Below are 72089 nucleotides of genomic sequence, written 5' to 3'. Positions count from 1 at the left end.
TGTAATCAACCAGAGGTCACCATGTAATCAACGCTCAACGCAATCAAAAGCATTTTATTTAAGGTCGGGGTCCCTAAAAAACTCTGAGATGGTTTTTGAGTAATATCCTTACGTGTTCCTTTTCTCCTTGAAATGTGACGATGACCTCAAAGCAAGGAAAATGTGCCCGACAGTCTTTCCCGCAAGAGCAATCCCCTATTCCGACTTCTTTACTGCTCAAAACTTGGCAAGTTGTATTCTACAATGAAGAGAAACTGTCAAATGCAAGTACGACGTAGGCCTACGAGTTGGCTATTTTGTTGACAACGTTTGATAGCGTTGATAACGTTTTCCTCTTTTATGGCTATGTAAATTGTCACAAAGCAATTCGCAAATGCAAGGGCACTGATGCAGTAACATAACTATCTGATTTTATTTGATTTTGTGGCAACGGCTGTTCAAGGTTTATCTTCAGCGCTTGTGGATGCAAATACAAATTAAAACGAGTGTTACTGACGCCAGTTACATTGCTAACAAGTCAAACCAAAAAACATTATAACTTTAATATTCTGACCGTGTCACATTTTAAATCAGTGATTCTCAACCGCGGCCCATCGGGCCGCACGCGGCCGGCAACCATTCTTCCTGCGTCCCTCATCGATGCAGCAAAACATCTTATTTATGCCTGAACAACTTCCAAAATGGCGAGAACGTATGGTTGTCACATAACTTACTTGCTAGCAATGAAATGCCTTAACGTTTGTCCGCACTACGGATGCAGAGCAATTATCTGTGTTCGTCAGAGGAGTTACACAAGACTTTAACATTTGCGAACAATTTCTCACTTTGCATCCCATTCACGACACAACAGAAAGAAATAAGCTATATTTTTTTCGTGAATGTCGTTGATAAAAGACCAACGAAAACGTGGGATGACACCGTGAAAGATGACATGATAAAAAAAGCCTAAAAATTGAAGATGCCAACAATAGAGAGAGATGGAAGAGTCGCTGCAGACAATCGGTCAACCCTAATGTTTCGCGTTGAAGAACACGCTTCTTTGAAGCAAAGTAGTGGATGACACTGATAATGAATTTCGCATTCTAAGCACATTTGACCCGTCATCGCTGTGTTCAGTTGCAACAGATGAGTGTCCTTCCATGTTAGCAAAAAAATCTAGGTCTTCCTAGACTCGTGAACAGATGGCGTGAAGAGAATAATGTTACGTCTGTGATATGACATCACTGCATTTTACACCAAGAAAATATCATTGTCACCGAAGATGTCTAATGTAAAAAGATTAGTGCAAATGAGGTTGATCATAGCAAATTTAAACAATTTCTAGCAGATATTGATGCTGGCTATGGAGACGTGGTCATGTTCTGTGGTTAAGTCATTCTAGTGTCAAGCCAGAGCACCAGGTCAACGGATCCTTCAAAAGTACACAACGCTTATTATTGACATGATTGATGAATTTGAAAGTCGCAGCAACGGAATCAATTCTTTCCTGACCCTGATGAAAATATTTGTAACACTTATATCAGGGTTACTCAACTAATGTTAACAAAGGTCCGGTTTCGGACCGTGGTCCGCCAGTTGAGTAGCCCTGACCTATGGCAATAGACGCAGCCACTGCCCTCCAATGATTTTCAACTGAAGCTGCCAGATTTGCAGTCAGATGTCAACCTGACACAAGCATTCAAACAGGCGCGAATCTAAGAGTTTTTTTCGGGGGGGGCCAGAAAATTTGAAAATCAATTAAAAAGAAAGAAAAAGCTAAACAGATATGAACAATGATACTACGACATATACGATATGCTAGAAAATAGACATTAAAACAACCATTTTCATCAATTGTGATGCCGAGGGACTAATATCAGCTGTTTAGAAGCATATCAAACCATTTGATGCGGAAACATACAATTTTTCACAAAATTTCGGGGGGGCCCGGGCCCCCTGGGCCCCCCCCATAAATCCGCGCCTGCATTCAAATGTAATCATCTGCATTTTTAGAGTCGAGTCCAAGAAGGAGAGAGAAATGTTTGTTTTATTTGCCTTCCTTATATCGAGAAAAAGAAACACAATTACATAGAAATCAAAATATAGCAATAGAAAGGTCTGGAAGCACCGAGCAGCCTTGCGGTAAAACAGTCAAGGTGCTCTCTGACATCAGGCATCATACATTGCAGCGTCGGACATTTCAAATTTTACATTAGCTGAATCAATAAACAGCATGATTGAACAGTAGCTTCGAAATCGAAATAAATCATATGAGGTTTCGTAAGAAATTGAATCAGGACCACCTTGCAAAACATGAGCATATAATAGAACATAACAGAATAATGAATCAGATAGGGGAAGAACACAATTTACACAAATACGAGGTTACATGTCGATAAAATAGGCTAATTAAACTGAATAAGTATATTTAATTATTTAATAAGAATTTAACATGGTAATTTTATAAAAAAAATTTAAGCAAAGCAAGGTGTATGCTTTTTATACATTCATCTAATACACTCCACAATTTAGTACCCCGATGTACAAAAGATTGTGTGCCACGGATTTGTTTATTTGTGGAAGAAAAGGGAAAGTATCCCAACTTAATAAGCAATGCAGGGCAATGCCTGTATTCAGCATAACTTATGTAAGAGGCAATTTTCAGCTAAATGGTTGGAATTAAGTCCAAATACCACAACCGGTTGTCGAATCCGATTGACGAACCACCATTTTAACGAGCCTTTGAGTGGGCTACTGCATCTATTAATATTACCTCTCGTTATGGGAAACTTAATTATTTAAAAGTCAAAGCCAACATCAAGTTCCACATTCAATTGCATTTCTTTTGTTGCGGCTCTTTACAAAATTTAGGTTCTGAATTTGGCCCTGATGCTGAAAAAATTGGAGAACCACTACTTTAAACTGATTGCCCTGGTTTGGTATCATGCACGTCCCCGTTTTGTCGCTTCTTCCTTTTTCTAGACCTCTGCTACGTTTCGCATAACAGGCTATGTTGTTTTGCGTTGTGATGGTCAGAAATGAAAACAAAACTGAACTTAACTACTTACTTTAAATCCTTCTGCCCAGATACCCGGTCTTGCTATAAAAACCCCTGTAAATATGAGGGCTATACCACTGATTGCTGAAAGTATACCACACACAAGCAAAGCAATCATTTTCGGAGTTTGTGTATTGGTCTTGCGGGGTTGCGAGTTGAAAGGAACCATTTTGTTCACTTGAAAATGCTAAGAAATAATTTAATGAAGAAACTGACTACCGAATCTGTTACTGGTTCGAAAACACAAAACAGTAGGCTACTGCACTTATTGGATATGTTTGGTAGTGACGTAATAATACCTTATGTCGTCATAAATTGTGGATAAAAGTAAACCTTGAGGAAATTGCAGTGGTTAAATATTCTGGTTAAAGTGATAAATTCTGGTATTCCTCATATTCTGGTTCCTCATATTCTGGTGAAAGTGAAGTTAAATTTTACATTTAGTTGCAGAATACAGAAAATAGCTTTACATGGGCAAAATATTTGAGGATCGAAACAAAACCTGCCGATCTCTACTGAGATTATTTGAGATTTATACAAACTGAGATTTATTGCCACCAGGGCCACTATAAAACTTGCCACTAATAATTATATCTTAGTAGCAAGCAATCTACAGCTACAACACAACATTTTGTCAAAGCTTGAACATGATAAAAAGCATATAACCACATGCTTCAATGTCATAATGATTAAGTTGACTTGCAAATAATATAATTCAGAAAAAATAATAATATATCTTTGCCATAACCGTTTGTTAAGAAAATGACTTAGTCATAGTCAGTCGCATATGTCACACAAGCATCAAAACAAGCATGTTTTATGTCGAACTATTAAGTTTTCTAGACAAGAACCTTCCAAAACATTTCAATCTTGTTCCAGGAATCACATAAAGTTGAAACGGGGGAAGACTTTGCATTCAATTCATCAAATATTTTCCTTATCATTTCCATGCAGGTTGCACAAACACAGAGCCATGCACATTGCCGTTGTTGAACACTATAAAGTATATTGGCCTACACTAAGACATCTAAAGGACAGTACATTAAAATAGCTTATATAATATATAGGCTAGTAGGCTATACATATTCATTGTTGAACATTCAGTTCAGTTCAGTTGTTTTTTATTTCTGACCATCATATCAAAAAAACAATACACGTCAACATAGCAAAGGTCGAGAAAAAGGTAGAAGCGACAAAACGCGAACGTTAAAACGTGCTTGTGACCGAAGTAAGTTATTAAGTTGAGAAATTTGGCACGGTTGCAACACCTTCAGAAAAATTTAAGATATAAAGGGGAAATAAAAAAAAAGAAACTGTTACAAAAAAATAAAATAAACAACATATTTTTAGGCTATAACTTTATTAGCCCAAATAGCTTTAGCTGATATATTTAAGATTTGTATGGACAGTTGCTATGAAGATCGGCCATGGTGCGTTATCAAGAGTGCTGATGATCGTGAGGGGAACACGTCTTGATGCGTTTAGCTCATAGCAAAGAAGAGCAAGGCAGGCAAAGAAAACCCCACAAAGAAATCATACAACGGGCAAAGCCATTAAAAGCGCAATGCACCATAGGCCTTGCACGACTCAAAAAATAGATAGGCTATAACTTGACGACAGGAAAACAATGACAAAAACAAATAAAACAAACTAGCAAAAACAACATCATCATCTTGCGGAAATTCAATTATACCCAAAGAAGTTATATCTTGAAGATATCAAGCGTGCTTTGATATAAAGTTGCGTTGATAAAGCGATAATTTTAGACCCCAGTCAGCTAAACTCGTCACTTCCACACCGATCCAACGTTTGCAAACGTTGAATTAATGCAAAAACGACAAGCATTGCCAGCTGGGATGTAGTAGTGGCATGTCACAGTAATATGAGAAATTTGGGTTAGGCTACCATATGTTTTACACGTTAAACCATAATAAAAGTGAAAAAAAAATTTCGGCATATTACGTTAGAAAAAATGGATAAACAAACAGACAATAGCTTGACGATCCAGTTCAAGATATTGATATAAAACAACTGGTTGGAGCACATGGCCACCGCTTCACCGAAAGATGGCGATTGGTCAAAGAGGATGGAAAAACTTTTGCAGACTCTGTAGAACTTCTGTGGACAAAAAACACAAGAACCAGAAAGCTAGCAGGAGTATTTACAACCTTACTATTTTGCTAATAAATCTACACACATTGGTCTATCATTGCTGGGAAAAAAAAATATATAAGTTATATATATTAGTAGGCCTATGTTTGGTGTATGTAATACTTAGATAGGATTATTTCAAGGAAGATTTAGCTTGTTTATTTTTGATTTAAAGCCTTTTACAGTTTTACATTCATTTCTTATAGTAGTTGGAAGCTTGTTCCAAACTGTTGGCCCCATGTACCGTATTGATTGTTTGCAAGTGTTAATTCTGCAATATATAGGAATATAAGGAGAGTTACTTCTTGTGGTTAGGCTACTTGATTGTTTACACATAATTATATAGGCTATATTGATTTCCATTAAGGATATGCTAGGGGATCTCCTGACTAAGAAGCAGCGGGCCAGCGATTCTCCATCAAGTATCAATTAATCATTCTTTATTACAAAATACATGGAAAATCAGCAGAGCCCTATTGGCATATGCATTTCGCTCTAACTTTAGAGCATCTTTAGTGCCTAAAAAACAAACATAAGAAAGCAAAACCTAAAAACTGTCACTAAATAAATAAATAAATGAATCTGCGGTAGCCTAAGATACTGACCAAGACTAACTGCCAAAACTAACTGGTAGAATACTGCGTAAATATTAACTGGCTGCGTAAAATATATACACATAATTATATCATTGAATGTTGTGGGAAGTAGCTTTTTTGAATATTTAAACATGAAAGTTGCAATCTCTTTATTTTTCATGTGGTAAATTGATTTTAAATTATTTAGTTCCATTACACCTTTTATGCTTTCTCTGCGATCAATGTCAAATACAATACGAAGAAAGTTATTGCATGTATGTTGCAGCTTTTGCAATGTAGTTTTGTTTTCATGACACCATGTTGAGATACTAATATTAATATTAATATCTGACTCTCAATTAGAGAATGGTAAATGAAGAGAAGTGCTTGTTTGTTTAGGAAAGGCTTAATTTTTTTTGTCACGCAGAGTGTTGATCTTATTTTTTAAAGCAAAATTTCCATACGAGATTTCCATGACAAATGTTCGTTTACAATTATTCCCAGAAACTTTATTGAAGCAACTTGTTCTATGTTGTTTTTTCGAATATTCAAGGGTGGGTTGCATGATAGTGACTTGCTTCCTTGACTTGAAAATAATAAATGTTTGGTTTTGGTGACATTTAGAGACAATCGATTTGTTGATAGCCATTGATCTATGCATACAAGCTCTTGATTTGCCATATCATACACAGTAAAAACTGTTTTATTTTTATATATAATGGTGGTGTCATCTGCAAACATAATAGACCTTTTCCGAGCTGATATCAGTCAAGCGTGACCGGGTAAACACAGTCCTAAGAGATAGCGCAGTCAGAACTGATTTTGCTTGAAACTTGTTGCATTTTTGCGCGTATTGTAGCCTAAGTTGTAACGACATCGCAACGTTTTCTAAGTAGTTTTTATCTGGACAAACATGTGTTTTAATGTTCATGATGAAACCTATAATCTTGCATTCGTTTGTAACAGGCCCAGGGTAAGTTATGATCATGTGTAAACTTGAGTGCAGTACCGGTAGGGTACAAAGTCAGAAATTCAGATTATGTTGAGATTCAGTTCAGATTATGTTAATTAACTACCGAACCGGTAGCCTGCAAGGCTAAATTGTGTAGTTTCCTTTGTAAACAAAATAAGTAAGGCTGTAAGATACACCGCCAACTTTCCCGATTTGCCTACAGTGCCAAAATTTCAAATGCAACATCAATCTCTTTCTGATAAAGCACTGGCAATGTTATGCACTACCAAAGTATATCTGAAGAATGCACAGATACTAGAAAAAGAAACAGTTGAACAATGTGACAGTAATCTGTAGTTTAAAAGCAGATGTTCTTGATGATTAACTTCTATTTTTCGAAAAGTTTGTGCAACGAAAGCTGCACCTTCAGCCTCATTTTTCAAATCCATTTTCTCTGCTAATAAATCTAATGCCAAACCACTAGTACATGGTCGAAGTAATGAGAAAGCTGCACATGCACTTGATGTTGCCAAAATGACCAAGGAAATGGGCCATACCTTACAGTTATATGACTGTGGCCTAATAGTAAATCCTGGCTGTTCACACCTGGGAGCTTCTCCAGATGGGAAGGTGATAGATTTTTCTGCGCAGGAAAGCCCATTTTGCATTTTCGAAATAAAGTGCCCATACAAATATAGACACCATAGCGTCAGACATAGGCGTAGCCAGGGGGGCGAAAGGGGCCATGCCCCCCCCCCCATTTTTAACCCTTTAAGGACCGTTGGTACATATGTGTACCATGAACTTTTTCCACGATGTCTAATCATTTTCTTGTAGTTATCAAAAAGTATTTGTCTCTAAACGTTTCTTAAATAGATAATCTATTCATAAATAAAAAACATTTGGAAATTGTGTTTTGTTTAAGCTTTGCTTTAACTGGTTTTGTTTGGTGAATTGGTCAGGGTTTGAAGCGGTAAACTTTGAAACATCAACAAGACAAGAAAAAAATGTAAAAGAATATAATTTTTATTCTACATCAATGTTGAGTGATTAATCTGACTTATCCCATCAGTAAAACCATAAAAAAATTAAAAAACTGGTTGCTAGACAATGCTAAACTTTTATGGTACACATATGTACCAAAGGTCCTGAAGGGTAAATTCTATTAGTCTAATGCAGGGATATCGTGATGTGGGAAAAACATAAAAATTAACACTGTTGTGAAATTTTAATATAAATAACACGTAATATTTTAGGAATGTATTTTAGGTCTACATGCAAAGGTAAATTTAACTGATAGCATTACTTCCGGTTGAAAACTTTTCAATAATTTGGCGCGAATTATGTCAATACTGTATATACAGTACAAGCAATTATGATTTTCGTCGTCGTCGCCATGTGAGCCTCTGAAAACAGTCCCACCTAACCAAATAACTTTGCAGATATTTTGAAGTTAGTTTTTATTTCGCAGAGTAGCGATGAGCCATGAATGTAGAAGCGTTAGCTGTACAGTTAGGGTATTCAACAGGTTATAGGAATTGCTAGTCCAGCCTAGGGCATCTCAAAATCACTTGAATCTTGTATGCAACGGCTAGGCTAGTCAAGACTATGCTCAATACTAGTAAAGTTTGTCTCCAAAGCAATACTGTTAGGTTTTTTTAAAATACAGGTTAGGAATATCAACTTTTCAACAAAGTTTGAAAGCATTTTTTCAAAATTTGGGGTAAAAACATGCTCAGAACGCACCAAATTTAATGCGATTTTTCAAATTTTTCTGGGAGGAGACCCCCCAGACCCCCCCGCAAAGTCGTTCGCTTTTGGAAAACTCAGCAGCGGGCTTCGCCCCCCTTCCACTATGCATTGCAGCCCCACTGCTCACAAACAGCACCAGCGTCACTGTGTAAAACCATACCAGCAATGATACTAAATACATTACCCTTAAGGACCAATGGTACACATATGTACCACAGCGTAACTTCTATTTGAAATAAAAAAAAATTAATTTTTTTTTAAATACCTCTTCAGAGTGATAAACTTGTAGTAAAAATCATCAATATTTCAATAAAACATGTCTCAAAAGTTTATGGTCCTCAAAGGGTTAAAGTTTGGATTCCGAAGTTGAACCTTTTGTTGAAAATATAATATAATTTGAATAAATTTATATCGTTTTGCAAGACATCTGGCTATTAACACCCCCCAGGACTTGTTTTAGAATTTATTTTAGACACATAGAAAGGCACCAATAAATTTTGCAAATCGTAAATCGCGCAAAGTTTACGCGATTTACGCTTCTTTTAACTAATCTGTGGAAGCAATTTCAGAATCGCTTACTCTGTTGGGTTTTTGTGTAGCTAAGTTTTTTGTGTTCTCTAATTTTAGCCGCAGTTTTTTCCCGTTCGTGTGTAACAGCTACCGTTAATAAGTTAATAGCTGTTTATCTGCTAATAAATTTCGTATAAAAATTACCCTGAAAGTGTTTCCAGAAAGCGCTATAATCCATTATTTGAGTGTAATTTTGCAAAATTTTTCTGGGGAAGCATGCCCCCGGACCCCCCTGGAATACGCGTGCTTTCGACACGCTCTAACCCTCCACCAGCTTGATTGCTTCCCTTGCTTAAACCACCAGGATACGTCACTGCACATCAGCTAGCGATGTCTTAAATCAAACACTTTGTCGTTCTCTTCAATTCATCAAATATTTGCCCCCCCTCCCAAATTTTTTTCCTGGCTACGCTACTGGCGTCAGAGCAGCAACGTCTTACACTGACTTTTGCTTAGAACAGAACCAGGCAAACAAACTTGCTACAAACTGAAAATCTCTCAACGGTAAGGTATCATTTCCAAATTCAAGGACAAATGGCTATATCTGGAATTACTTGGTGGTGATCTTATTGTGTCAACGTCCAAGTCACTGTTTGTACAGAGAATTCCATTTGATGATGATTTTTGGAATTGTATGTTACCTAAACTAAACAATTTTTACTTCGCCCATGTTTTAAACTATTCATGCACTACAGAGGGAGCTCAACAAATCATTTCGCTCTTTGAAATCTGCACATTTTTACATCTAAAGCCACTTTATTCAGTGCAGACAAACAGACGGTTCATATTCAGCTGAGGTGATCACAGGTCACTGCATGAACATGATGAAATTAACAAAACATGCTTACAAGCGATGTCTAATCTTTTTCTGACGAAAGTATTGGCCTTTTAAATTGCAAAGCATGCAACAAACAGCCCAAATTTGATTAACTATTCCAAGCATGTTAACTGGTATCTTTCTGTCAAAAAAATGAAACGAACTGACAAAAGGTTTCATCATAAACATTAAAACACATAAAACTACTTAGAAAACGTTGTGATGTCGTTACAACTTACAATACGCACAAAAATGCAACAAGTTTCAAGCAAAATCAGTTCTGACTGCGCCATCTCAGAGGACTGTGTTTACTCGGTCACGCCTGACTGATATCAGCTCGGAAAAGGTCTATTGCAGTTCCATGTTGAAGGCAGTTAGGAAAGTCATTTACATAAATCAGAAATAGAAGGGGGCCTAAGATAGACTCTTGTGGGACACCCAAAGATATGTTGTTAACATTAAAAGATGGTGTGCCATTGAAAACCACTCTTTGTTTTCTATTACTTAGGTAACTCATGAACCAGTCATAGGCCACGCCTCTTATTCCGAAATGATACAATTTAGCTAGCAATATTTTATGGTCAATGGTGTCAAATGCTTTAGATAAATCAAGAAAGATTCCTAATGCAAGGTGGTTGTCATTGAGTATACTGGTGATACTTTCTATTAGCATTGAAGCAGCATGGCTTGTGGAATGATTTTTCCTGAAACCAAATGGATTGTTATAGAAAAATTTATGTCTAATTAAAAAAGAGTATAATCTGTTGGGTTAGTCTCGAATGACCACAAAAACCTCAGTCATCGCTCACGTAGCAGTCCTTGCGTCGCCCAACGGCAGGTACGCGCACAGTGCTGCGTAATTACCATTGCGTGGCGTCTCAGGGCATAACATGTGTTATGCCTTTACACTACATCTCCGCCCAAGCATCGAGGTACTGTAAAGACATCATACAGAAACAGATGTATAACCACACATTGCAAATACAGTACAATAAACAGAATAAGTTTTCACACGGTTCATGGGAAGATAATAGGGTACGGTATTAAATAAGATCAGTTAAGCTTTTGTGAGCAAGTCTCATGTATGCAAGTTAAACAATCATGAAACTTCGCGGAACGTTGTCAACTTTCCTATCGTAAGACACTTTCAAGGAAATATGGTAAATCAAAACAATATGCACTAATAAGACACAACTATAGTCCTACATTATCTCCCCCCCCCCAAAAAAAAAACACAAGACGTACGGTAAGCAGTTAATATGCCAAGCGTTCAGGTGGTTTTGAGATCCTGCCGGATCTTGTTCTTGTAGATTGGACGTCGCTGGTCTCCGTATTTGCTTCGTTGTTAACTAAGTGATTGTCAATAGAATGAGAGATTTCACATTTCACGCTAGGCCTACTACTTATATCAAATTCACCAGCCTGTGGTATTTTTACCAATGCTCTGCGGTTTCTACGAACTGATGTTCCTTGATTGGTGTCTATGATGTATGACCGTTTGGCGTCATACTCGTTTCTCACGACCCCCTTCTGCGTGTCACTGCTGTCTCTAACAAACACCTCATCACCTGGATGGAGGGTGGGTAGCGGTCTCGCTCCATGGTGACGGTCAAAGTCTTTTTTTTGTTTGATTTGATCCTCAAGGTCAAGTTTACGGACAAGTGCAAAATCTGGCCAATTTGGCAGCAAGTTGTCGGGAAAACATGGAAGTTTTGTCCGGAGCTTGTGGCCCATCATCAACTCTGATGGAGAAAATCCATTCCTCAATAGCGTCGAACGATAAGCCAACATTGCCAAGTACGGATCTTTACATTTGTCAAGAAATGTCTTCATGGTTCTGACGGCTCTTTCGGCTTCGCCATTAGATTGTGGATATCTAGGACTAGACGTAACATGAGTTATGCTAAAATCTTCTACAAAGTTTGCAAAGTCTCGGCTCTTATACTGCGGGCCGTTGTCAGAAACTAGTATCTCGGGAATGCCATAACGAGAAAACATAGACTTCATGTGATTAATGATGGAAGGAGATGTTGTACTCGATAACAAGGATAATTCGATCCATCTCGAAAAATAGTCTATCAGCAAAAGATACTTCTTACCTTTGAACTCAAATAGATCACTCGCTATTTTTTGCCATGGTCTGCTCGGTCTCTCCACGGGCAGCATTGGTTCACACCGATTGCGGGAATGTTCCGCGCAACAAACACAACTCCTCACCATTTCCTCGACTTGTTTACTCATTCCTGGCCACCAAATTGAATCGCGAGCTCGTTGGCGACACTTGACGATTCCCATGTGGCCTTCGTGGATTTTCTCCAGGATATCCAATCGTAATGAAACGGGAATCACTAGTCTTGTTTCTCGAAGTAGCAATCCATCGTGTACGGACAATTCGCTTCTAAAGGGATAAAATACTTTTAGTTTTGGGCCTAACTTACTTAAGGTCGGCCATTCATTTGTGCAATAATGCATAATCTCACAGCACACTGAGTCATCAGCCAGACGTTCTTTGATTTGTTGTAGACGACTCTCCGTAGCTGGCAGCGATTCAACAAGAGAACAGACGAAAGCGTGGACCTGCTGACAGTCATCTTCGTCTGTTTTGGAAGGTGGCTCTACCGGAGTTCTGGAGAGTGCGTCTGCAAGGATTAGGTCTTTTCCTGGAATGTGCAAAACAGAATAAAAAAAACGCATCAGGCGAATCCGAAACCGTTGCAGTCGTGGCGTCAATTCTGCTAACGACTTTGCTCCTAAGATTGCAACTAATGGCTTGTGATCAGTTTGGACAACAAACTTCAGTCCTATGACGTAATCAGAAAACCTCTCACATGCCCAAGTGACACCTAGGGCCTCCTTTTCGATTTGAGCATAGTTCTGTTCTGTGGTACTCAAAGAACGCGAAGCAAAGCATACAGGGCGCCAATCACCATTCTGTTGTTTCTGAAGCAAAACTGCCCCTAATCCAAATGAACTAGCATCTGCTGAAACAATGGTTTCTCTTGTTGGATCGTAAAAACACAATACTTTTGTGGAACAGCACAACTGCTTCACTTTAACAAAGGACTTCTCTTGCTCCTCTGTCCAAGCCCACACAGAATTCTTGGTGAGTAATTCTCTCAGCGGTTTAGCTGCTTCTGAAATTTCTGAGGAAAACTTCCCTAATTGATTGACCATACCGAGGAATCTTCGAACTTCGCTTACGTTCTTTGGAGCACCCATATCGCGTATGGCTTTCACCTTGTCTGGATCGGTACGGATTCCTTCGCTGTCGATGACGTGACCTAGAAACTTTATCGACGTTTTACAAAACTCGCATTTTTCGTTTAATGTTAATCCACACTTTTGTATTCTACTCATTGTTTTGCGCAGCCTGTCGTCATGTTCGTTCTTGGTGGTTCCAAAAACTAAAATATCGTCCATTTCACAAATCACTCCCTCAATACCTCCAACGATTTGGGACATTCGTCGTTGGAAATACTCTGGGGCACTTGATATCCCGAATGGCAAACGATTAAAGCAGAATCGTCCGAACGGTGTAATAAACGTTGTCAACAGTTTTGACTGCGTTGATAGTTTGATTTGCCAGAAACCCGATTTTGCATCTAACTTAGAAAAATATTTTGCACCTGCCAGTTGGCCTAAAACTTGATCTACATAGGGCAACGGGTGTTTTTCACATTTCACACATTTGTTGAGTTGAGTGTAATCGACACATATGCGTAGTTTGCCGTTTTTCTTTGGGACGACGACCATCCCTGAACACCAATCCGTTGGTTCATTAACTTCCGATATGACACCATCTTTTACCATTTGATCAATTTCACCTTTAACTTTTGGAAGTAGAGGGATAGCGACTCTTCTCGCTACGGACACTTGGTAAGGTTCGGCATTGTCACAAATTTTTATGTTGTACTCCCCCTCGAGATATCCCAATTTTCCGAACAAGTATGGGAATGCCTTTTTGTATTTATCTGACTCTAGGTCGAGATTATCCACAAATTTAACTACATTTAATTCCTTTATGGCAGGTTTTCCGAGCAAGGCTCTGCTACCTGAATATGTAATATAAATTTTTTTTGCCATGCCGCACGTTTTTTGTAGGATACGTAGTAGTCGAAGTATCCGACAATGTTCAATTTTTGTCCATCGGGTCCTTCTAACCTTTGGTCAGGTTTTACCAATTGAAGTTTTTGGAAATCTTTAATTAAGGTTTTTGGTATAACTGTAACATCCGCTCCTGTATCTACTTTAAAATCAATGACGTCGTTGTAAATTCTAATAGGCACGGTCCAATTACTCGTTGAAGATTCATTTATTTCACCTAAGTAAGACGTCTTTTCCTCTTCGTAACTAGTTACGACTTTATCAGCTGATATCGACGAGACTTCCTGGTATTTATTGCTGCGGCATTGTCTTGCAAAGTGGCCTATCTTTGAACATTTAAAACAAGTAATGAATTCAGCTGGACATTTTTCGTTTTCGTAATGTTTATTTCTACCACATCGTTGGCAGCATTCTCGCTTCGGGAAGAACTTATTGCGACGTTTTCTTTTCAACCACGTAGTCGAAATTTTTCTCCGCTCTACCTTGAAGTTCACCTTGTTGCTCTGCAATGCTTTCTGCGTGTCGTGCGGCGTCGATAGCTTTTTGTAAAGTTAACTCTGGGTCCATTTGCAAGCGTTCGGACAGCGACTTATTTGTAATTCCTACGACGAGTCTGTTTCGCAGTAGCTGATCAGACATAGCGCCATACTGACACTTTTCTATCATGCCATACAGAGAAGTAACATAGTCATTAAAGCGCTCGCTTGGCAGTTGATCTCGGCGGTTGAACACTGCTCTATCGAAAATTACGTTATTGCGCAGTTTGAAATGGTTGTTGAAGCGTTCCTTGACTACGTCGTAGTTGATCGAATCGGCCTCTAATAACTTAAATGAAGAAAACACATCCTCGCCTTTGCTTCCTAGCAAATAGACTAGAGAGTTGACTTGCACTTTTTCAGCTTTCGACGCTAATTGGGATGCTTGCCTATATCGTTCGAATCTTTTAATCCACTGGCCCCACTCGTTATGTTGCCAGTTAAACGCATCTGGTAACATTATCTGATGCGACATTTTATCTCACTTCTGATACCATGTTGGGTTAGTCTCGAATTGATTGATTGATTGTTATGGTTTGTTTTATGTCGCTTTACAACATCTATGGTCTTTTAGCGACAGTCATTATTATAATAGCTATTTAGCACAGTTAGAACACAACAGGGCATAGTGAAGGGTGCAATACGACACAACACAACATAATACGATACAGTAGTTTAAACACATCATTAGTGGAAAAGAAATTCTTGTAGAAGGTTAGGCCCACGAAAGTCAGGTACTTCTTTGGAATTGCACGCTTGGTGTTACAAACTGAAACAAAATAAGGAAAGCCCAGCCAGCAAATCAATCGCCTTCCACACCGATTCAATGTCCAAAGACGCTGAATCAATGTAAAAAGCGATCGATCTCTGGCTGGGGGCAGACACGACACGGGTGCACTACAGTATAACATGGATGATTACAGTGATTAAAACAATAATTTAAATGAGCTTATTGCAGGAGTTTATAAAAGCCAGCAGATGTGTAGTAGTTGGACGATTTTCAGCAAAATTTTTCAGCGATATGTTTATTCCATGCTTGCTCAGATTTTGTTCAAGACACTTCCTTTGAGTTGCATATTTACTGCAATCAAATAGAAAATGATTCACAGTCTCAGGGGTCATACATGTGTCGCATAGTCCAGAAGTGTGGCATCCGATCTTGAAGAGGTGTTGGTTTAAACGGCAGTGACCGGTGATGAGTCTAAAAACGGTTGGATGGTCAGGCACTTTGTTTGTTCCTGCACTTTTGGTGTCAGGATATATAGATTTGTAGAGTTGGCCTGTGGTACTGTTTATATAACGATTATTCCATTTTTGCAGAGCTAGATCTTTGGTGAGGTTTTTGACTTCACTTAGACTGAGTTTTGTGTTTGCGGAGATGGGGGTAATGGCTGATGTTGGTATTGCTGGTATGGCTCCTGAAGCAAGTTTTGCTAAGAAATCAGCAGTTTCGTTTCCAGGAATGCCTACATGACTAGGAACCCATAAAAACTTTACTTTTGTTGTAAGGCACCTGCAGCTAATAAGGCCCGCTAATTTTCAAATCTCAATATTTTTCTAAATACTGCATAATTTTGAACGAAACTTGGCATGAGGATACTTTGGGTCTATCTAAACAACATATCTATTAAACAAGTTTCTAAGTAAAAGGGGTTGTAAAATATTAAAAAAATAAAAAAAATCTCAAGCGGGCCTTATTAGATGCACGTGTTGTGAATAAGGCCGGTTTGAATTAGCACCAAAAGTGATGGCAAATGTGTATTTTCACTATAACAACATCACAAAACAAATTCTAATCGACAACACAGGCACATAACTAATAATTAAATACACAGAGACAACTATCCCTCCCCCGCCCCATGCTCCATTTTTTAAAAAGCGACATGGTGTTTTTAGATATGGTAGGGATGATAAAGTATTTTGATTCTGAAATTATGATATTTCCATTGCAATAGCAAATTGGATTAATGGTGTAACAAGAATTGTTTAGGTCACTCAAGTCTTTAACCCTCACTTTCTTAACCAGGGGTGCACAACGTTACCCCAGGGGCCCATGGGCCTCATTACCAAAATTAGCCTAGTATGATCATCATTATCAGTCTTGCTTTAATTAGAAAAAAAGTTCAAATTTATTGGTTTTACTGCATCAGCATGCACATATCTTTCACATAAAATGCAAAAAAACAGAAGTCAAAGCGGTTTGTTAACTGCAGAACAGTCTAAAATATGTGAAAATTAATAAAACCACTCAATTTCAGTCCCCCCAAACTTCAACTTTCCGTAACTCAAAAAGTTCTCCACTTCAGGCTGTGAAACTTTACCAGTTAGTCTCAATTCACCATAGCAGCAATCAGAGCTTCCAACTTTGTTTAAAAGATTTGTAACAACGGAGATCCAGGGGGTGGGCCTTATTACTGGCCGGGCCTTATTAGCTGCAGATGCCTTATTTGATATAATGCTGGAGTGAAGCAGAAGTATGTCATTGATTAAGCTGTGTTTTGTCCAAGTTGGATTTGAAATCGTCCGTAGTGCACTTAAGCAGTCGCTAATGATGACCGACTTACTTTGTTTGGTCTCTTTTATCCATATAAGTGCAGCCTTTATTGCAAACAGTTCGGCACTGAACACAGATGCGGATCTATTAATTGTGAAACAGCGTTTTATTCCATGGCGGTTTACAAAAAAGGAAGATCCGGTTTTCGTGTTGGTCTTGGATCCGTCTGTATATATGTTGAGAAATTCTGAGTAATTTTTTGTGAGGTGCTCAGCGACTATTCCAGAGATGGCATTTGGATGGTCAAGCTGGGAGGTTTCAGTTACAAGGGTGTAGTCAGTTGTGGGTATATAGACTTCCCAGGGTGGGATAGATGGTTCTTGGATGAGGTTTACGGTAATATTTGTGTCTATTGTCTCGGTGAGGGAATGGAATGGTTGGTAGTTACTTGTGTTGATCAAATTTCTTGGCAAACTTTCCTCGAGGATGTCATGTGCTGGGTGGCGTAAAAATGTCAGAATGTGGGCTTTTTAGTTTAGACAAAGTTGCTCGTATCTAAGTGACAAGGGTAATTCATTGCAGTAGTGTTGTAGGTTTGAAATTGGGGTACTTTTCATTACTCTGGAGCATATTCTTAGAGCTTCATTTTGTAATGTCAGAATTGGTCGGAGTGTGGTTTTGTTTGTGGCAAAATATGCTTCCATACCATATTCAATAACCGATCGTATTATGGCTTTGTAGATGCAAAGCAGTGCTGATTTTCCTGCTCCCCAGTTTGTGCCCTTCAGTACACGAAGAACGTTTAGTCTTGATTTGGATTTTTCTGCAACATGTTTAGCATGGATGCTATACTTTTCATTTGACTGAAATGTGATTCCAAGGTATTTGTAGTTTTTTTTGATGGGGATTAACGATTTTTTTATTTTGAGTGTACACGGATCATATTTACGTTTGTTTGTAAAGAGCACAACCGCTGATTTGTTTGCGGAGATCTTGTCTTTGGTTTTTGAAAAGTCAGATTTGATTATATTAGACAGAGTTGAGATGTCTTCACCTGTTTTCCAAAAACAGAAGTCATCTGCAAAAAGTGCTGTAGAAGAGGTAATTAAGTTTGGTAAATCGTTAATCGCTACGTTGAATAGTAATGGACTAATAACGCTGCCTTGAGGAATTCCGTTTTCTAGTTTTCTTGTGGTAGATAAAGCTTTGACAACCTTGACTTGAAAAGTACGATTTGACAGGAAAGATTTGATCCAAGATAGCATGGCTCCTTTAATCCCTAAGTCGTATAGTTTTAGGAGGACTGCGTCGTGATAGACCATATCATAAGCTTTCTCAAGGTCAAGAAATACAGTTTGTACTGATTCACCGCATGATAAGGATTTTTGGATGGTGTCGTGGAGTCTGATAATATGATCTGTCGTTCGACGTCTTTTTCTGAATCCAGACTGTTGAAGATGGAGTAGATTTTTTTGTTCTAGATACCATCTGAGGCGATTAGTTACTATTTTCTCCATAGTTTTGCAAAGGGTGCTGGTTAAAGAAATTGGTCTGTAGGAGGAGGGTATACCCGTTGGTTTGTTTGGCTTATGAATTGGGATGATGATTAAATGTTTCCATTTGAGTGGCAGTGTACCTGTTGACCAGACGTAGTTAAAGAAGTCGAGGAGGATATTCAAACTGCAAGGGGGTAGATGACATAACATTTGGTAATAAATGCCGTCCGCTCCTGCGGCAGTGTTTTTATTACCTTTTAGGACTGTTTTCAACTCGTTCATTTGCAGGGGTGAATTGTAAGATTTATTGTAGAAATGGGTTGCCAGTTTTGATTGTAGATTGTTCGAAATTGAAAGACTGGAATTTTCACGGAATGTTTTTGAATAGTTGGTTGAGCTGCTAACTGAGAGAAATTGATCTGCAAGGATGTTGGCTTTGTTAGTACGGTATCACTTTCTGCTTTAGTGGCAAGAGTGGGAATTCTTTTGGTTTCCTTTATGCCTGAAAATTTTTTAATAATTTTTCACACTTTGTCAAGCTTTGTTTTACTATCGAGGGAACAGCAGAAATTGTTCCAGCTTTCTTTTTTTGCTTGGATGATGGTTTTTCTGGCTATTGCTCGGAGGCGTTTAAAGGCTTGGATGTCTGTTGGGTGTCTGGTACGATGAAGACGTTGTAGTGCTATTTTTTTTGTTCCTTACTGCTCGTTTACAATCGTTATTCCATCATGGAACGCCATTTAGTTTGAATGGTTTGGTTTTAGGAATTGCTATAGACGCGCAGAGTTGGATAGTTTCGGAGAGGTTTTGGTTAAATGTATTTATATCATTTGAGACAACAGAAGAATTTAGATTTTCTTGGCATGATTTGGAATACTTTGCCCAATCAGCTCTTTGGAATGCCGATGATGGTACAAACTCTGCATTATCTGGGGAAGAAACATTGACTGTAGTAGCGATTATGCAGTGGTCACTACCCAAACATTCATTGGTGACATCGGTGATGCATTTGTGCCCAAGAGAAGTAGAAGCAATAGTGAGGTCTAGAGTGTTCCAACGGATTTCCGGCTTATTTAAAGACATGTGGGTGGGAACAGTGGTGTTGAGGATTACTGCATCATGATTTTCAATTAGTTCAAGTAAAGCATACCCTCTATTATTATTGTTGTTGCACCCCCACATGACATGGTGGGCATTAAAATCACCGCAAATTAATAATTTATTATGGTTATTGAAAATACAGTTTATTTGGTCACCTGCAAATGCGTTGGTGGGTGGGTTATATATACTGCTTATCAGTTAGGTGTTCGATTTTAATTGCAATAATTTCCAGCCGTGGGTCTGCATCCGGGATGGGTAGCTCTGTAAAGGAGATATTTCTTTTGATGCAGATTCCGACACCACCTCCTTTTCCCAAGTAAGCAGGTCTGTCTTTTCTGTAGAGATGATATCCATTAATATTAGGGTAGTATTTAGGAGTTAGGTGTGTTTCTTGTAAGCAAATGATATCCGGTGGGGTTTGTGAGCTTGCTATTAGTTGATTCAATTCCGGGATTTTCCTATAAATTGACCGACAGTTCCACTGCCACACTGTGAGGAACATTAAATTATTAGTGATTTTAACATGTCCGAGTTTGTTAGAAATCCCATTCTAGAACCTGCTGCATCGGCGATAATTTGAAAAATGTCAATTTCTTTATTTTGGCTCTGGGCATACGTTGTCTTGGTAATCACTTCTGCTAAAAAGGCAAAAAATAAGATTGGGTTATTTATAAAGTGGCCGCCCTCGTCTCCTACATTGGTTGGTTTAGAGGGTCCGGGTTTTTCCATTGTGACTGGAGTTATATTTATACCGTCATTAGTTTGGTTAGAGGATAGATTTTTATTCAATTGGCTTGTTTGAGTTGTGCTTGCTACAAGAGGAGGGAAGTCCAGATCATAACTTGGCATTTCTGTATTTACAGCTCTTTGCTGCTTGCAGGCTTCAGCATATGTTAGGTTCTTAGTGGTTTTCATTTTCTGAATGGCTTTTTCTTTCAAGTACTTGGGGCAGTTTTTAGAAATAGCGACGTGATTTCCACCACAATTTGAGCATTTTACTGCCATACTTGGGCATTCATCATGCCTGTGTTGTTCACCGCATCGGAGACATTTGGTTTTAGATCTGCACAATTTTGCTATGTGTCCAAATCGATTGCAGTTGTAACATCTTAAGGGTTTTGGAATGTATTGCGAGACTCTAAAACGTTGGTAACCTATTTTTATTGAGTCTGGTAGTGATTTGCTATTGAAGATTAATAATACAGTGGTAGATGCAATTAGTTCAGACGAGTCAGAATTTCTTTTATTAAACCTTTTAACCGACCTTATGTTCGCATCCTTCAGCGCCGCAAGAATATCTCCATCCTCCATGCCGAGAGGAACATTATATATTACTCCACTTGCTCCATGTGGTCTTTTGGCGTAGGCGGTGATCGGAATGTTGATGGTGTTTCCATCCGTCAGTGTCTTGGTTTTGAGGATAACCTCTATCTGGCTTGGGTTTGCATTTATCTGAAGTCCTCCATCTTGTCTTGCTGAGCAGGATTTGTATTCGCCTATTAGATATTGCAGACATCGGTCGATCAGTATCGGCGAATACATTTTTAATGTTTTTTTTTGCTCTCCCGGCTGGTTCAATTTCAATATGACTGTAGTAGTATTGTTGCCATTTTCGTCTGGGTTGTTTTCCGTTTGGTACTCCTCTTCGGAATGCATTCGTTTTCTTTTTAGAGACGGCGTCTCCTTCTTGTTTTCTGGGTCGTCTGTCTCCAGTTTGGTTGAGTTGATTTAAAATTGAAAGCTCAAATTTGTATTCCAAACTGCACCTTCCTTCTTGTTTTGCACGGCGCAAAACACTTGCTTCTCTGGGCAACTCGCAACCAAAAAATCGGCTATGCTTACTAGAAGAAATCTCACAACCTTCCTCTAGCTTGAAAACTCTAGAAATGGTTAGTCTCGAATGACCACAGAAACCTCAGTCATCGCTCACGTAGCAGTCCTTGCGTCGCCCAACGGCAGGTACGCGCACAGTGCTGCGTAATTACCATTGCGTGGCGTCTCAGGGCATAACATGTGTTATGCCTTTACACTACAGTACATATTTCTTTCTAATATCTTTGAAAAAACAGGTAGTAGGCTGACTGGTCTGTAGTTGTTTGAATCTTTGCAGCTACCCTTTTTAAAGATAGGTATCACCTTCCCCAACTTAAGTGAATTTATGAATTTTCCACTCGTTAAAGATAAGTTAAATATATGAATTAAAGCATGCAGTATATTGTTTGGGGTTGACTTTACAACTATGGATGGTATTTCATCGATGCCACTGCTAGTTTTTGCTGGCATAGCATGAATAATATTATTTATTTCATTCATATTACATAAAAAATAGTAACAGATTGTAATAAATTTATAGTCGAAATCGTTGTTGTGACACGGTAAACAAGGTGAATTAGTTCATTTTGTGATGATAACCTCATAATAAATTCATTTGACATGACCTTGTGTTTATGAAGCCTCATCCATCGGCAATCACTCCAAAACGAGTGAGAACGCTTCCATGTCTTAATAACCTGAACTTAACTAAACTGAACTTAACTGACTATTATGGGGGAACTGTACTGGCTGAAGGTAACTGTTCCAAGAAAAGTTCACCATTGCAGGGTTAGTTGACAGGTAGAGCCAAAACAAAACGCAGTCCTAAGTCTCCAACGACCCAATCAGCGGATAAAGTCAATAGAAGCTCAACTCCTGTGAAGGCTCCAGTCGTCTTGGCTTGCCATTGGGCAAAGCTGGTGGCCCTGTCAAGTGCATGTGCTTGTTGAGTGTAGCCTACGTCATTAAGTACATGGTAATCAATTTCAAATACAAACCATAAACACTGTCAACAATCATCATCTTCAAACACGAGGGGTAGCCATCAATTAGTGATCAAATCTTTCAAATAATCAGATCGGACTAATAGAAAAACCTTCGTGTAATGAAAGTTTAATACGTTCTGGTTATCAGACGAAACATTATGCGTCATACACGAACTTATGAATAAATTTCACGCGGAAAGTGGTCAAAGCATTATTAAAAATAATTTTATGATTTTATTTGTTGTCGCTCTACAACAGCTAAAGGTCTTTTAGCAACAGGGCTCATTTGGAATTTACATCAGGTTTATGATGTCATCACATTATTACCCGACTTATTCTCACTGCGCCATGCAAGAAAGAACACAATCAGTACCGGTTTTAAAGCCATGATGTTGTTATGACCCGACCTGGAATCGATCTAAGATGTACTAGCACTAGAACCGAAGGCGAAACCACTTGGCCACTTAGCTGGAAGACATTATTAAATTTGAATTTGGTAAGTTTCATTTTTTGCATGATCCTCGGCCCACACAATCAGGTTATCAATCAACTTCGTTTCATTCAAAAACAACGCTTTCCACCATTGCAATTTCTACTCAGTGAAACTGAATGTTTCCAAGCAAAACTTGTGTTGCTGTTAATTTACATTAGTTTCCGTTAATTCACCTGCTGCGCTTTTGGTGCAGCCGTCGGAATTTATTGCATTCGTACTTGCACGTTGTAATTGATTAGCGTTTTGTACCAAGTTCCCGAATTGCTTACTTCTGTGTGTTTCTTTGTTGGTAGGCTATAAACTGCGTTAGGCCTACTCTCGTACTTTAAGTTGAGTAAGTAGGCCCGTCCCAGTAAGTAGGCTACTGAGAATAAGAGATCAATGCGCCTTGGTTTGCCAATATATTGTACAGTATTCCGAAGTACAACAGTCGGTCGATCGCAATGACCTAAAAATTTATTCTACTTTTTTTACAGTAGCCCATGTGTCTAAAAATACAACAACCTGTAGCCTAATAACGTTTCGTCTTCCGTTGGAAAATTTAAACTAATTCTCATGCAGAGATGTTCTCATGCACCAAATTGTTTGTCAAAGCTTGAACACTTAGGTCCAGGATCAGAAGCAATTATCTCAAGCTGCGAGTGTCTGATCATTTCAATTGATTTCATCAAGATGCAAATCTCCTTGCTGATTGGTTAACAAACAACAGAACACGCAAGCTATAAATACCGAACCATTTGAAGTTTCCCTCATTCAGTTGCAGAGTGCAGTGATCGGGGAAAGTTATATTTTTGTGATCAAATATTTTGATTGTTGAAAAAGTTACTTTGACACATTGGTAGTAGGCTAAATACAAAGGAGTTTATTTTCACACCAGTCAGTCAGAAAATGCTTCATTTTCTTGATTGGTAGTAAATATGACAATCTTGAATCCTATGGCGAAAAGCTTCGTTCCAGCCAACTTCATAGATTATATTTTGAATCCTCATGCAAGGAAGTTGATTTCGAAACAACTGAAACAAAATGCTGGTTTAAATTCAAATGCAAAATGTTTTGAAACGGAAAAGTTTAAATTGTTGTGGAATTCGAACCCTATCGCAAGGAGAATCATCAACACAAAATTGAATCCCAAAGCAAAAGTTTTTGTTTCAAGAATGTTACAATCGGAAACTGAATGTTAATGCCAGGCATTTTTTTTCCAAAAAATAAATTTGAATCCTGAGGCAGCAAATTTTCTCCCCAAACGAGAGAAGCAAAAACAAAAATTCAATCTTGGTTCAGAAGTAGCAATAAATGGCAAAAAAAGGAAAACTGATGTAGGACCGACTTTGAAAAAAAGTGGAATCAGAATTCAACGTATGTTTATTGTTACTTTTGTTGCTAAATCTAAAGAAGTTTTTTTGTTTTTTTGACAAGTCACTTATTTCAACAAAGAAAATAAAACTACAGATGATTAACATAATTATTAATTTTGCATGATACAAATTTTTTCTAAATGCATTGGTTTTTGTTTAGAAAACTTAATAGTTCGACATAAAACATGCTTGTTGTGATGCTTGTATGACATATACAATTGACTAAGACATTTTCTTAACAAACGGTTATGGCAAAGATATATTATTATTTTTTCTGAATTGTATTATTTGCAAGTCAACTTAATCATTATGACATTGAAGCATGTGGTTATATGCTTTTTATCATGTTCAAGCTTTGACAAAATGTTGTGTTGTAGCTGTAGATTGCTTGCTACTAATTATTATTGTAACTGTCTCCGCCGCCAGTGTAGCCAAATCGTTTGGCATCCGCTGGCTTCGATCAGTCTTTCAACAAGGTTGATAGGATCTCCACTCTGTTTTGTCCTTTGCGATGTTTTGCAATCGATGGAGATGTGGTGTTGCTGCCAATTATTGCAAATTCAAGGGCTTTCTGGGGAGGTGAGTCCTGGTGAAGTCTCAGAGTGTGTCCAAACATGTTCCATCTCATGGTGGAGATCTTGCAAGACAATGGTTCACTGTTGCATATTTTGTAGAGGTTTTTGTTCGAGATAAGACTGTTTGGCCAAGTATGACCAGTTATGACACGTAAATGTCTTCGATGACAGGCATCCAATCTTTCAAGACTTGCTTTGGTAACAGACCAGCTATTATAGTTGTAGATCATAATTGGGATGCAGTAGCCTACGCGTTGTACAATCTTAGTCGCAACTGTAATGGGATTCTCGATCTCTTGCTCCATAGTTTCCAGTGTGATCTGAAAGCGACATTGCCTAAATTGCAGCGAGATTTGACATCGGCAGTGCTGCACAATGATGATCTCAAAAGTTTGTATGTACGCCATTTTTCGTTTCCTCGAATCGGTAGGCTATCAGCATCAGTTTCATTTGTGTCTGCAAGAAATATGTGGGTGAATTCAGTTTTAGTCTCATTCATGAAAAGATTGTAGTTTTTCAGGTTCTTTGTAGCAATAGATCGTAGCAAATCAAGTGGCTGTCTTTCCTCATCCAGAAACTCAATACCGTCTGCATACTCCATTTCCAAAGGCATTCATGTGTCAGATATAGGGGGGTTTGGTCTGGAGGACTGCTCTCCCACTGAGCTCAATGCTGCAGATAGGTAGCAGGTGAAGAGTATTGGGGAGAGGCTGTCTCCTTGAGGGGAACCGATGGATGTCTCAAAGTTTGCGGACATTTCGTTGTTCGCACATACAGTTTCGTGCCAGCTAGCAGGGTGCTGGTTAATCGCAGTTCATCTTCATCACAGCCAGCTTGGTCTAAAGTTTGAAGGATTTTTTTGCGTTTGATGGTGTCAAAAGCTTTGGACATATCTATTCCCATTTTGTGGAAGTCCCATTTTCTAGCCATTACCACTGAAACGAGCATACGTTGTGCCCAGACAATGTCAGCACAGCTTCTGCACGTTTGAAACCGCTTTGGAAGGGTCCAGTGAAGCTGTCAATTTTGTCTCTAATCCGATGCAAAATGATGATGGAGAGGATTTTTCTGATGCTATTGAGGAGCACAATGAGTCGAAGATTAGCTGGTGGTTCTTTTGGTTTCTTGGGTTTTGGTATAGCAATTGGTATGCCTTCGCCGATGGTGTCTACTGGTTTGTGTTGTTTGAGAGATTCATTAATAGTCTGTGATATTAAACCGGAGGTTATGTCTTTGGAGAATTTGAAGAGTTCGTTGTTGACGTTATCAGGGCCAGCAGCACGGCGGTTTTTCAAGGAAGAAATTGCTGCCGACACTTCCTCAGTGGTTATTGGTGTTTACAAGGGTCTTGCTTCTCCGGTGAATGGTTGTATTGGTTCATCATCTGATTCTGTAAATTGTTGCTGAAAATAATAAGTAAATTGTTGCTGTAAATTGTTGCTAATATATAATTAGCCTATTAGTGGCAAGTTTTATAGTGGCCCTGGTGGCAATAAATCTCAGTTTGTAATAAATCTCAAATAATCTCAGTAGAGATCGGCAGGTTTTGTTTCGACCCTCAAATATTTTGCCCACGTAAAGCTATATACTGTATTGTAGGTGGCAGGTCGATTGGTCGAAAGACATTTGGTCGACAGTCAATTGGTCGACAGACATTTGGTCGACAGGACGTTTGGTCGACAGACAATTGTCGACAGACATTTGGTCGACAGACATTTGGTCGACAGGACATTTGGTCGACAAGACATTTGGTCGACAAGACATTTGGTCGACAAGACATTTGGTCGACAGACATTTGGTCGACAAGACATTTGGTCGACAAGACATTTGGTCGACAGGACATTTGGGTTAGAGTTAGGGTTAGGTTAGGATTAGGATTAGGGTTATGTTAGGGTTAGTTAACCCTAAAATGAATCGTTCTGTCGACCAAATGTCCTGTCGACCAAATGTCTTGTCGACCAAATGTCCTGTCGACCAAATGTTTGTCAACCAAACGTCCTGTCGACCAAATGTCTGTCGACCAAATGTCCTGTCGACCAAATGTCTTGTCGACCAAATGTCTGTCGACCAAACGTCCTGTCGACCAAATGTCTGTCGACCAAATGACTGTCGACCAAATGTCTTTCGACCAATTGACCGGGTACCGTATTGTGTAACTAAAGGTAAAATTTAACTTCACTTTAACCACTGCAATATCCTCAAAATGATGAAGATGAACTGTGATGAAGATGAACTGCGACTAACCCGCACCCTGCTAGCTGGCACGAAACTGTATGTGCGCATTAACAACGAAATGTCCGCAAACTTTGAGACAACCATCGGTTCCCCTCAAGGAGACAGCCTCTCCCCAATACTCTTCACCTGCTACCTATCTGCAGCATTGAACTCAGTGCGAGAGCAGTCCTCTAGACCAAACCCCCCTATATCTGACACATGCATGCCTTTGGAAATGGATAGGGATTTTATATTACGGGATACGAAGCCTCATCCGTTTTTTTCCTTATCCGAACACTAGAAGGGCTAGTTTCAGGATACTTCCTTTTAGTGATTAGCAGTAAGCTAGCGTGCAGCGTATCTGCAAGTGAGAAGTAACCAAAAGATTGTTGCTGTGGTACTTCAATTTGGAGAAGTTAAAGGAAATAAGTTGTTAACTATACAAATTTGTTAAAGTGCTTTTGAGAAGTACGTTAGCCCAAGGCAGGCTTATAGTTTGGTTGGCTTTGGACTTTGCTAAAACAAGTTATAATGTCTGCATTGAATCTATGGCCACCTTTTGCTTATGGACTGTAGCATTCACTAGTAAAGCCTAACACGTTAATTTGGTGTGGGATATATCATATAGGTATCAACTGTGGCAACAATTTGTTGGTGTGACTATTGCACTTCAAACCAGTTCACAGTTTAGCAGTGGAGACTATTTTCAAACTTTTCTTTAGTCTTATAGTCTGCTCTATATTTTAGTCAGTCAGTGACAGTAGTCAATTAGTTTATAATAATGATGACATTAAAGGTATGTTGGTATTTGTTAAACCTTAGATGTCATGTCATGTAGGTAATAAATATTATTAGATGTCATGTAATGTAGGTAATAAATATTATTCATTTGTTCAAATAGTACAGTAATAATATTTATTTGCATCAGACAAAGCTGTCCATATCCAAAACAACGAAATAATACACAAACTGCAAACATCGAACAACAACAACGAAAAACAACGAATAATACACAAACTGCAAATGCACAAAATCTCACTAAATATGCTATCAACTGTTACAAGTTTACAGACAATGGTACGGTAGTGTTACAAGTTAGAAGAACTGAAAGTATTCAGAACAATAAAAACAATCAGATGACATGGCAGCCATCAAAACTAAATAATAGAATACATAGAATTATTATACTGAAGACGGTAATTTGATTTACGATGGCAGTCGGACCTCATCAAGGAGGCAACAATAGAGTTAGACGATACTTCACATCTTCCAACAAAAGAAAAAACATATTTCCGAAGGAAGGCATCAAATGTTATGATGTTGCACAAGACTTGATGTTCATTGTTCACGTACGCTATAATGTTAAGGCAAATTGTGTAAAATTCTAAATTCTATTGTGTAAAAATTGTAAAGTGTAAAAATTGTAAAAGTGTAAAATTCTAAAATTGTGTAAAATTCTAAATAAAGCAGAAATCCTGTTATTAGCAGAATGAAAACTAAGTGGATTACCCATATACTTTTTAATTGTTTTATTTATGTAAAATCTGTCACTTGTCTCAAATAAAACAGTTTTTATACCAGAAAATGCTTCACACATAAAACCTAGGCAAGGTATTGATGTCATAGGTAATTCTGTAGTTTTAACGTACTAATCATTCTTATACTTTTAGTACTATTTATGTATAACTATATAATGCATTTGACCATTAATTCATAAAATGGTTAACACTTGCTATGTACCCGGATGTACAACTGGATATAAATCAAGTAGCGAGGTTAAAACTTCTCTGTTCAAATTTCCCGATGATGTTGAACTGAGGAAAAATGGGTGCGAGCAATACGGGTGCAACCTAGTTCGTACCCTGAACAGTTCGGACCCTCAGTTCGTACCCTGAAAAGATCGAGAGAAAAAATTAAAAAAAGCCGAAGTCGCTGATCGCAGTTTAATAGCACAAAGCCGAAGTCGCTGATCGGAGTTTCCGCAAACAAACTCGAGGGCTAGGGTTAGCGGAAACCGCGGAACTGCGGAAAAATATTTGCGGAAACTGCGATCAGCGAGGGTTAGAGCAGAGCATAGATTACTCGATGATTAGAGTTAAGGTTAGCCAAAACTGCGGTTAGCAAAACTGCTGAAAAATGTTTGCGGAAACTGCGATCAGCGAGGGTTAGGGTTAGAGCATAGATTGCTCTATAGTTAGGGTAAAGGTTAGCAGAAACTGCGGAAAAATGTTTGCAGAAACTGCAATCAGCGAGGGTTAGGGTTAGAGCATAGATTGCTCTATAGTTAGGGTTAGGGTAAAGGTTAGCGGAAACTGCGGAAAAATGTTTTCGGAAACTGCGATCAGCGAGGGTTAGGGTTAGAGCATAAATTAATCTATGGTTAGAGTTAGGGTAAAGGTTAGCGGAAACTGCGGTTAGCGGAATCTACGGAAAATGTTTGCGGAAACTGCGATCAGCGAGGGTTAGGGTTAGAGCATAGATTAGCCTATGGTTAAGGTTAGCGGAAACTACGATCAGCGACTTCGGCTTTGTGCTATCTTTCTCTCGATCTTTTCAGGGGGAAAATTTTACAATGTTTGCGGAAACTGCGATCAGCGACTTCCGCTTTTTTTAATTTTTTCTTTCGATCTTTTTAGGGTACGAACTGAGGGTCCGAACTGTTCAGGGTACAAACTAGGTTGCATCCGAGCAATACCATGAAAAAATTGGAAGTTGATTGATTGATTTTGATATTCCAACTTCTTGCTTTGAACACATTTTGGAACACTCATGCAAGCCATGTTTTTCTGACACATGCTTTCAGTAAGTCAAAAAGTATGTTTACAGTATTTTTTGTTAATCTAAGTAACTGAAGTTACTTTGTTTTATTTCTTTTTGTTAATCGTAAACTAAAATTTTGACTTGTGCAGATAAAATTGATTTATCACATACATATCTTGATACAGCTTCGGTAGAGAGTTTGTCTTGTTAAACCATAGGCATACGAAGCCGAGCAACGTTATCAAGTTTAGCATATTTAAAGATTATTATATTTACAAAAACACAAAACTACGCAACAATTAAATATCGAACGTTTTCGACATCACAAGATGTCCTCTTCAGGAATAACATACATACAACTTTATGTATGTTATTCCTGAAGTTGTATGTATGTTATTCCTGAAGAGGACATCTTGTGATGTCGAAAACGTTTGATATTTAATTGTTGCGTAGTTTTGTGTTTTTGTAAATATAATAATCTTTAAATATGCTAAACTTGATAACGTTGCTCGGCTTCGTATGCCTATGGTTCAATATATATCTTGGTTAAATACACAAACCGTTTTATCGCATGAGATTCTTGAATACTAAACCATAACACAATTGGATAATCGCATGTATCATAAAAAATTTGACAATTGGACTATGCAATTATCCGGTTTTGTCTATTTTATATTGTAATCTAATATGCTTGTTTGCAATATAAAGAAATATGCTTGCTTATCAATTTTGCATGACTGTCATTTACATTAACTTCAGTGTTCTTGAAAGTTGCAATGTATTAACTCTTAAACATATGACACATTTTAAGACATTTTCCATGAATCAACTAGTCGAGGATTGGAATTTTATGCTGAGGATCACCCATCTTTTCTTGAAACCGCTCGATTTATCAAAATGGTGGAGAATTTGTGGAAAGTGATGTTTGTGAAACATCAGTTTAAAGGTTAGAGCAACTTCACATAAATATTATATAACATTTTGCTGCAAAGACACACATGAAGAAGTATATTTGCTTATTCTTAATTGTTTAATTATTTGTGGAGACTGAAGCTTTCTGGCATGTTACCTCCAAAATTTGTATGACTGATTACAAAGAAAAAATATACATATTAGAACACATTATCTTCATAAAGTACTGTCATTACCCAAAGATTATGCTTATGCCGAAATTAGTTGAAGCTTCTTAGATAGATACTACATTTACTCAATGTTTCAGGTAATAAAATACAAGATGATGCTGTCTTTACTTCAACAAGAAGCTTTGCTAGCTGGAGCCAAATTGTCATCCTTAAATTTCCCAGCAATTACAGCAACAAAAGTTGCATTGTCAGTAACTTGGCTGGTTGATTTTTTTAGGATTGTGACATTAGATGACCTATCCACATCTGACATGAATGTGGCATACTATGTTGCTGGGTATATTGACAGAAGCATTTGTCCTCGTAGGAAATGTAATGCTTGCAAGAAACTTCTTGTTGCCGATCAAGATGACACTTTAGTGGAAGAAAGCAATGAGTGTTGCAAGCTTCTTGCTTTAGCTGATCGTGGTGGTTTATCCAAGCCAACAGAACTATGTTTTATTGTAACCTCTCTTGCAGTGCACCATTATTATGCTGTGTTATTAGAGTGTTAGAGTGGAAAATTAAAAGGAATTTAAAAGGAGGACTGTTCACTATTGGAAATCAACGTAATATTTTTGTTTCCGCTCTCACGGAATGCGCAGTGTCTCAGTTTAATTTCCTTCTTGTCATCGTATCTTTAAAGTGTGATTCTGGTCATGCAAGCTTTAAAATGATTGTAGAAACTGCTTTCAATTGTGTCGCAAAGAATGAACTTAACGTTTTGAAGACATTAAAAAAGATTTGGTTGCCAGTTCATTGCGAAAAATTCAAAAACTACCTTCAGAAAACTAACTGTAAGCAATCATTAAATATATATTGAGAAGAGGTTGCTTGGTTATAGAAGAACCATATTTATTATACATTGTGTAATTGTTTACTTATGTTATGTACATGACAATGTTTGATATGTGAATATTGTTTATAATGCTCTGGTATGTGAAATGTATGCAACATAGCTTTATATAGCCTGTAGCATACAATATGCATAGGCCTATGTCAGTTTATTAATAAATGTCATATAAGCGTTTTGATACATTTATTACTTTATTAGAACGTTGTTGCCATTCTTTAGTGATAATACATTCATATGTTCAAAATTGATGGTGCTGTTCGATGTGACTGCGTATCTACTTAAATTGTACAGTGACCCTTCTAGTGTTGGCGGATAAGCGGAGTTTCGCGTCCCGTAATATAAAGTCCCTAGGAAATGGAGTATGCAGACGATGTTGAGTTTATGGATGAGGAAAGACAGCCACTTGATATGCTACGATCTATTGCTACAAAGAACCAGAAAAACTACAATTTTTTCATGAATGAGACTAAAACTGAATTCACCCACATATTTCTTGCAGACACAAATGAAACTGATGCTGATAGCCTACCGATTCGAGGAAACGAAAAATGGCGTACACACAAACTTTTGGGATCATCATTGTGCAGCACTGCCGATGTCAAATCTCGCTGCAATTTAGGCAATGTCGCTTTCAGATCACACTGGAAACTATGGAGCAAGAGATCGAGAATCCCATTACAGTTGCGACTAAGATTGTACAACGCGTACTGCATCCCAATTATGATCTACAACTGTAATAGCTGGTCTGTTACCAAAGCAAGTCTTGAAAGATTGGATGCCTGTCATCGAAGACATTTACGTGTCATAACTGGTCATACTTGGCCAAACAGTCTTATTTCGAACAAAAACCTCTACAAAATATGCAACAGTGAAGCATTGTCTAATTTGTCTTGCAAGATCTCCACCATGAGATGGAACATGTTTAGACACATTCTGAGACTTCACCAGGGCTCACCTCCCCAGACAGCCCTTGAATTTGCAATAATTGGCAGCAAAAAGTACCAAGGCCGAACCGGACGTCATCCTACCAACTTATTACAACTGCTGAGATCTGACATCAGAAAAGTTGGCCTGGGATCCTTGCTCAGCACACCACATCTCCATCGATTGCAAAACATCGCAAAGGACAAAACAGAATGGAGATCCTATCAACCTTGTTGAAAGACTGATCGAAGCCAGCGGATGCCAAACGATTTGGCTACACTGGCGGCGGAGACAGTTACAATAATAATATCCTCAAGGTTTACTTTTATACACAATTTATGACGACATAAGGTATTATTGCGTCACTACCAAACAAATCCAACAAATGCAGTAGGCTACTGTTTTGTGTTTTGGAACCAGCAACAGATTGGGTAGTCAGTTTTTTCATTAAATTTTTTCTTAGCATTTTCAAGTGAACAAAATGGTTCCTTTCAACTCGCAACCCTGCAAGACCAAAACACAAACTCCGAAAATGATTGCTTTGCTTGTGTGTGGTATACTTTCAGCAGTACTTTTACATATACATATACTTTTACATGTACAGTACATATACTTTTCAGCATACTCAGTGGTATAGCCCTCATATTTACAGGGGTTTTTATAGCAAGACCGGGTATCTGGGCAGAAGGATTTAAAGTAAGTAGTTAAGTTCAGTTTTGTTTTCATTTCTGACCATCACAACGCAAAACAACATAGCCTGTTATGAAAAACGTAGCAGAGGTCTAGAAAAAAGAAGAAGCGACAAAACGGGGACGTGCATGATACCAAACCAGGGCAATCAGTTTAAAATAGTGGTTCTCCAATTTTTTCAGCATGGGGGCCAAATTCAGAACCTAAATTTTGTAAAGAGCCGCAGCGAAAGAAATGCAATTGAATGTGAAACTTGATGTTGGCTTTGATCAACCATTTAGCTGAAAATTGCCTCATACAAAAGTTATGTTGAGGCATTGCTTGCATTGCTTATTAAGTTCAGATACTTTTCCTTTTCTTCCCCAAATAAACAAATCCGTGGCACACAATCTTTTGTACATCGGGGTACTAAATTGTGGAGTGAATTAGATGAATGTATAAAAAACAAACACTTTGCTTTGCTTAAATTTTTTTATAAAATTACCTTGTTAACTTCTTATTAAATAATTAAATATACTTATTCAGTTTAATTATTTTATCTACATGTAACCTCGTATTTGTGTAAATTGTGTTCTTACACTATCTGATTCATTATTCTATTATTTTCTATTATATGCTCATATTTTGCATGCTGGTCTTGATTCAATTTCTTACGAAACCTCATATGATTTATTTTGATTTCAGGACACTAAAAAATGCTCAAATGTCCTCTTTTTTGACAATTTGGGTTTTCTTGCTTATATTTTCAACGGGATTATATTGCTTGATGACGTTTCAACGACGCTTGTAGGCTATTTGTTTTCTAAACATTTTGTATACCAATGTAACATGCTGATTTATAAATTCTACAAGAAATTGGCGCCTTTTATGGAACTGTTGTTGAACGTTCATTGCCTGGTCCACTGTAGCATATTAAATGACATTTGTTGGCTACTGTGTGATGTGCAGTCTAACCATAGAAAGATCTCAACACCTGCTCTCCTGGGCCACATTGAAACGGGCTTTTGCCTGAGGATGGGTTTCTTTTATGTCCGGTTTTCTTTCTCCATCCTATTATTATTATTATGACTGCTCATCCACATCAATATTGGAACTGGCAAATTCAATTCACAACACTTTTCATTAGGCTGTCATTTATTACTACATGTGTGCTTCTCTCTGTTTTTGTTTTATTTTTTTGCTATTTGTTGTTTTGGGTTTTGTGGCCGTGCTAACTACTGATATATAGCCTACTACATAATTTTTCATTCAGGCACGTTTTAAACCTTTCAAGGTTTTGCCACCTTTTCCCGTTCGTTAACGTGCTGATAGGTTTATATCGATTTTTGTAGTTAGTATCTTTTTCGTCCCGGACGCGTTAATGACGAAAAATAAAATGATTGATTGATTGATTGATTTCAAAGGCCATGCTCAAATTTTCACAAAAAAATACTCTTTTACCTACATAGGCTACGTTTTATATTGATACCGTACAACACTGGTAGACGTTGTTGATTACCAACTCAGCTTGGTACTTGAACAAATCGAAACGAATGTCTAAAAGTGCAATGTGTATAGGCTAACACCTAACCCACAGCAAAAGAAATCGTGGCATGAATAGGCCTGCCTACAGCTTTGCAAGGAAAGAAACAGCTTTTTAGTTCACGCCGTTTTTAGCATCGTAACGGTAATGTGCACTGTGCAGCCTACAGTTTTAGTCATGTTTCTTGCAAATAACAATTTCGTTAAGGCTGACCAGTGACCATTCCTTGTTGAAAAAACTTAAGGCTTGACCAGGAGGTCGTGCCTGATTTGTCACATTTTGCAGATTTTTGCGATCATTGCTGTCTGACTGACATTGTCTAAAAATTAGGTCTTTTTCACTATTTGCTTACTCTTAAAAATATAAAATAATTTGTTGTCTTAACCCTTTGCTTTTCAACGTTTTTTTGGAAGTTAACTGCTCAAGGGGGGGCCATTTTTGGATCAAATTCAATCAGCTGTTACGAGTTATCCGCTGATGCTATTTCAACAGAAGTTGCACTGGTGTGAAAGCAAATCATTTGTCCATAAGTTTGAAAACTCATTATTTTAAAATTTTATATGTTAAACTTGATATTTCAATTTTTGCAAAGGTACCTAAAAACGACAATTTTGATTTAACTTGCCGCCTTTAATTAACCGTGCTAATCCGATTTCATGCAAACTTCTAAATAACAAAGAGCTCGATCGAACGCACGAAGTGTGTGTGCGGTGTGCCGAATCATTGCATTGATTAGAATTTACGACTTGCGAGCAAATCTTATTGTAAGCTACTCAGTACTCACTGATTCTAAAATAGATACAATCAGAGTAATATTGTTACACGAATTTGAAAAAAACAAAACTGCGTTTGTTGTCTTACATTTTTGTCCTAAACTAATGCATTCCGAAACTCATGGCTAGCTTCTAGTTTTATGGAACCAAATTTCTCATAAGTAACACCTTAGCCTGCTTGAATAGCTGTTTACATCTTCGTTTGTGTATTTTAGGTCTACAATTGAGTTTGTAGTATGAATATTTTTAGTAGAGAGAAGACAATTGAACAAGTTGTTGAAATAATCTGAAATTTCTAAGTTCAAATTAGGTGCTTTTGAAATTGTGGATTTGTGTCAAGTCGCATCACAAATATCATGCAGGCCACATCATAAGTCATTTCGCTTACGAGTGTTTATAAACATGACTCATAAATTACATCCACAAAAAATACAGCATTTACATCAACAAAGCTAAGTTCGAAGCTCACTTTTTATTGAAGATTGTGTCAATCAATTTGAAAATACATTTTTAGTCCGCCAGCGTCGAAATAATGCAACAGCGAATTGAGGAACATGCGTAAACAAAGGAAATGTGAAATAACCCACAGTCAGCAAATCTACATAAATTTAACGTTTACAAATGTTGAATCAATGTAAAAGGACTGGATTGCTGACTGGGTCCTTATTGTTTGAAGCACTAAAAATACGCGTAAAAGCGACAACGTCAGCAAGGCAGTGATTATGTTTCTGGCCAAAAAAAAAATAACGTTTGACTTCAAAGATAAAAATGATTATAACGAAGCTTCAAAGTTTGTCGTAAAACATTTTACTGAGATACAATAAACATAATCATTTTGTGCCAGATTGTGAGAAGACTTCCTAGATTCTTTCCAACCATTTGCATGATTGCAAATTATTTTCTATAACTTTACATTGCTAAAAAATGGCTTCTTTGTTGAAACAACGTGGCTACAATTCTATAAAAAATTCTTAGGCCTACTACATTGAAGTAATGAAATTTTTTTTGTGATTTTGCTGATGACGTTTTACAATATCCGAGAAGTAAAAAATAATAATGATGAATTATTTTACAAAACCGTGGTTTGCAAGTGCTTCACAAAAAATTGTTGGGGGAAAATTTACTATTAGACGTAAAACGTTTGTAAAAGAAATTTGTCGGTTTACGTATTTATAATGTTTATTGCGCTGTTATCGAATTATAAACTGCCTGTAGGCTATTGTCTACCTTTGTGGTTGCCGGCCAGCTTAGAGCAGCATGCAAACTAAGCGTTTATGGTATTTGCATCGTGTTATGATTCTCGAAAATTTCCCACAAGGTCTTTATTTTTATCGTGATATTTTGTGCCTCTTCTGTCCTAAACTTGAAGTTATTGTGCAGCACTATCCACATCGGTTTTTAGACTCAGTCTTCATTGAAAATCTTTTGTGTGGTGCATCATTTCAAATAGTGTCTTTCCCTAAACTGTTACACAAATCGCCCAGAACCAGGTTGATTATTATGTATCTTACAGCAGTTGAGAGCCCGTTATTGTATGTGTGGAATTATTAGATGTCTGACTAAATTCATGCCAAAGTCGAGCAAATTCTGCTTTCGGGATCCTTGCCGTTATTTACTGTATTTTTTGTTGATAAGTTTAGGCAGCATTTTTCCAAGATAAATGAAGACATCGGTATTGTTCGTCACTTAGATTTAGTTTTCTCAGCATTATTTATTCATTCTTTGATCCACTAGTTTGTCCCACTTTTGGTATAATCGGATCGTTTATAAATGGCGGGTCTTCACAATAGCCGGCCTCTTATACATTGGCGCAACGTATTCAGATGTTGAATCAATGATGAAGAAAGCTGATTTGTTGTTTGTCTTATGTGACGCCTAAATTTATGCCTCGTCTACAGTACAAAATATTTTGTAATGTACATTGTGTACATTGTACATTTTGTTTGTAGGCCTACATTACAAAATATTTTGTAATGTAGATGAGGCATTATCATCTTTATTTTGCGCTTTTTGGAACAAAACACAGTGCACTGTGAAACAAAAATACAGGACATAACAACAAGTAGGCGACATAAAGCAGTGAAGGGACGCCATCGAGTTAGCTGCTACGTGCAAATGGAGCCTATCTCATAATTTTGAGTGTATCTCACAATTACTGTTTGCAAAAACGCTATTTCTCCGGCTTCTCCCAAAAGCATTTGCAGTGATACATTTCCTCAATTGCAAGTTTTGTCAATGAGAGCATTTCCATAGAACGTTTATTTCGAAACCAGGTTTTCGTGTCTTTATCCAAGAAAAGATTTCTTATTGTAACGTTTTTTATTCGTCAATGAATATTATCTGCTTGAAACAACTGTTTTGAATAGTTTGTGGCCTCCATAGCCTACTATTTTGATCGTGGATTGCTATTCTTCTTTGTAGAGCTGATAACGCAAAAAAGCTTGCTATTATTGTTTCTAATTAACAGCTTTGCGATCACTGGCTTTTCTTTGTAGCATAAGAAATAACGCGCTTTGTATTATTGAGGTCAAACCAAACAAAAGAAAGCAAGAGGATGCTTCTCTCTGCTCGCGCATATCGATGCACGAAGCAATTATGAGCTTATGGCTTGTCATCGCAATGTAATCCATTTCACGCTTTGCTGGAAGTTAGCTAGAAATAGCAAAAATTCACCAAAATCTTGAATTTACAAGAAAACTACACAACTTTTAGCATCAAATTTAATATCATCAGATCCGCCTGGCAATTTTAGGAAAAGTCAAGAAAAACCAAGTGCATGGCGTTACTGTGCTTCAAATAATTAAAGGAAATATGAGGGGGGGGCCAAATCTGGCCTCCCTTTGAGGAGCAAAGTGTTAAGAAGCACTAGAAATGAGAAAAAATAAGTTAAACGTTTAGTCAATCTGTTTTCGTGTTTTTTTTTATAACTTTTGCTGCGTAGGGCTATAGGCTACTGTAGCCTATAATGATCTAAAAACATGTAGAAGATTCTTCAAGCGTAAAATTTACTTGCTGGCGAAACGTGTCCTCTTTTTAGGCGATGAAAATATGGTAGGCCTAGCAATGTATGAAGCCTGATGTCAGAGAGCACCTTGACTGAACCGCAAGGCTGTTCGGTGCTTCCAGACCTTTCTATTGCTATATTTTGATTTCTATGTAGCCTAATTGTGTTTCTTTTTCTCGATATAAGGAAGGCAAATAAAACAAACATTTCTCTCTCCTTCTTGAACTCGACTCTAAAAATGCAGATGATTACATTTGAATGCTTGTGTCAGGTTGACATCTAACTGCAAATCTGGCAGCTTCAGTTGAAAATCATTGGAGGGCAGTGGCTGCGTCTATTGCCATAGGTCAGGGCTACTCAACTGGCGGACCACGGTCCGAAACCGGACCTTTGTTAACATTAGTTGAGTAACCCTGATATAAGTGTTACAAATATTTTCATCAGGGACAGCAAAGAATTGATACCGTTACTGCGACTTTCAAATTCATCATTCATGTTTCTAATATGCGTTGTGTACTTTTGAAGGATCCGTTGACCTGGTGCTCTGGCTTAACACTAGAATGACTTAACCACAGAACATGACCACGTCTCCATAGTCAGCATCAATATCTGCTAGAAATTGTTTAAATTTGCTATGATCAACCTCATTTGCACTAATCTTTTTACATTAGACATCTTCAGTGACTTAATGATATTTTCTTGGTGTAAAATGCAGTGATGCCATATCACAGACGTAACATTATTCTCTTCACGCCATCTGTTCACGAGTCTAGGAAGACCTAGATTTTTTGCTAACATGGAAGGACACTCATCTGTTGCAACTGAACACAGCGATGACGGGTCAAATGTGCTTAGAATACGAAATTCATTATCAGTGTCATCCACTACTTTGCTTCAAAGAAGCGTGTTCTTCAACGCGAAACATTAGGGTTGACCGATTGTCTGCAGCGACTCTTCCATCTCTCTCTATTGTTGGCATCTTCAATTTTTAGGCTTTTTTTATCATGTCATCTTTCACGGTGTCATCCCACGTTTTCGTTGATCTTTTATCAACGACATTCACGAAACAAATATAGCTTATTTCTTTCTGTTGTGTCGTGAATGGGATGCAAAGTGAGAAATTGTTCGCAAATGTTAAAGTCTTGTGTAACTCCTCTGACGAACACAGATAATTGCTCTGCATCCGTTGTGTGGACAAACGTTAAGGCATTTCATTGCTAGCAAGTGAGTTATGTGACAACCATACGTTCTCGCCATTTTGGAAGTTGTTCAGGCATAAATAAGATTTTTTGCTGCATCGATGAGGGACGCAGGAAGAATGGTTGCCGGCCGCGTGCGGCCCGATGGGCCGCGGTTGAGAATCACTGATTTAAAATGTGACACCGTCAGAATATTAAAGTTATAATGTTTTTTGGTTTGACTTGTTAGCGATGTAACTGCCGTCAGTGACACTCGTTTTAATTTGTATTTGCATCCACAAGCGCTGAAGATAAACCTTGAACAGCCGTTGCCACAAAATCAAATAAAATCAGATAGTTATGTTACTGCATCAGTGCCCTTGCATTTGCGAATTGCTTTGTGACAATTTACATAGCCATAAAAGAGGAAAACGTTATCAACGCTATCAAACGTTGTCAACAAAATAGCCAACTCGTAGGCCTACGTCGTACTTGCATTTGACAGTTTCTCTTCATTGTAGAATACAACTTGCCAAGTTTTGAGCAGTAAAGAAGTCGGAATAGGGGATTGCTCTTGCGGGAAAAATTGTCGGGCACATTTTCCTTGCTTTGAGGTCATCGTCACATTTCAAGGAGAAAAGGAAAACGTAAGGATATTACTCAAAAACTATCTCAGAGTTTTTTAGGGACCCCGACCTTAAATAAAATGCTTTTGATTGCGTTGAGCGTTGATTACATGGTGACCTCTGGTTGATTACATCCTACAATGGTGCGAAGTAGTTTCATTTCAATAACTTTTAGTTTTCCAGGTAATCTTTATAAGCATTTTCTACTTAGGCTACACTAAATGCAGCAGCAATAGATGCAAAACAACGTAGGCTATTCCGCGATACAGTGTAACAACCAATTCTGCATGATGGCTGAAACTATTGGCCTATTCCGCAATAGCTTCGACACGGAGGTAACAAGGGGGTACTTTTGAACCCTAACCTTAGATTGTTTTAGGAGTCCGTAACATTTCCAAGGGGCCGGAAAACTTGAAGGAATCAACGCGCATTCTTTGGATATGAACACTGAAAAGTTTGGGTGCTTATCAGGACAATTATCGTTTCTAGCACTAGTTGCAACGTTCACCTGATGAAATTGAAAGTAAAAGCAACAACAAACAAGATGGTTTATTGCTTCACTGACGTTTCGCGCACCATGACAATGCGCATCCTCAGAGCGAATAACATTCACAAAGTTATATACTGCAGAGCGATTGAAGACAGTGCGTTTCTTGCCTTCAATCGCACTGCAGTGTATAACCTTGTGAAATTTTATTTTGCATGTTATTCGCTCTGAGGATGCGCATTGTCATGGTGCGCGAAACGTCAGTGAAGCAATAAACCATCTTGTTTGTTGTTGCTGTTACTTTCAATTTCATCAGATGAACGTTGCAACTAGTGCTAGAAACGATTCTTTGGATATGATGAGTTTTTCTCAGAAGTATCTTGATTTAAGGCTTCTAGGTTCTTTCAACTTCTGTTATAAAATTCTTCTTCAGACATTACACAACATGTCATCCTTGGTACACCAAGATGAAACTACAGGAATGGATCAAGGCGAGGTGAGCTTAATATTATTTTATCATGCCTTAGAACAAATTCTAAACAAATAGGCTACACATTTATCCAATTAAGGTTAGAAACCTAAATACTTGAGATTTTAAGATAATTTTTTTGCATTGAACCAATGTAGGTCTTCGTTCAATCCTGCTTTTAATCCAAATATTAGACCTTGCTATTTAAACTGCTATTATAACAGTTTTCCTGTTTACGTCAAAATGAAAGTTTTCATGACAAACCATAATCCACTTCTTGTTTTCTTCCAAATCTCACTTAACCTTTAGTTTTGTTTGTCGTATCCAGGCTTACACCAAGTGGTTGAAGATTTAGATAAAGTGGACGGGAAGGCAAGGAAGCAAATCTTTGTGTCCACCTTCAGGCATGCCTTTAAGTGTCCTGCCAAAGACCCAGCCGCATGCTCTTAAGCGGTGTCGAACCGGCGACCTTTCGATTGCCGTTCCAGGGCTCTCACCACTCGGCTATGCAGCCGACACCTTTAGTCATATAGCCAGTGTATCGTCCCTATAAATATGTTCTAAAGGTCAATAGACCAGTTAGCACCTGCAAAATCAAGCAGCGCTGGTTCGGTTTTCGTGGTGTGCGCTTGAGCAACACATTTTAGCATTGCTGTCCATTCAATGGCACCTAATGGATGAACTAATTCCACGGCAACAATCGGAAACTCTAAAACTTCATTCTGACAATCTCGGTAACAGTCAGTGATTCAAAGCCTCAAGTATGCGAAAACTACCAGAAATAACCTATCAGAGGTTTTGCCAGTCAAAGGTGAAAAAAGTCAAGGGGAGTCTCATAATTGATCAAAGCATCGGGAGAGAAGAATATAAGGTTCTCGTTATACTAAGATATCAGCACTAACGAGAGTAGGGTGGTCATTTCCTTTCTCTCAGCCGCCTTTTTTTCAGCAACTACGCCCACCCAATTTATTAGCACCCTGGGCATAGAGGTTAGCGGTTTTTCAATAACCAGCTTGAGCCAGCAGTCGAATCAAGATTGCTGATTAGAAAGCGAGCACTTCATCAACTGCGCTATCCCACCTCCGAGGATAAAGATTTAAAACCAAAAACATAATAACAACTACTTTGAGGAACACCAAATTCACTCACTAAAATGCAGTGATGTAGGCGTATACAAAAAATATTGACGCCGTCAGCGTAAACGTTCGAAAAATCATACGCCGTATGCGTCAACGTAACTTGCAAAAAAAAGTTGGCGGCGTCAGCGCATACACAAAGGTAAACTCATTTTGTTTACCAGGTGCCAAACATTCACACGGTATCTTCTTGCGTTTGAGGCCGCCACTGGAGATCACGTTGTTACATCCAGGCGCAGCGGCCAATGGATTGTGTATTTATCGAGCGTTGTTAAGTCCACATGTCTATCTTGTGGTCGGTATACAGGACATTGATAGATAATGTGGTGTGCAGTTTGAAAATCTGAGCCACACGCACAAGATGGTGAATCGGCGAGGCCCCACTGGAACATGTTGCTGCTGAAACGGCCCATTCCAGTCCGCAGGCGATTGAGCTTCACCCATTCCTTCCGTGGTAGTTCTGCTCCAGGTGGGGTGTTGGTATTGGAAAGGACTGTGAATTGGGTTGGTCTCGCAACTTCTCTCCATTCACAGTTCCAAACTTCGGAAATGTGGAAGTTCGATTTGCAGATAGCTGCAGCATGTCGGGAGAACGGGCGTCGAGATTTCAAGCGCTGGGGCTTTTGACGGTATAAAGCACTCGAAACAAACAAGTTTTATTTTGAATTTCCACGAAGAAACACAAGCATCTGAAAGTGTTCAGCTGACATTTTGCTGCGTTTTGGTTTCAATATGTTTTTGCCCATTGAAAACATTCTTTCAACTGCAGCGCTGGAAGGTATTGGCGTGTTGTTGCAAAAAAAATACATTAAAAAGTATGCGTTGACGCTATGCGTTAAAAAAAACGGGAAATCTTTAGGGCGTATATAGCTTCAAGCGACAACTATCCAAAAAAATGTGGCTGTAAGCGTTACCGTAAACAAAAAGTGTACGCTGCAAGTCTACGGCGTAGAATTTACGGCGTATACGTACATCTTTGTTAAAATGTAGATTTATTGGTCCTTTGGACTAACTTAAGGCTATAGTCATTCCTTGGAACCTACTGTTGCAGTGCTCCGTCGAACCGTCATGTGATCGAGATTTTGATACAAACGATAAAACTGTGCACGAGTTCCTAGACAAGTATGGAAAGCAAAATATGACGTACTCTTGTTTGTATAACCCTGAAGATTGGAAAAATGTAAGAGAATCAGCTTGTTTTAATAACCTGTAGCGTATTTGTGATCTGCAAATTGCTGCAGCAGGTGATGTTTTAACAAATCACAAAACAAGATTAAGATCAGCTGATTGTAGTCATGCACGTGATACTGTGTTCTCGAAACATTTTGTGATAGAAAGTAAATGAAACAAATATTGCGCCATCGGCAGCGTGGCCAAGTTGGTTGAAGAATTTGGATTAGGGAAGTCATTTCGATGACGTGGGTTCGATTCTCATCCTGTGATTCCTTATTTTTCTTCTGCAATTGCCAAACAAAATTCAAAGTAAGATTTTTAGCTAGTGAATAAAAAAATAACAGTTAACCTCTCAAGTACATGTAGCTCCACACAAAGTGAAATTTCCATGCCTTTTAACTCTTTTTTATTTCTTTAAAAGTAATGTCTAAAAAGACATTATTGATCCAAAAAGAATGTCTAAAAAGACATTATGAAAAGTAACTACGGACAAAGGCCAGTGTTTCGATCTTCCGATCTCTTCAGCGTAGTAAAGTGAACGTGGAAAGTTGCCTTGAAGGTGTTGGTTGAGATGATGATTTGAAACTTGAGTGATTGTTGTGAGACAATGAGACTGGATTTAATTTTTAATTTCGGACTTCAGCGAAACGTAATTTTACCGCCATTTAGAATTACCGCCGTAATTACCGTAATTTTACCGCCATTTTAGAATGTTTGCTGGTGGTACAGGTACACCCCTTCATTTTCTTTGAATTTTTAAGATTTAGCTCTCTAGATGAGTGCTCGAAGGATCACAATGCCTACAGTCAGCTGGTTCATAGAGAAAATTATCCTGTATTATAATGTAATGTCTATCCGTAAAACCACCCCAGCTGCTGCAGCGACCTACAAATCATAAATACGCGCTTCTGTATGGTAGGCCATGTGTAGCTTACTTGGAAATAAATGCTGATTAATCACGTTTTGTTGGTTATGCAGAGCTTGACGATTGTTGCTTAGAATTTGGCCGACATTTTCCAGTATTATATTCTTCCATCTATCACTGTCTGCTAGTGCCACAACGTTTTTGTCGCTTTGTGAAGCAGTGAAAGATGAGAATATTTTGAAGACATTTCAGTTGGTTTAGAAAATGACAAACAGTCTGATTGAAATTTTTCAAAAAATACTTGTAGCTTGTTTTTCACTGATTAGTGATGCTTTAACTTTTTTGCGTCCGACGTGCTTCCACAGTTTGTTCAAAACACCCAAATGGTTCTGTTAGACTTCCTTGCAGGGTCGAATTCTCACACAAACTCTTGAAACTTGAACATTTTTTTCAATTCTAAACGCTTGTCCTAATCGACTTTGATGTTTATCATCTAGCGACAATCATCTTTGAAGAGTCAGTTAATTACAACAAAAGCTTTGTGTCAGGCATTAATCAGCAGTATTTTTAAAAAAAAATTGTCAACACTCACAGCAGCAGTAGGCAAAACTCATAGAAGTTTGCAAAATGTGACCAATCAGGTCTACCTAGCAGTGGCGTAGCCAGAAAAAAAATTTGGGCGGGCCAAATATTTGATGAATTGAAGAGAACAACAATAGTGTTTGATTTAAGCCATTGCCACTTGATGTGCAGTGGCGTATCCTGGTTCCTGGTGGGTTGAGAAAGGGAAGCAATGAAAGTGGTGGAAGCTTAGAGCGTGCCGCAGGCACGCGTATTGTAGGGGGGTCTGGGGGCATATGCTCCCCCGGAAAATTTTTGAAAAATTACACTCAAATAATGGATTATAGCGCTTTCTGGAAACACTTTTAGGGTAATATTTGTATGAAGTTTATTAGCAGATAAACATCTATTAACTTATTAAAGGTAGATCTTACACACGAACGGGCAAAAACTGCGGTTAAAATTAGAGAACACCAAAAACTCAGCTACACAAAAACTCAATAACCAACAGAGTAAGCCATTCTGAAATTGCTTCGACAAATTAGTTCAAAGAAACGTAAATCGCGTAAACTTTGCGCGTTTTACGATTTGCAAATTTATTGGTGTCTTTCTGTGTGTCTAAAACAAGTCCTGGGGGGTGTTAATAGCCAGATGTCTTGGAAAACGTTTTAAATTTTTACAAATTTTATTACATTTTCAACAAAGGGCTCAACTTCGGAATCCAAACTTGGAAAATTTGGGGGAGGGCATGGCCCCTTTCGCCCCCCCCTGGCTACGCTTATGCTACCTAGTGCCATCAATCAAAATGACTAATCTGGAAAGCCTATTTTTAAGTTGTAAGTCGCTGCAGCAAATGGAGTGTTTTGACCGGTAAACACTTTAACACAAAACAATTTTCCCTAAGGCATCTGCAGCTAATAAGGCCCGGCCAGTAATAAGGCCCACCCCCTGGATCTCCGTTGTTACAAATCTTTTAAACAAAATTAAAAGCTCCCATTGCTGCTATGGTAAATTGAGACTAACTGGTAAAGTTTCACAGCCTAAAGTTGAGAACTTTTTGAGTTACGGAAAGTTGAAGTTTGGGGGGACTGAAATTGAGTGGTTTTATTAATTTTCACATATTTTAGACTGTTCTGCAGTAAACAAACCGCTTTGACTTCCGTTTTTTTGCATTTTATGTGAAAGATATGTGCATGCAGATGCAGTAAAACCAATAAATTTAAACTTTTTTTCTAATTAAAGCAAGACTGATAATGATGATCAAACTAGGCTAATTTCGGTAATGAGGCCCATGGGCCCCTGGGGTAACGTTGTGCACCCCTGGTTAAAAAAGTGAAGGTTAAAGACTTGAGTGACCTAAACAATTCTTGTTACACCATTAATCCAATTTGTTATTGTAATGGAAATATCATAATTTCAGAATCAAAATACTTTATCATCTCTACCATATCTAAAAACACCTTGTCGCTTTTTAAAAAATAGAGCATGGGGCGGGGGAGGGAATAGTTGTCTCTGTGTATTTAATTATTACTTATGTGCCTGTGTTGTTGATTAGAATTTGTTTTGTGGTGTTGTTATTGTGAAAATTCACCTTTTCCATCACTTTTGGTGCTAATTCAAACCGGCCTTATTCACAACACGTGCATCTAATAAGGCCCGCTTGAGATTTTTTTTATTTTTTTAATGTTTTACAACCCCTTTTACTTAGAAACTTGTTTCATAGATATGTTGTTTAGATGCACCCAAAGTATCCTTATTCCAAGTTTCGTTCAAAATTATGCAGTTGCCTACTTACAAAAATATTGAGGTTTGAAAATTAGCGGGCCTTATTAGCTGCATGTGCCTTATGAATTAGCTGCAGCTACTGCATAGGGAAAATGACTGCGAGTTTTGTGACCCTTCAATCATTAAGCTAGAGAGTTGATTCTTGTTTCTAACTTTGTTTGGCAATTACAGATGAAAACAAAGTAATGGCAGGGTGGGAATCGAACCCACATCATGGAAATTACAATTCCAAAACCATCAAACCCTTAGGCCACGCTGCCGACGCCGAAACGTTCACTTAATTTACTTTCTATCAGAAACGTTTCGAGAAGAATGCTCACAATAACACGTGCATGAGTCACATGACTGCAATCAGCTGATTTAAATTCTGTTTTCTGATTAGTTAATAAACCTCATCTGCTGCAGAGACCTGCAAATTATAAATACGCGTCCAGCATCCATATGATATTGATGTTTAAATGAGCAAAAATAGTTTTTCTTCTTTTTTTGAAAAGTAAACGCAGCTCAACAAATCAGCAGATATGTCAAAATCGAAAGATATCAGAAGTACGCTTTAATTGATAGCCTTTGTACCGGTACTATAAACGTAAAAACAGACTAGCAATGTAGTAGCCTATACGGTAGTTACATTTATAGCACTGAAAATAAAGACAGCATACAGTAGATTTGGAAACGTTTGCTAAACATGAGTTTCGTATCTAAGTTAGGCTACATTTTGGACTCTTTATTTTTCCATCAGATCAATGTGGTTTTAGTTTCATGATAAGAGCGTTTACTCAAGTGTTTTTGTCATTTCAGGTGATTATCTTTCGAGTGTTTTCTCATACTGCCATCTTACTATCACTTGCTGTTCCAGGAACTATTTTTGTTGTTTTTGGTGTTCCTGCCTTACTTCTCTTAATTTCAGTGATACAGATCTGGACCAAACCAGCATCAACTGGTCTTCAGCAGCATGCTCAAGGCTTCAATTCTGGAAACTTCAACAATGCATATACTTCACCTGGCTTTGCCCCACCACCGCCGCCGTCGTACAACAGCGCATACCAATACTAAGCATGCTGACTTCCATAAAATTGCTCAATTGCGTAAAAAAAGTTGTGTTGTAACAATGTGAGAGAACTACAATCCCAAATAATGCATGTAAGATGTGATTCTATGTTTTATAGAGCATAAAACGAATCGGTTTTAAAGAAAGACAAAAAGAATCGCAAGCATATAGGCTCAGGAACGTGCAACAGTTCGCAGTATTTGCATATGGCCTTGAATACCGAGCAGTGGAAATGACCTGTAGTGAAGGACTGTCGGCTACATTTGTCATGAGGCTTATGATTATTAAAATTAAATTAATTTTCGATTTTGTTTATTTTACAATTTGTATTGATTTAATTTCATTTTTGATTTCGTCTTTTTGGTTTTACATTTTAGGCCATCGTATTTGGCTGGTTTTATTAAACTTTTGTTACAATACTAATAGAGCGGGTTTGTCATGAAAATAGTCTGGCAACTCTGTACGGCAAAATTGTAGACACTTTAAAACAGGCGTGTGCAACTTTTATTACAAGAGGGCCAGATATAAATAACTGGGTGAAACCGCGGGCCGCACGTTTATTTAACATATGATTTCTAGTGGTTGCAGGCACAAAAAGTAGTTTTTGTTAACGCACTTTCAGGACTGCTCTCCAATCAACGGCACCTAGTGAATGGAATAATTCCCCGGCAACAACACTTCAGCAATCAGAAACTTCACTCTTCCAATCTCGGTAACCGGCCCTCTGTCAAGCGCCTCTACAAGTAGCCTATGCGAAACTACCAGGAATAACCTATCAAGCCTTTGTCAGTTCGAGGATAAAGATTCAAAACCAACCAACCAAGTTAAGATGTATAAATTTCTGAAGAAAACTGCTAGCCTATTCAAATTTATTGTCACACCGTCTTTAAACGAGTTCAGTGAGAAGTTTGCAGCTGGCTTCTTTTCCCAACGGCTTTTTTCCAAATAAGGAAGTGCTCGCAATTCGAAGTCCATTTTCCAAGTGTTCGTCTGTCAGAACCGATTGATAGGGAGATGCCATGACGCCCATTTTAGAAAAAAAAACTGTTCGCACAAATACGTTGAGCCAAAAAGAGCCATTTTTGAAGCCATGGATTTTTGCAAATGTGGAAAGTCATCTTAGTTGAGATGTTTTCGGTAGAAATCGCCAAGATTCATTTCTAAATACTTCGCTTTCAAATCCGTTTTTCTCTTGAAGATCAATAAGTTCAAGTTATATCAGCTAGTACTTTGTCAATGTCTGTGTTGAATGACGAAGAGAATATACCAAACAAATGTTCATGAGATTTGAAGTCCTTGAAACGAGCCAAAAATTCATACAACAATTTTTCAAGTTGGTCTGCTAAAACAGTTTTCTTCTCAGGATGCATTCCATAGTCTCTCAAAGTTGGAAAGTGAAAAAGATTTCCTCTCTGTACGTGAGCTTTTCAAAGTCGTACTTTGTTCATAATGCCTTTTATGTGACTATACATTTTTACGTTACAAATAATTAAACAGGCTACAATAGATTAGCGGTGGCCGGTAGGAGATTTCCAAAATCGTAAACAGAAGGTGCAAAATCTACAATAATCCGCTCCACAATAAATTGTTTACATGTACTAGACTAAACTAAATTATAAACACGTTTCGCGGGCCGGACACAATTCAAAATTGGCACATCTTCGCGGGCCGCATAGTTTTTCTTCGCGGGCCGCAGATGGCCCGCGGCCCGCGGCCCGCACGTTGCACACCCCTGCTTTAAAACATGACAAAATTCTGCCACAGCCACCAAAACCTCGAACCAATGAGTAGCTACGTTTTCTGTGACTTTAAAATCACGAAAAGCAGATGATAAAAAGCAAATTAAGTGATGGTTTCACCGTCAGCTGTGTGGTTTAGTGATTAGGGCTTGGTCTAGTAGCATACATTAGGAAATATAGTCGTTTCGGTGACCAGGGTTCGATTCCAACACCTATCATTGCTCTTTTTTCTTCCGAAAGGATTAGACAAAGTTCAAAGCAAAAATTATTTCTCTGGCTCAGTGCCAGAAGGGCTGTAATTGGACGGTAGCCTCTTGTAACATGTTCTGATTGGTTGGCGGCATCATTGCAGTTATCAGGCTCGGGTAGAATTTTTTCATGTCAAAGTGGCTTCCAAAATTTTATAGTAGCCTACAATAGCTGTTTCACGTTTGTCGGTTGTGGGAGGTAGCCTACACAACACATTCTGCAGAGAGCTCGCAAAAACTAATCATTTCAATCACTTCAAGGTTTTACTCACCCGTCCTGAAATGGTGGTCCGGTCACTCGGCAGGCAACAACTCAGCAAGTGCTTCAATTTACCAATGTAGGCTATGTCTGGTTTGCGTCACGCAAACAACTAAATTTAAAGAATTCTTTCTTCGAATGTTGTGTATAAATTTAGTTGTTTGCGTGACGCAAACCAGACATAGCCTACATTGGTAAATGGTATGTCAACCAGATATTTGTTGACAATAGGGCCGGGGAGCACTTAAACCCAAACTTCACAACCAAAAGTAGCCTAGCCTATTACGTGTAATTAAAGAACACATTGCCTCTTGTGAAACGTGCCCTGACAATGTCTCGATCGACCAATTTAAAATCCTCTCTCGAGGCAGATCTAAATTCAGACTAAGATCATGGAAGCCTTAAAAATCAATCGTAATAATCCGTCTCTCAACCGGCAGTTATTCGCCTGTGGCTCATCATTTCTTTTGTGTGTGTTCTAATTGTTTGTCACATGCCCAGGGCCCACAAGAGGGGGGGGACAACCGGTGCATTGCACCGGGGCCCGGTGAGTTCAGGGGGGCCCGACAAAATGTCTAAATTCACACGCTAGAAAGGTTGATTTCAACGATCTTGCATTAAATATTGTTATATTAGTTCCGTGTTTCGATTGGGCCCCCTTATGGGTATGCCCTTTTTTAAAACTACAGAATTGGCAATTTTTGAGTTCAGGGGGCCCGACAAGCAGATGCATGAACGGCGCATTAGCATCGGCAATAAAAATGCCGAAGCCACACGAGCGCTTGTAAGGACCACAAGATTACAAAAAAAACTAATTTTCTTAGACTAGCCTACACCAGACTAGGATGTTGATTCAATCTTACTATTGCTGGATGTTTTATTTGAGTTAGTTCCTACTTCGCCGGCGCTTAGACACGTGCCCAGCTGGGAGAATCTGTTATAGAAATATCACCCTATTTGCATTGATTTAACTCCAGTAGACGTCAAATTATTATAAGTATCTATTCTCCTTATTGCGCCTCGCTTTCCGTTATCTCATCCAGCTGATACAGCATCTGATGACACCGATTCTGACTAGTTCATCAAACCGACTTTGTGTTGCTCTCAGTGTCCCAATTGTGCCGAAATTATGTTAGCTCAGGCGCGGATCTATGGGGGGGCCCAAGGGGCCCGGGCCCCCCCCGAAATTTTGTGAGAAATTGTTGAATGGTTTGATATGCTTCTAAACAGCTGATATTAGTCCCACAGCGGACTTAACTTATCCCGGGGGGGGGGGGGGGGAATTATTTTTTGTTATTATTAAGGTTGAAATTATCCATAGATTATACATTTTAATAGCAACATTTGTTGGAGCTGGCTCAGCTGAAACCAACGCTGAGCCAAATGACGTCAGTTGAAACAATCTGAAACCTGAATGGTTTTATAGTTTTAGTCTTCATCATAATTTCAATCAATTACCGTAGGCTATATGTCTGCAAACATACAAATATCCAATTGGTCATGCTGGACACTGCATACAGGGCTTTAAACCAGATTTCAAGTTTACTTTGCATGCTTAGCAATTTTTATCCTAGCAAAATTTATTGATGAACATGTCTGTTTTAATGTCTATTTTATAGCATATGTCGTAGTATCATTGTTCACAGTGGCGTAGCCAAGGTGGGGCTTGGGGGCTACAACCCCCCTTTGGCACGCATGTGACGTCACGATATTGAGAATGATGCTTTCAGTCTCTATGTCTCTAAAGCCACGTTTGCCTAATTTTAAGCGAAACTGCGAGCGAGTGAGTTAGTAGCGAGTAAGTAAGCGAAACTGCAAAAGAGCGAGTTTTGCCAATACCAATTATTCAAACATCTCAGCCAGGAATTAGCAACAAGAAAACATAGAGACTTAGCGTTATTACCGAAAAAATGCCGAACAAAACATGATCTTATCCTTTTGCTATGCCACCGGACAGCACCATTTTACAGGAATATTTATACCCACATTTTTGTTGAAAATGCTCTCAGAATGCACCAAATTCAAAGTAATTTTTCAAAATTTTCTGGGGGGGGCAACCCAGACCCCCCGCCGCTGGGTGTCGCCTTTGGCGAACACGCCGTTGGGCTTCGCCCGTCAAAACTTCCCAAATTCCTGGCTACACCACTGATTTTTCATATCTGTTTTATCTTTTTCTTTCTTTTTGATCCATTTTCAAATTTTCTGGCCCCCCCCCAAAAAAATGGCAGGAGTGGCCTAGTGGTTAGCGCGTTGGGCTCGCAGTCGAAAGCCTGCGTGTTCGACTCCAGCCACCCGCACTTGCTGTTGTTTCTCTGGGCAAGAAACTTTACGATAATTGCCTCTACCCAGTAATCGATTTCGAGTAATGGGTAGTACCAAATTTAAGTCATGAATAGAGTAGACAACCGGAAACAGACATTGCCGTCGGCTGCAGCGTGGGTCAGGTGTACGTCGGAAGGCGTACACCGATGCATAGCGCTCAAGTCCGCTTTCCCGCAATGCAGGGTAAAGATAATAAAACAAACAAAACAAACAAAAAACTCCTATATCCGCGCCTGTGTTAGCTTATACGTAAATCAAGGCAATCTTCTCGCAGGAAGCTATTAATACGTTACCTGTACCTAGATGAGCAATTAACGTTATTTTATGATAATTAATTCAACGTCGCTAGATGTCGAATTAATGTAAAACAAACGTAAATTTCTTATTGGGCATTGTTGTTACGCTATATAACCCGCCGGGAAAATTAAATCGATTTGTGCTGACTTGAACATTGAATCAACCCAAAATTAAGTTACTTTCCCCCTCCCCGTGAGCTTTTTAACGTGAATTACCGTAACAGCGTGCGTAATCCATGGCGTATCGCGTTGCTCGCTTTATCGCCACTTATGGTATTATTACATCACAACGAATCAAACAATGCGTTCCTGATAGACTAGCCTACTCTAGTATATTTTTAGCTTCTCGTTTTACATGTTTTAGTAGGCTACAATACTTTTGTAATAAGTGTTCACAGCTTGCCTCGGCAACGTTTTTGCCGAAGTAAAAATATGCTAATTTCGAAGACTGAACCATTGCGAATTTGCGAACATACAGATTCAATAAAATCTGTTTGAAAACTCTCGCCCACCCAGAATTCCTCTCTTCTAAGAAAAAATCGACGCCTATGCCCGCGCAGATCCAAGAAAGTGCTGACAGACTTTTAGAAGCATATTCCCAGGATTCGGAAGACGGATTGAAAGATGAACTAGGCCTACCGTACCTCAGTTTTCAGAATTCGTAAAGCACATTGCTAGTGATAGTTCCTCTCCAGAACTCAACGGTTTCACTTTGATTAAAGAAAACAATATTGACACCACGTTGCCTAACATTGACAATTTGTTACGCATTTACCTATGTATGAAGGTAACTAATTGTAGCCTACTAGAGAGATTATTTTCAAAACTGAAGTTGATTAAAGACTATCTGCGAAAGAAGATGGGACAAGAGCAACTACACTATTTAACTCTTTTGAATATTGAAAATGACGTTCTGAAGTCACTAGACTCAGTTGAAATAATTACTAAATTTGCAGAGATCAAAATTCGCCGAAAAGACTTTTGAATGATATTGTTGAAGTTTTATACTTCTCCTTGCAAACAGAACATCAGACTTTTGTTATTTTTGTTGTAGAATGTAGATCAAATCTATAAAATATTCAATTACTTCCCAGTCATTATTTGTACATCAAATCAATCTGCTACAGGCCCTGCACTTGGTTAATCCGGCACTGTGCCCTAATGTTGCAGATACAACAATCGTTCAAGTTGCTTTGATTCGGTAGGTGAGACACCGGTAACTGTGTACTCCGACGATACTGATGTCCTTTGCTTGCTAGTGCATCATGCTATGCACCACGACTATCCTGATATCTTCTTGACAAACATTACAAGACAGAAGAACTACCAGCGAAGACAGTGTTACAGAGTTTGAGATATTATTGCGAAGGGAGATGTTAGTGTTTTGGAGCATTTGTTATTCGCTCATGCATTTACTGGCTGCAATACAACTTCAGCAGTTCATAAATTTGGCAAGATATCTATGATTGAGAAGTTGAAATCAAGCAGTTTGCGAAATGTTGCCGATGTTTTCTACGAAGACGACTGTAGTGTCTGTGTATTTACATAATCTGTATTGGAAACCCGTAACGTGCTAGTATTTAAATCAGTGATTCTCAACGTGGTCCACCTAGAATTTCTGTTGGTCCATAGAAAGTTCTCTAAATCCTTGATAAATGTTCTTCAAAATTGTATCATTTACTACAGTAAATTATGTAAGGACTGCATACAGGTGTAAGAAAATTATGTAGCATGTATGATTGTATGTCAGCGTGACGTAATAATCATGTTTAGCCTACTTCGTGATGTTTGATCGATTTTTCTGGAAGTGCTAGATGGGCTAAGCATAAGCTCAGCAGTTTTTGAACTTATTTTACTAGTTGACGAGTAGGCTATTGAACTGTTCAAGACATAAGTGAAGTGCCAGCAGGCCTAATCAATAAATGATAATATTGCTGTAATTGTTGTGGCTTGTCGGTGCACGAAGACCGCACCGATAGCTCAATTGGTTAGATCGTTACTTCTGGAACGAAGAAGCTTCAAAAGATCAAGCGGCGCTGGTTCGACTCTCGGGGTGTGCGTTTGAGCAACGCACGTTAAGGACTACTCTCCATTCAGTGGCATCTAATGGATGGAATAGTTCCCCGGCAACAAGATTTCAACCATCGGAAACTTCACTCTGTCAATCTCGGTGACCGGGCCTGTGTCAGTGATTCGAAGCCTCTACAAGTATGCGAAACTGCCAGGATTAAGCTCTGCAAGAAGCTTTCCCAGTCCGAGGATAAAGATTCAATCAATCTTCATGGTACAAAGTTTCTTTAGGTAGAGTAGAGCTATTCGCTGTTTCACTGAATGTTAATTAAATTATTTTATGAATGTCGCATGTTATATTTTTTCAGACGCTAAATTAAGTAGGGTACTGCATTCTGCAGTGTTTTTAAATTAAAAAAAAATTAGAAGCTCATGTTGCTAAAAAGGCAAGACTGAGACATTACCATTCTATTGAAGCAATATGTGCATGATGTATTGTTAGAATAAAATTTGAAGTTAAAATTATGTGTATTCAAGTAGTTGAGGTTGAGTGTGCAAATTAAAAGGGTTTGCTTATAAAATTAGTTAATTACGTATTATTTTATTAAGGACTAAGATTAAACACGCCCTTGAGTTTTCTGACCAATGTGCAATACAGTTTCGACTAGTGGTGTTCATGAGGCGTCAACATAGCAAAGCGGTTCATCGGATTTCTAAAAAAAATATGGTCCATGGGCCAAAAAAGGTTGAGAACTGATATAAATGACTCGTGTCTCGCTGTTTGACGTCTTTGTTCCGCCTCGCAAATACAAGTGCGTTAAATCTGAACTATCAAGTTGTGTAAAGCAGGCTAGGCAGACACAACAATTCTGGCGACGAGGATAGTAGAATAATAAGTTACTCAGAAAAGAATGGAGATACCTACGTTTGATTTGCAACCTTTTGACTGTGAAAGTCCTGGAGCAAGCACGCGATGGACCAGATGAAAACGAGCTTTTGAGTTGTAGGCTATGCTGAAGAAAAGAATGTCACGAATGCTTCTAGAAAGCAAGCTCTGCTGCTGCATTGTGCTGGAATGGCAGTGCAGGACATTCTTTTTACCTTTGAAGGGGAATTGACGAGCTATGAAGCTGCAGTTCAGGCACTAACTAATTATTTTGCGCCGTTAAACAATGTCCCGTATGAACGCCATGTATTTTGATCTTTATTTCAAAAGAGGAAGAAAGTGTAGAACAATTTATAACTCGATTAAAACAAAAAGCAGAAACGTGTAGTTTTGAAGGGTGTCCGACGTTTTTTCGTAAACAATTGTTCGTAAAATCAATTCTTCCTAAAGCATTTCTTCGTGCATGCAATTGACCGTAATACTAATTGTTCGTAAAACAGTTACAATTCTTTAAGAACAATTAATTAGGGTAGCGTATATGCTGGTGGGATGGCGCAGCGGGTAAGGCGCTCGCTTTCCAATCACGCAATCCTGGTTCGACTCCCGGCTTATGCTGATCGTTGACAAACACCGCTCACCTCTACCCAGGGTGTAATAAATTGGGTGGGCGTAATTGCTGAAGTAAAGGCGGCTGAGAGAAAGGAACTGGCCACCCTACTCTCGTTCGTGCCGATGGCTTAGTATAATGAGAACCTTATCTTCTCATCCCCCGATGCTTGGATTTATGTATGGGACTCACCTTTACCTATATGCTAAAGATGTGCTAAATGTGACGTGCTGTAGACGAGCAGACAGAGTGTAGAGCTCCTGATTCAGAATGGCAGCGAAGAAGGCAAGCCTAAACTTTTGTATGGTGGCCAGCTTTATTACAAAGATTATTGTGCACTTAACGCACAAGGGCAAAAAACTACTTATTAGAAATTTGAACATTTTCAATAGAAATGTCCTGCACGAGTAACAACAGGGGCGTCGAAACAATTTTGACTAGGGGGGGGGGGAGACAGGATTATGAAAAAGGGCACTTTTGTTGCTGAAAAGCCAATTTTTTTAAAACTTTTAAGATAAGATATAGCGATAATGCTCATCTATCAGCTCACTATCGAGTAATGATACAAGTGTCCGGTATACAAAGAAGGACATCATGCTATGTTATAATGATGTAACCTACTGTGTTGCTGAATTTGTGCTGTGAATATTATTTTGAGCATTTGATAGAAAGCTTTTGATTAACGATTTCAAAAATCTTTTCATTGTCGAATATCTCGAAAACTAAGCGCATTTTCGGAATCAGGGGCCTTGAAATACTTAAAAATGACTCTCACCTTTATTTGTGCCAAAATTGTTTTGTTGACCTGTGTTATAATTAGGCTAAAAGCGAATAGTAGAAATTGTTATATTGCAAAATGTGCAGTACCGGTAGCTGAGATGACTTTAAAAGGGCACCATTGCCCCCCTGTCCCCCATGATGCCCCTCCTGCCCTCCGCTTCCGGCGCCCCTGAGTAACAACTGAAAAATTGTTCACAAACAATTGACCTATCACCTGTTTACGAACAATTCACTATACGAAGAATTGATGCATGTGAAGAAATAATTTACGAAGAATTATTGTTTTACGAAGAATTAATTTTACGAACAACTGTTTACGAACAATTCACCTATAACCGTTTTGAAGACATGGATGATCAAATTCGTGATCAAGTTGTGGAAAAATGTAGATCGGATGCGTTACAACGGCGACTCTTAGAAAAAGAAAGTGACTGAACCTAAAAACGTTAAGAGAATTGGCCTTGGCATTCGAAGTGTCAGAAATTCAATCCAGATCATACGGTCAGGAAGTCAACAAAATCTCGATGTTTAAATCAGATAAGAAAAGCTATCAATCTCGATTCCGATGTTACTGATGCGGAAGGGAAGGTCACAAAAGCAGCGACAGGAATTGTCCAGCGCAAGGAAAAGAATGTAGAAAATGCAATAAAATGGGTCACTTTGCAAGCTGCTGCAGAACAAAATCTGTTGGAACCAGCCACGTGGAAAAGAACCCGACGAATGGAAGCAACAGGACGAACCGGAAAAATAACATTAGACAAGTAAAACGAAATACCTATGGTGAGTTGGATTATATCTTTAATGTAGCCTAGTTACAATACTGGAAAAGTTTCGGTAAATGTTGGTGGAATCAATATTTCAATGATTATCGACTCGGGAGCTACATGCAATGTAATTGATTGTGCACTGTGGGAAGATTTGAAAAAACAGCGCATTAAGTGCAAAAGCCATCTTTCTGATAAAACAATCTACGCTTATGGAAGTGATGCACTTTTAAAAATAGCAGGAATTTTCACTGCAGACGTTGAAACAAGAAAAAAAGCACTGAAAAATGTCGAATTTGTAGTGATCGAAGGAAAAGGGCAACCGCTGCTAGGATTGAAAACAGCCACAGAGTTACAAATAATTAAATTTGATTCTGAACTAAATACTGTAACTAAAAGTCCTTCGTTTTTGAATAAATATCAGTCATGTTTCGATGGTGTGGGGAAATTAAAAGACTTTCAACTAACAATACCTGTTGATAAAAATGTAAAGCCTGTGTGTCAACCTGTAAGACGAATTCCATTTAACCTTCGTGACAAGTTGACAGAAAAATTGAAGCAGTTAGAAGACCTCGACATCATCGAAAAAGTTGAAGAATCGTCAACTTGGGTTTCACCTGCAATGATCGTGCCCAAGCAAAATGGAGACATTCGTTTGTGTGTCGATATGCGTCAAGCTAACAAAGCTGTCATTAAAGAACGTCACCCGATGCCTACCATTGAAGAAGTCCTTCATGACATGAACCAAGCAAAGTATTCACTAAACTGGATGTCAAATGGGCGTATCACCAAATAGAATTACAACCTAGTTCTAGAAATATTACTACATTTGCGACTCATGAAGGATTATATCGATACAAGAGACTGATGTTTGGAGTTAGTTGTGCTCCGGAGATGTACCAACGAGTAATGCAACAAACGCTACAAGGCTGTGCAGGAGTCAAGAATATCCTTGATGATATTATCGTGTACGGGTCGACTCAAGAAGAGCATGACCGAAGACTCGAGAAGGTATAGGCTACTTGAAAGAATTCGAGACAGTGGGTTCAGGCTGAACAAAGAAAAGTGCGAATTCAACAAAGCCAAACATGTATTTATGGGACATGTGCTGTCGTCTAAAGGAATTGACCCGGAAGAGGCGAAAGTTGAAGCTGGTTAAGCAAGCAAGAGCACCTGAAAATGCTGCTGAAGTAAAAAGTTTTTTAGGACTGATGAATTATTATGCTAGATTTATAAATGATTTAGCCACGGTGTCGGAACCGCTTCGTATGTTTACTCATAAAAGTGTTGATTTTCATTGGGGTAAAGCTCAACAGCAATCTTTTGAAAAGTTAAAATCTTTATTGTGCAATTGTGTAACTTTGGGTTACTATGACAAACATGCTAAACTCAAGTAATTGCTGATGCTAGTCCTTATGGTTTAGCTGGAGTGCTGGTGTAAAACCAAAATGGAAAAAATTATGTCATTAGTTGTGCTAGCCGTACTGTCACGATTTCTTTCTATCTCTTACCAGGAAAAAGACTTGGAAAGATTCAATGACGTAGTTTAATGGGTCAACCGAAAAGAAGTCAATTAAATGTCGAATAATTCTACTAGCGAAATGATAATCTGACTTCTTGAAGAACTTTAACGAACGGCTTCTCAAATAACTCTAATTTCTGCATCAACTACCAATCTACAACTCATAGCACAACTCTCATAACCAACTCATAATAAACACCATAATAATAATCTCAGAATACAAACTACACCACTATTTATAGTTGGCTGTTCAGTCCAGTAACTTCGAGAAGGTTACATCATAAAGAACCATCGTTCGGTCACGTAGCATTTAAATGTCAACAAGCAGAAGCTTATAGAAGTCTAAAGAATGTCACGTTCGCAAGAAGATTCTTACATAATAACGATTTCGCAATCGGACATTTACTGATAAACAACCTTATGACGTCATGACAAACGACGCTCAGAAATCATGAAAAACAACAGAACCTTCTAGATTTGCATGCTTACAGATGATTCTAGAAATACGTTACATAATACAAATTTCTCAATCAGAGGTTACTTCAGGTCATAACCGATAATAACACAACGCACCAGAATTCCATAATGAAAATAGCACATTCGTTGAAGATACAAAGCAAGCCATCGCGAGGCATTTGCACCTTGATTGTGACACGTACTTTGACCGAAATTGAACGTAAATATTCGCAAACTGAAAAAGAAGCTTTAGCTATTGTGTGGGCATGCGAAAGATTTCATGTTTACTTGTATGGGAGCAGTTTTGATTTATTGACCGATCATAAACCGTTAAAATTCATTTTCACTCCCCAGGCGTGGCTTCTTTTGCTACAATTTTTCACATACTCATGCGTGTCATCAACGTGTTTGCACAGCACTTTTGAAGAAAATAAGCGAGATAAGCAATCAGCAATGTTTTGCCTCCCTGGAATATACTTCCCTTCATACTGATAAGGCATTAATCTTAAAATCCAGCGTTCGGTATATATTTTCGTGCACGAGGCAGTTAATGCCTGGAATCAAGTGCGACAATAAAAGAGGAAGAATATTTATCCACCAAAAACAAAGGAAAAGCAGACAAACTAGATAACATAATAATAAATAAATAATAACAAATAAATCACATTCTTATAACTTTTCTCCAGAGTGTTTCTCCATCGAATGACGATTCAAATTGCTAACACACGGAGTCACTTTTCGTATAGGCCTACATCACATTTATATGGCTTTTCAGTTTTCCCAGTGTGAATTCGCCTATGTCGATTCAGGTGACTGACCTGTGCAAACGATTTCTCACACACGTCACATTTATATGGCTTTTCACCAGTGTGAATCATCTTATGCATATATAAACTACTATATCGTGGAAATGATTTTTCACATAAATCACACTTGTATGGCTTTTCACCAGTGTGAATTCGCATATGACCTTTCAGGTTGCTGATCTGTACAAACGATTTCTTACACACGTCACATTTATATGGCTTTTCACCAGTGTGAACTCGCATATGACCTTTCAGGGTACCGACGAGTGCAAACGATCTCTCACACACGTCACATTTATATGGCTTTTCACCAGTGTGAATTCGCATATGACCTTTCAGGTGACCGACCAGTGTAAACGATTTCTTACACACGTTACATTTATATGGCTTTTCACCAGTGTGAGTCCGCATATGACGTTTCAGGTCACCAACTCGTGCAAACGATTTCTCACACAAGTCACATTTATATGTCTTTTCACCAGTGTGAATCATCTTATGCTTATATAAACTACTAGGTTGTGAAAATGACTTTTCACATAAATCACATTTATATGGCTTTTCACCCGTGTGAATTCGTTTATGATCTTTCAGGCTACCGGCCTGTGTAAACGATTTCCCACACAAGTCACACTTATATGGCTTTTCACCAGTGTGAATCATCTTATGCATATATAAACTACTATGTCGTGGAAATGATTTTTCACATAAATCACACTTGTATGGCTTTTCACCAGTGTGAATTCGCATATGACATTTCAGGTCACCAACTCGTGCAAACAACTTCTCACACAAGTCACATTTATATGGCTTTTCACCAGTGTGAATTCGCATATGACTTTTCACGTGACTGACCAGTGTAAACGATTTCTTACACACGTCACATTTATATGGCTTTTCACCAGTGTGAATTCGCATATGACATTTCAGGTGAAATACTTGTGCAAACGATTTCTCACACACGTCACATTTATATGGCTTTTCACCAGTGTGAATTCGCATATGACCTTTCAGGTGACCGACCAGTGTAAACGATTTCTTACACACGTCACATTTATACGGCAAATCACCAGTGTGAATCATCTTATGCAGATATAAACTACTACGTTGTGGAAATGATTTTTCACATAAATCACACTTGTATGGCTTTTCACCAGTGTGACGTCTCCCATGAATTTTCAATTTCGCTACTTGTTCTTGGTTATTGATTCCATATGGTTCACAATCTTCAGGTACTTCAAGCTTTACTGGAATTGCTTCATTTTGATTCATGTTAAAAGGTGAAGTGAGCAATTGACTGAATTAGTAATGCATTAGTTAACCAAACAAAATCAGTTGTTACAAATATGCAATATATTACAGAGTAAACGTATAACCTGAAACACATTAGCCGCAAAAATTAAGGCAATAAACTGAGAAAAGTTTAATAATGGTTAAGAGTAGGAACACTCATATTCAAAAACAACACAGCTTAATAGACGGTACAAATTTAAACAATGCGAATATAATAGCACCAGCTACATCAAAAACCAAACTAACCCAATTCTAAAAGAAAACCGCAGAACTGCCAACTCTACAGTGTAAAAAACTAATTTGCAAACAGAAACTGTCAAAATAGTGTTTCGAATCTGAAAATCCCTTTACGAGCTGAGTTTACAGTGGCATTTTGCTGTCATAGCCCTGTAGAATTTGATCTAAAAATGGGTGAACCTAGAAAACATTCTTATAAAGGCGTATGATATAACCTACTGTCGGAAAGATAATTTTATCAGCTTTTCAATGATGGGCTTTGTCAATTTTTTACCCTGGGGAAAATAAGTTACGACCAAAAACGTGCTAGGAGCAGGGGTCGAGAATATGGCTCTTTTGACGACGGCATCTGGCTCACAAAAAAATCTAACCGTCTAAAGTGCAAACCGCAAAAGTTCTATCTTAACTTTTCATTGCAATTTAGAGCTGAAAAGACGCTCAGAATGCACCAAATTAATTGTAATTTTTTTTTATTTTGGTGGGGGAGATCCCCCAAACCCCCCCACTGTTTTTCTTCTCTTTCGAAGACACGTTCACACTTTCAAAACTTCACCAGTGCCACCACGTTTTAATTGTATTAACTGATAAAACATTACAGTATAACCTATGGCTCTCACAGAAATGTATTTCCAAAAATGTAGCTTTAATGGCTATCTTACTCAAAAAGGTTCCCGATCACTGTGCTAGAGGGTAAAAATTTAAATTAGGGAAAAATATTTAACGCTCTTGGCTTACGCCGATTGAGCACTTTACTGGGGGCACCTTGCTATGCATTGCGCAAAGCTCACTGCTTGCAGTTTGAGCACTTTGGCAAGGTTGGCAGTACTATTTTTGGTGCTTACGTACCACAAATAGGAAAATGTCACATGTCCAGTGTAAACACTGCTGTCACAATCAAGGTGCAATGCCTCGCGATGGCTTGCTTTGTATCTTCAACGAGCGTGTTGTTTTGGTTGTAGAATTCTGGTGCGATGTGTTATTATCGGTTATGACCTGAAGTAACCTTTGAATGAGAAATCTGTATTATGTAACGTATTTCTAGAATCGTCTGTAAGTATGCAACTCTGGAATGTACTGTTGTTTTTCTTAATTTCTGAGCGTTGTTTGTCATGACGTCATAAGGGTGTTTATCAGTAAATGTCCGATTGCGAAATATTTATTATGTAAGAATCTTCTACACCACGTGATATTCTTTAAACTTCTTTGAGCTTCTGTTGTTTACATTTAATGCAACTTGACAGAACAATGAGTGGTGTGACATTACGTAACCTTCTCGAAGTTACTATACCGAGAAACCTTCTATAAATAGTGGTGTAATTAATTATGATGAAATTATGATAATTATTATGAGTTGGTTATGAGAGTTGTGTTACGGAGTTGTGGATTGGTAGTTGGTGCAGAAAGTATTGTTGATTGAGAGTTGAAGTAATCGAAGACAAGTAGATGAGAATTGGTGCTGATATAAATTGTATTCGAAATTAGGTTTATTTGAGAAGCCGTTCGTTAAAGTCCTTCAAGAAGTTAGATTATCATTTCACTAGTAGAAACAGAACAATTCGACATTTAATTGACTGCTTTTCGGTTTAACCCATTAAACTACGTCAGTGAACCTTTCCAAGTTTTTTTCCTGGTAAGAGATAGAAAGAAATCGTGATATTCTGGGGGCTCATCCGGGATAAACCGAAGAAAAACCCGAAGAAATCGTGACATTCTGGGGGCTCATCTGGGAGGTTCCGGGTTCGAGTCCCGGCAGGGATGCCCCAGAATATCACGATTTCTTTCTATCTCTTACCAGGAAAAAGACTTGGAAAGGTTCAATGACGTAGTTTAATGGGTTAAACCGAAAAGCAGTCAATTAAATGTCGAATGGTTCTGTTTCTATAGTGAAATGATAATCTAACTTCTTGAAGGACTTTAACGAACGGCTTCTCAAATAACTCTAATTTCGAATACAATTTATATCAGCACCAATTCTCATCTACTTGTATTCGATTACTTCAACTCTCAATCAACAATACTTTCTGCACCAACTACCAATCCACAACTCATAACACAACTCTCATAACCAACTCATAATAATTATCATAATTTCATCATAATTAATTACACCACTACTTATAGAAGGTTTCTCGGTATAGTAACTTCGAGAAGGTTACGTAATGTCACACCACTCATTGTTCTGTCAAGTTGCATTAAATGTAAACAACAGAAGCTCAAAGAAGTTTAAAGAATATCACGTGGTGTTGAAGATTCTTACTAATAAATATTTCGCAATCGGACATTTACTGATAAACACCCTTATGACGTCATGACAAACAACGCTCAGAAATTATGAAAAACAACAGTACATTCCAGAGTTGCATACTTACAGACGATTCTAGAAATACGTTACATAATACAGATTTCTCATTCAAAGGTTACTTCAGGTCATAACTGATAATAACAAATCGCACCAGAATTCTACCAAAACAACACGCTCGTTGAAGATACAAAGCAAGCCATCGCGAGGCATTGCACCTTGATTGTGACAACTGCACTGACAAAACCGGAAGGTCGAAACGGTGTGCACTGTCTGCAGTTAGTAGGCCTAACATAAGAATACTGTATTTATATATATTCTTATCGTTCCTATAATGAGTGAACTGAAGGCTAGAAACTAATGAATAATAACAGAAAAACAGGATATAGATGAAAACGGTATAAATGATAATATAAATAGAATTAAAAATATAAAAAATAATATAAAAATATAAAAAATATAAATATAATTTAAAAAATATAAATATAAAATATTAAAAATATAAATAGAATTATATATCTGTTTCAGGGGGTAAGACTAAGCAAGACGAGGGGGGAGCACCAGTAACGCCGTCGTTGTTCATTATAACTTCATTATGTTATTGTTTACTTACTACGGCCAATTTTATTTCCCTTGCTTGTTTTTTCAGATAATGCTTACTAAAGTAGTGCGATATATTGCAGATGTATTCAAGTCTAGAAGAAACAGCAATTTGTGTTTCAAGTGTACACAAGGCAATTGGACTGGTGATTCATTGTCATGTTCGAGCTTATTTCTGCGAAGAAGTCTGGGCGACGTCCTGCTATAGAATCGTTGTACCACGCAATAACTGCTTTATCGGGATTGTAATCCGGTACTGCGGGACCGTCTAACGACACTAAATTGTTTCAACTGCTCGCTGCTCGGTAAATTGTTTCAACTGCATACCGTCTTTCATACAACCTGACTATTTATACCGTTATGATATCATTGAGGGTGTGAAGTCACTAACCCACAGACAAAACATTTCTCAACTCTGAAGACACGTGTTTTCCCCTCGGATGTCAAGTAACCTACTCAGACAACAAAATTCGTCATTTTTTACATTGATTCTACGTTCGCAATTGTTAAATCATGGTAAAAATGACGAATTTTGTTGTCTCGGTAGTTCTCCTTTTTAACAACGATTCAATGAATTGAATCAACATAAAAACGACGATATTGCCAGCCGATGTAAATTAGCGCTTCGGATTAACACTTTGTTAAAATAAACGTCGAAAATTACAAACAAGACTTATAGCTGGTGATCGCAGCTGGATATATTCCATACGATAACAAATGTTCCCGCACAATACAACAGTGGTTATTATGACGCGTTGACCTAATTCTGCATCACTCTTTGATACTAGATATTTTCGGCAGTTAATCCACGATCATTCTATTGTGAAATTAAATAATTAGCTAGAAGAAACCGGCGCCCAAATTGGCCGACTGAGGAGGTAGCGCCGGCGGTCATTCAAGCACTACTTAGCGGCCATGGCCGCGATGGCCGCCCAAGCCTTAAAGCAGCCGGCGGCCATCGCGGCCATGACCGCTAAGTAGTGCTTGAATGACCGCCGGTGCAGCCTTCTCAGTCGGCCAAGTTTGGCCGCCGGTTTCTTCTAGCTAATTATTTAATTTTGCAATAGAATGAGCGTGGATTAACAGTTGAAAATATGTAGTACCAAAGAGTGACCCAGAATTAGGTCAGCGCGTCATAATCACCACTGTTGTATTGTGGGGAAACATTTGATATTGTTTATATAATGTATATATGGAATATATCCAGCTGCGATCACCAGCTGTAAGTCTTGTTTGTAATTTCCGACGTTTATTTTGACAAAGTGTTAATCCGAAGTGATAATTTGCATCGGCTGGAAATATTGTCGTTTTTATGTGGATGCGATGTTGTCGGATTAATTTAATCGTTACTAATAAGGAGAACTCTGAGGTTAGTTGACATCCCAGGGGAAAACACGTGTCTTCATAGTTGAGAAATGTTTCCGCTGTGGGTTAATGACTTCACACCCTCAATCGTGATGTAAATGGTCAGGTTTTATGAAAGACGGTATTCGGTACCGTAATGCAGTTGAAACAATTTAGCGTCGTTAGATGGTCCCGCAATGCCAGATTACAATCCCGATAAAGCAGGTATTGCGTGGTACAACGATTCTATTGCAGGACGTCGCCCAGACTTCAACAATGCTAAGTGATCATTTTAGCATTGTAGCAAGTTTAATTCTATTTACTTGTGCTATCGTTATTTGTATTTTGGCCTCCAAGCGCGCAAATTTGGCCGCCGAGAAGGAGCTCCCGGTAGGCCACGATGGCTGCCGGAAAAAAATACGAGTTGTAAGGCCTGGCCGCCGGCTGCTTTAAGGCTTGCTTTGGACACTACAGTATAATTGGCAGAGGTGGGCAATAGCGTGCTACTTTTGTAGCGCTGCTACTTTTTGGGAGAAGTAGCGGTGGCGGCGCTACTTTTTAGTTGGAGTAATGTCTGCAGTAGCGGCGCTATTTTTTTTCTAAAGTAGCGGTGCTACTTTTTGCTCACCTCTGATAATTGGTCATGCTTTGAAACTGGATCGTGAAACGCTGGTCACAACTCTGCAGAAAAATGCAGAAGCTTTGATAGAGAGTTTGCATTTTTGAACCATAGACAAGCAAAACAAAGTAACCTTAGCGAGTTTAACATATTGTATCACATACAAAACAAAATATATATTTAACATAATGATTCAAACGTTTTCGACAGGCAGGCTACGAGTGTCCTCATCAGGAATTAAATCTGCAATATACATAAAATGAAAAATCGTAAGATAAACTTGGCTTTACACTATGACTGTAACAGCACTCTGGACTGAAAAGCACAAACTGAACAAATGATACAAGAATGATTACGAGTAAATTATACGGTGGGAAATAGATCACACCATGTGTAAACTACAGGCATTGGACAAACAATTAGAACAAACACAAAAGGAACGATGAGCCACAGGCGAATAACTGCAGGTTGAGAGATGGATTGTTATGTTTGATTCTTTAGGCTTCCATGATCTTAGTCTGAAAATCAGATCTGCCTCGAGAGATGATTTTAAGTTGGTTGATCGAGACATTGTCAGTGCACATTTCACAAGAGGCGATGTACTCTTTAATTGCACATTTGGTTGTTAGGTTTGGGCTTAAGTGCTCTACGGCACTTGTCAAAAAATGTCTGGTTGATATACTAATGTATGTCTGGTTTGCGTCATGCAAACAACTAAATTTATACACAACATTCGAAGAAAAAGCAAAGGGGGTAGGCAACTTCAGTTGAAATTTTCATGAAGTTGAAATTTTCATGCGACATTCATCCTGTGTATAAAACATTTAAAGTGCACCAATATTTTCAACTGAAGTCGCCTACAACTGCTTAGTGCACACGACCTGGTGGCTGTTGATTGTTGAAGCCAGATACCATATAATATACATACCATGCAGAACAAGGTTTGAAAGTCCTGCTCAGTATTCAACACCTGGTCATCCAGCATCCACTGAAAAAATGACATTGTTCAATACTGCATGTAAAAAAAATGGATGATATGGACTTGTACACCGTTGATATGGACTTGTACATGAACGCAAAAGCAGTATGTAGCCTACCCTTCAGTCAAAGATATTCTTCGCACAGAAACCCCCATGTAGCTGAATTGCTAAAGTATTCATGAACGAATTCGTTATGGCCCCAGTTAAACAGGTAACATTATCACAAGCCTTGTTTGCTGCAACCCATACACGACCTTTAATGCCACTACAATTTGTACTTGCTATAGCGACTGATAATCACCTCTCTTCAAAATGGTTGAACACTTTGCTGTCAAGGTTGGGATTTGCTGTGAGTTACGACGAGGTAAGTATTGTTGACTTTCTTTCAGTACGCATTGCAGTAGCTAAAATTTAGCTACAACTGTTTTGTCCATTCCTGGCTTAGACTCAGTAAGGTTGCACCAATTCTCATGGTTTGTATGTTGTTTTTACTTGTAGAGCAACAAAAATTTAATAAGGTATTTCAAGTGGTGTTTATTCAAGCTACACTACTCTGTGCATTTCACTATTTAAATAAACCATGAATACAAGAAGCAAATAAGTGCTATACAGAGCCTTTATGCCCGTCTAAAAATTGGTCATGATACTATCACCATTGATAATCTTTTTGAGATTGGTAAAATAAATTGCTTCTTCTACGAGATATCACCGTACCGATGTCACTGTTCAAAGATAGAGTTCTACAAACTGCGCAAAAATCAAAACTAAAGTTATACGTCTTGTACAAAGTTAAAATGACAAATGAACCTGACTGCATTAAAATTATTGATGGCGGTGCCTTGTTATGAATGGGAAAAGAATGAGAAATTCCATGAGATCTTCAAAAAGTACATCAGTTTTCTTCAGAACCTGCGCACCAATGTTATTGTTTTTGAAGGCTACAGAGTGTCAACCAAAGATTTGACCCATCAAAAACGCTCTGATACGACGTCTCAAACTGTTGAATTAAATGATCGACGATCGTAATCCTTGCCCAACTGAAGGGAACATTTTTTCTCAAAATTATACAAACATTTGTGGGGGCTTTATCGAAACAACTGGAGTTGAATGGTTTCAAAGTTTATTTGTGCCAGCTAGTGATGCAGATACAACAATCGTTCAAGTTGCTTTTGATTCGGTAGGTGGGACACCTGTAACTGTGTACTCCGACGATACTGATGTCCTTTGCTTGCTAGTGCACCATGCTATGCACCACGACTATCCTGATATCTTCTTGACAAACACTACAAGAGAGAAGAACTACCAGCGAAGACAGTGTTACACAGAGTCAGAGATATTATTGCGAAGGGAGATGTTATTGTTTTGGAATATAGGGTCTGCTACTATTCGGTGAGTCCGATTCGGTGAGTCTGATTCGGTGAGTTCCTAACTTCTAACCCCTAACCTTAACCCTTAACCATAAAACGGCAATGATAATTAGGCTACGGTACCCGATAATTTAAAAAAAAAAAATTGAAAAAATCCCCCGTTAAGGGATCGGACTCACCAAATCGGACTAACCGAATCGGACTCACCGAATCGGACTCACCGAAACGGCCATTCCGTGGAATATATACTTGTCATTCGCTCATGCATTTACTGGCTGCCATACAACTTCAGCAGTTCATAAATTTGGCAAAATATCTATGTTTGAGATGTTGAAATCAAGCAGTTTGCGAAATGTTGCCGATGTTTTCTACGAAGACGACGTGTTTCCACACCAAGTTGGCAGGACTTCAATGCAGTTCTTCGAACTTTTAAACTCGTCTACGCATACTTTACCGTAAATCAGGAAACAGAAGTACAAGGAAATGGTCATGTCTAGTCTTGATCCGGCTCTCCTTTTACCATCACCATGAGCTCTATACAACCATACCCTCAGAGTATATCACCAGCTGAAAGTTTGGAAAACTTTAAGCCACTCACATTTGAAACCACTGTCATGGGGTTGGCAGAAGAAAGATGTCATGCTTTCTCCAGTAATGACGGATGTAGCTGCTGCACCATAAGATGTCTTGAAAATCATTCGATGTAGCTTGCAAGGAATCATGTGATAGACGCTAATCTTGTCGGAAAGCAGGCTTAACTAGCACATCGTCATGTAAGGAATGTCAGAGAATAACATGCACAAATACTAGTCGTGTTTGATGACGAATTGGGAGAAGAGAAACATTTTATGGATGCGTTTGCATCACTTTGATTGAAGTGTGTTATATTCTATTAGAATTTAAAACTGTAAATATGTTTTTACATTGTATTAGCTGGTTTAACCCTAGCAAGACCGGGATTTTTTGGCACTCCAGGACTGGGGGGAGGACAGATTGTTTTTGTATTTTTATAACAAAACACTGGCGCCGACTTACGGGGTGGCCACGCCACCCCATAACTGCTGTGGCGGGGTGGCAGCCACCTCGTTTAGGTTACATTACGTATTGCAAATAAATGTAATTTGAACGGACGTTTAAATCTTTTTTTGATCATTGGTTTTCGCTTTAAGTCAACGTAAAGCAAGAGGTGAACCAATACAGTATTGCGAAGAAAATGATTGTTTTTGTCACAAGCATGACACTCGCGTAACATCAAGCAAGCTACGTGAAGATTACGCAACACGTGGCTACGAGTTTTTTCCTTGTTGTTGTTGTGATTGTTTTATTTGTTACTTGCCAGTTGCCATAAGTCATTGTTACATTTGTTAGGTTTACAATGGGATTTATTAATCAATAAAATACGATCTTTCCATTGCCTCCCTCAAAAATCTTTTTTTTTAAATTTTAAACTGCTCACAATATCGCTATAAATTATGACAGCTATAAAATACATGGAAATAAAATTATCTCGATGATTGATAGCTCCACCCCCTAAATGAATAACTGAATATCTATTTTCAATTTTTATTAAAAAATGCAATTTTTGAAACTTTTTGAGTTTCATTTAAAAAGTGCAATTAGTAAAGTAGCAGTTTTAACGTTCTGCAAATTTACACGTTTACATGATTTTATTCGAGGAAAGCTACACCCCCTGCCAATTCCCAATAATAAAAGCAATCTTTTTCAATTACTCAAGATTTTGCATTTTGAGTTATTTCCCGATTTAAATTGGATAGGCTACTGTCATCTACTTCATGCTTTAATTTCTACTTTGTTATCTACTTCGTGCAGTAATATTGTGTGTCAATGCGTGACAAACTGTGAGGCGGGAATCTATTGGTCTGACATAGGAGTTGCTTGTTACATCATAGAAAAAATTACAAAAGTCGTCCAGTAAAAGTTTTCGCCGACATTCCAGTTTTATTCAACTAAAAGATGCCACCGAAAAAGCGTTCAAAATTGCAGCCCTCCATTGAGTCATTTTTTGTTGCGTCTAGTCAGGATTCAGCCAGCATGAAAGTGACCAAACGCCTGAACGAAACGAAAGTGTGCCACTGCCAAAAGGCGTTAGCACGATCAGGGAGATGGAAGAACCGAGCAGGATAATCGCTGTTGAAGGGAGAAGCTATCAAAAATCGTGGGAGAGGGAATTCCCGTGGCTAGAATACGATAGATGCAAAGATAGAGCATTCTGTCCGATTTGCAAATAGGCAATTTCGCACAACAAAATAAATGTGGCGTCTTTAACTCCATTAACCCTTTGCTTTTCAACGTTTTTTTGGAAGTTAACTGCTCAAGGGGGGGCCGTTTTTGGATCAAATTCAATCAGCTGTTACGAGTTATCCGCTGATGCTATTTCAACAGAAGTTGCACTGGTGTGAAAGCAAATCATTTGTCTATAAGTTTGAAAAGTCATTATTTTAAAATTTTATATGTTAAACTTGATATTTCAATTTTTGCAAAGGTACCCAAAAACGACAATTTTGATTTAACTTGCCGCCTTTAATTAACCGTGCTAATCCGATTTCATGCAAACTTCTAAATAACAAAGAGCTCGATCGAACGCACGAAGTGTGTGTGCGGTGTGCCGAATCATTGCATTGATTAGAATTTACGACTTG

General features: G+C 38.3%; 3 protein-coding genes across 4 annotated transcripts in view; 1 reads left to right on the top strand and 2 right to left on the bottom strand.

The window, feature by feature from the left end:
- Positions 1–3257, bottom strand: part of LOC145781838 (calcium-activated potassium channel subunit beta-4-like) — a 9061-nt gene extending 5804 nt beyond the window's left edge. For both annotated transcript variants that reach the window (XM_082593518.1, XM_082593519.1), the window contains exons 1-2: positions 3048–3257; positions 113–238 (exon numbers count right to left, since the gene is read on the bottom strand). In XM_082593518.1, the coding sequence (XP_082449644.1) occupies positions 113–238; positions 3048–3206 (285 nt within the window). In that variant the 5' untranslated portion in view covers positions 3207–3257. The remainder of the gene's footprint in view (positions 1–112; positions 239–3047) is intronic.
- A 30067-nt stretch (positions 3258–33324) lies between these two features.
- LOC145782371 (uncharacterized) lies at positions 33325–48003 on the top strand. The gene is made up of 5 exons (XM_082594157.1): positions 33325–33377; positions 40370–40495; positions 41395–41457; positions 43618–43746; positions 47749–48003. The coding sequence occupies exons 3-5, from the start codon at positions 41407–41409 to the stop codon at positions 48001–48003; spliced, it is 435 nt and encodes a 144-aa protein (XP_082450283.1). The 5' UTR covers positions 33325–33377; positions 40370–40495; positions 41395–41406.
- An 11446-nt stretch (positions 48004–59449) lies between these two features.
- On the bottom strand, positions 59450–62017 carry LOC145781834 (uncharacterized). The gene has a single exon (XM_082593515.1). The coding sequence runs from the start codon at positions 61960–61962 to the stop codon at positions 60619–60621; it is 1344 nt and encodes a 447-aa protein (XP_082449641.1). The 5' UTR covers positions 61963–62017; the 3' UTR covers positions 59450–60618.
- Between the last annotated feature and the right edge of the window lie 10072 nt (positions 62018–72089).

The sequence above is a fragment of the Aplidium turbinatum genome, chromosome 13, assembly GCF_918807975.1.
Source record: "Aplidium turbinatum chromosome 13, kaAplTurb1.1, whole genome shotgun sequence".
Lineage (NCBI taxonomy): Eukaryota > Metazoa > Chordata > Ascidiacea > Aplousobranchia > Polyclinidae > Aplidium > Aplidium turbinatum.
This window is presented reverse-complemented; position numbering and strand designations above follow the sequence as displayed.

Coding starts and splice junctions, on each gene's coding strand:
- LOC145782371 (XM_082594157.1), top strand. CDS start 41,407: ATGTCATCCTTGGTACACCAAGATGAAACTACAGGAATGGATCAAGGC. Junction 41,458..43,617: donor CAGGAATGGATCAAGGCGAG/GTGAGCTTAATA, acceptor CTACTGTTGCAG/TGCTCCGTCGAACCGTCATG. Junction 43,747..47,748: donor ACCCTGAAGATTGGAAAAAT/GTAAGAGAATCA, acceptor TTGTCATTTCAG/GTGATTATCTTTCGAGTGTT.
- LOC145781834 (XM_082593515.1), bottom strand. CDS start 61,962: ATGAATCAAAATGAAGCAATTCCAGTAAAGCTTGAAGTACCTGAAGAT.